The sequence below is a fragment of the Phaethon aethereus genome, assembly GCF_964289735.1.
Source record: "Phaethon aethereus genome assembly, chromosome: Z".
Lineage (NCBI taxonomy): Eukaryota > Metazoa > Chordata > Aves > Phaethontiformes > Phaethontidae > Phaethon > Phaethon aethereus.
Genome location: NC_138577.1, coordinates 58,017,182 through 58,089,270, shown reverse-complemented (window position 1 = coordinate 58,089,270; position 72,089 = coordinate 58,017,182). Strand labels below are relative to the sequence as shown.

At 42.3% G+C, this 72,089-nt stretch overlaps 3 protein-coding genes across 3 annotated transcripts; 2 read left to right on the top strand and 1 right to left on the bottom strand.

Moving 5' to 3' along the window:
• Positions 1-24,898: 24,898 nt before the first annotated feature.
• On the top strand, positions 24,899-35,036 carry TMEM175 (transmembrane protein 175; the record flags this gene model as incomplete). The annotated part of the gene is made up of 8 exons (XM_082013802.1): positions 24,899-24,957; positions 27,170-27,221; positions 28,440-28,475; positions 29,669-29,752; positions 30,413-30,577; positions 31,854-31,932; positions 33,684-33,825; positions 34,373-35,036. Exons 1-8 carry the CDS (start codon positions 24,914-24,916, stop codon positions 35,034-35,036), a joined length of 1,266 nt encoding a protein of 421 aa, XP_081869928.1. The 5' UTR covers positions 24,899-24,913.
• Positions 35,037-40,739: 5,703 nt separating this feature from the next.
• ATP5ME (ATP synthase membrane subunit e) lies at positions 40,740-42,686 on the top strand (the record flags this gene model as incomplete). The annotated part of the gene is made up of 4 exons (XM_082013492.1): positions 40,740-40,775; positions 40,945-40,999; positions 41,319-41,417; positions 42,589-42,686. The coding sequence occupies 4 exons, from the start codon at positions 40,740-40,742 to the stop codon at positions 42,612-42,614; spliced, it is 216 nt and encodes a 71-aa protein (XP_081869618.1). The 3' UTR covers positions 42,615-42,686.
• Positions 42,687-50,853: 8,167 nt separating this feature from the next.
• Positions 50,854-71,678, bottom strand: PDE6B (phosphodiesterase 6B; the record flags this gene model as incomplete). The annotated part of the gene is made up of 22 exons (XM_082013136.1): positions 50,854-50,912; positions 52,051-52,207; positions 52,482-52,565; positions 53,462-53,536; positions 54,296-54,359; positions 54,761-54,868; positions 56,216-56,316; positions 56,897-56,984; positions 58,019-58,128; positions 59,109-59,216; positions 60,767-60,913; positions 61,524-61,589; positions 62,178-62,321; positions 63,306-63,455; positions 63,637-63,684; positions 63,813-63,879; positions 64,948-65,012; positions 65,103-65,177; positions 65,860-66,000; positions 68,747-68,836; positions 69,172-69,324; positions 71,268-71,678. The coding sequence occupies 22 exons, from the start codon at positions 71,676-71,678 to the stop codon at positions 50,854-50,856; spliced, it is 2,511 nt and encodes an 836-aa protein (XP_081869262.1).
• Between the last annotated feature and the right edge of the window lie 411 nt (positions 71,679-72,089).

Here is a 72,089-nt window from a genome sequence, read left to right as displayed (position 1 = left end):
AACTACCTGTCAATTACATGGAACATTGTGAAAAGATCAATACACAAGCTTTTTGGGTCTTTCCCATGTAAATTCTTCTCTCCCAAAGTGCCCATAGCATGCTGTTTTTTGGTAGATTGGCCTCTTCAAATCCAGCTCCCTTAATGAAAAGAAAAAACAAAAAAGCAAGTCTTACACTTAACTCTACTCCAACATATAATATGGTTTAGACACATCAGAGGCTAATCAGTATTATCCCTAGAAGAAAGACAATAAAACCTAGGTGTTGTTTCCTTGCCCAATCACCCAGATTTACAGCAGGAAAGGTAGTGAGCTGATGGTTTCAATTTTGAAGTGACTAGAAACAGTCAGCTTTCTCCAAATCTATCAGAGATGCAGTAAGTATGCAAGAAAGCTTTATAAGCATTATAATGCAGAAGCATTACAATTGGAGTAAAGTTCAGCTATACCTGAGCAAGCATCAATGTGTTTTCTGTTATTGCAAGCGTTATATAGAATATATATATGTAATTCTAATGCTACTGTGCCAGAAAGACAATGACGATCTCAAAAGAAGGAGCCAAAGATGATAATCTAGTAGATGGAGTGACTGTGGAGCTTTAACTGCTTACATAGATGCACAAAGTCACTATTTAGAATAGGGCTTAACACTGATTATGGTTAGATAAATAATGAAGGTGCAGTCATGATTATTGTTTTTTAGCCTGCATAATATAGCGGATTGCAGCTGTGCTAAATGGTTAGCCACAGGTAGCTACACAGAAGTTGCTCCAGGTTTCATGAAAGGCCTGAAACATTTTCTTCTACTTAGGCTTTCCTCTATTTGGTTTTATGTTGTTCAGTTATCTTTGAAAGCACATTTAAAATAGATGATTCATATCGTCAGCTACTGGAGAGAAAATTTGTGACGGAATGGCAAAGTAAGAAAAGAAACACAAATACTAACAGGATAATTAATACATTTCAGATGGTGAAGAGATTACACATTCTCGCACTTCTGAGGTCATTTATGATGTACAGCACCTAAATCTTGTTTCCAGTAATATTTTGTGCAACATGATCACATGCTCCAATGGCTACTACAGTCATTTGTGCTTGACCCTAATACAAAAGCCATCGAAATGTGAGTGCTGACTAAATGAAAAGTAAGACATCATGAAGTACTTTGGTGCATAGTTGATTAGAATGGATAGCCAGCACCATTTACAGGATTTTATAAATTTTGAGGTAACATTCAACAAGGAAATATTCACTAAACAATGCTCATGTTTTTGCCTGCTTTCTTCCCTTCTTACTGCCTTCGCCACTTCCAGGGCTATGATAATGTATTTTAAAAATGCAGCATTTTTGAGAACACCAAATCAAGGAAAGTGCCTGGGAACCACCACACAAATTACTGATGGTGATGAACTGCCATAATAACAAAGGCAAAGACTAGTTTTGATTATACTTGTGAACTGATAACACTTGGAAAACATTACCTGGCAACATAAGTTGCCATAACGCCTTGCATTATCTCAGATTATTAAAAATGTAAGTCAGCTCTACTCTCAGCATACATGTTCAGGAAACCGTCTGAAAAAGAGTGCAAAAGGCTGACTACACCAGCTAGATGTTGATATAGGTTGTCAGAAATGTCTTTCTTTTTTTAAGTAAAAACAGAGACTTCCTATTCACTAATATGTCGACATTTCTCCCCTTGGAGTTAAATATGCTTAAGATTCCTCTGGAATATAGAGACTAGAATGATATTAACAGGTTTCAATTTAGAAAAGAAGTGAATCACTAAAAGCATTTTCCTCAAATAATGAGATAGCTAACATGTATGTTTTAGCGCTTTAGAACAGAGCTTTTAAACCCACATTGCTCAAAGTGACAAAGTGGTTCCTCTGTGCATGGAGTCAAGTTCTTGCTGGTATCTGTCTCGAGGTTGAGCTCCCATGCCAGTTGCACAGAGTTTAATAAGGGGTGAACTTACAGTGTGGCTGCTCCCTTCAGAGAGGAGAGATAGTGTTTCTCTCTATTAGTTGCGTATTTCATGAAACTTCTAAGAACTCCAGCCTGACAAGTTTGGTGAAAATCAGCCAAGAGAATCAAAAGTTCTTCAAGGACTGAGAAGATGAGTCTGTACCACTAGGTCTTAGGAAGCTGTACTACAAATAGGCAAGAAGTTCTACCTCCTAAAAGTTCATATAAAGAATCATGTCACAAAAGGGAGAAAAAGAAAAATGCTAGGGTCAAATTACAGCTCCCTGGAACGTAGGTGGGTAACTGCTGATAAGAGCAGGTGCTGATCTGCTTCTTTCCTCCAGCCCTTTCTTCTGTCAAGGAAAAGGGTAATTCCCATGTTTCTTTAAGTGTAAGGATTATGTTTGTCCAAAAGACTTGCTTTTTCAGGTCCAGAAATGTTCCAGAAACGAATATAGCTGGGTTGGCCATAGGAAGCAATGTAAGTAGGTTTGCATTTTCTTGTCCTCTGACTGCATGGTAGCCTCAATGATGCCTCTGATCACAACTGAGTTTTCACTTCAAGACAGCTCATCTCATGGCGGGAGTTTTAGTTTTGTTGGTTTTTAAATGCATACAGTATTTCAATGGCTTACCAAATCTTAAGAGAGCATCTAACAAACGTGAATTCCTTTTTAATTAAGTCTAGTTGGCTTCAAACAGGCTGCGCAAGGCTGCATGACAACTAGAGACAGAATCTCAGTGTTCATTTTTTCTGATGCAGAAGGTAGGTTACACTTACACCTCATGAGGAAGCTAGTCACTTAAGGGTGTTCTTTTCTCTTCTGGGCTAATGGCCACTATCCCCAGAACAGCAACAGCAAACATCATACTGCCGCTATTGTGGTAGGGTGAGACTCAGCTTCTGCGCATGTGCAAGGGCAAAGTAGAGCACATAACGTCCCACTCATTTCAATGGGATGGCTCGTGAAGTAAGGGCACCAGGACCTTTCTGTCTTGTGGCAGCTGTCTCACAAGTTGTTGCCACCAAAAGATCAAAGGCAGGGAGACCATACTTACCCCAGCACTTCTTTCAGTAAGAGCCAGTGTTTCTGGTGCCTTCCAGATAAGGCAGAGATTGGGAGCCTTACACACCCTGTATATAGATTGGAAAGTCTAACTACATCTAATGTTAAATTTTAATCCCATTTTACCAAGCGCACTACCACCTGACTAATGAACTGCGATGTAGCACGCTACTAGGGTTACTGGGAGATATAACATGGTATAATTTAGACAAGTATTACTTACTAAGCACGTTTGGTGACCATATTTATGAATTGGCCCTTGTATGTTTTACTGGGTAGATGGGTAAGGGAAGAGAAATGACAGCAATTATAGATTTGTGATGAAGCTGACTTTCATGAGATTAGGAGCCAGAAACTTTAACATTAAACTGTTAAAGAGACCATTAAAAATATAATTCCCTTCAGTAAGTACTAATAGCACACAAACCTTATGATAGCTCCAAGGCGTAGATCAAAGTTTTTCTGCACAATCTCAAGCAGTTCTTCTTCAGATCTGTCTGATGTTCCATAATGAAACACAGAGATCGCAAGAGGATGACTCAGACCAATAGCATATGATAGCTGTAGAACACATGCATACAATTCAAACACAGTTAAAACAGTCCTTCCTCCTTTTTGCTTTAGAGAAAGGAAGGGCTTATCTTACGTATCGGGGGAAGATTTTGTGCACACCTTTTCTACATAAAGAAAGCTAGGAGATGTGTTTTCGCTATTTGTCTTTTATGTCAGAAAATTATCTTTTTTTTTTTTCCTCAGGGAAGGCTCACCCTGGTCAAATATAAGACCTAAGAGAGATTCCTTAAAAGAAAAAGAAGTACTTTCTAATCACCCTCAGATGCTGCCTTCCTGCATCTTTCAGCCTCAGCTAGACACAAGGATTTCATGCCTTTGAGACTGGAGACTCTTGAGATCTACAAATATTTTGGGGAGGCACGGTTCTGAGGCAGAGAAAGGATTATCTAGGACAAGATGAGCAAAAGCACTCACAGACTTATTTTGCCAGGGTGTTTTACTTCCATGCATTCCCTGGAACTTCATCCAATATTTCCATGTACTTTTTAAAATACAGCTATTAGAAGTAGATGAAGTAACCCAGGACATATTCCCTGTAATTTCATTTCATTCAAAGGAGGACAGAGGAGCTCTATAGCTCCTTTCTGACACCCAAGAGTTGCATTATCTTCTTATCACCACAGCACTGCACAGTATAGCACTGACAGGTTCTCCTGAAATGTATTTAAATGCTTTTGTCATCCAGTCCCTTTCCAAAATACAGTCCTGCTGTGTAGGCTAACATACACTTAATTTTCTTCCAGGATGGTGTATTTGGGTGAAAATATGTTTTGCTCGAATGTCACTAAGCAACACAAAACGTTCTGTGGCTGTCACTGGTCTTCCTCATTGTGTCTGCTTTCTACAGATTTCAAGAAGTAATAGTCCAATGGCTCAGTACTATCTATATACTTACTATTAATCAAGAATTGATCTTTGTTAGAAACTGTGCTAATCATGACTATCTTCCCCGTAGTTAATTTTGAGCACATGCTAAATCTTTTTCATTAACCAATAAGCTGACAACTCTATGTGACACTAAATAAAACCTACATGGTATCTGTCATAAATACACAGCTGTTTAGTCTGCAGTTCCCTCCATTATCCATTTTGCCCTCTCAGTGTGAAAAGGTGGTTAGCAAGGAAACAATATCCATAGCAGAGCCAGCTCAACTGTCAGCCTCAGTGGAGGCTGCAAGGTCTGAGTGTAGCACACAGACACTAATGGGCTGTAAACACTTTTGCATTTCCACTTGATACTGTTTTCCTTTTGTTAATCTTTAATCCAGCCTTCTATGACTTCACAGGACATTTGCTTTTCTGCTCTCTCTTCCTCCACTCTCCTCCCATCTTTACCTTCATTGCTAATATCTGACATCTCCATAGCTTGCTGTCAATCTTGCCTTGTCTAGAGTCAGGCTCAGGTATTTAAGGAGGGTCTCTGGGAATTACTGGAATAACAACAATCCCACCTAACTCAACAATTAAGACAGTGATGTATGTGTTCAAAAATGCCACTCAAAATGTGCATACCAAGAAATCAGAAGTTTGTTTTCTGTCTCCTCAGAAAAAAAAAAATTATCAACAATTTGCTAACCATCACTATTTGTGCTTGTCTTATTCCCAATCTTCCCTTCCCTTGACTAACTCCAAACTTTAAGTTTAATCCGGTATCAAACACATGCACAACATCTAAAGCAAAGGGACTTGTTTCTAGTTGGGATGTCTGGATACTATGTCATTGATCATAACCACATCCAGTGGGCCTCTTCAGCGGTCCATGGAGAAAGTAAAAGGTTTTAAACACACCTTTGCAGCAAAACATCAGCCAGATTACTGCTACTTTTTACTGTAGTAATTTGTTGTACTGTGTTAAAGTTATTACATAGCAGCTACTCAGAATAAGTATGGGTATAAACTAGTCTATAAACTAGAAAACTGCCTAGACAAACCTCAATTGTTTAGCAATCACATTGGGTTCATGAACCTGTCTAGGGTTCAACAAAAAACCTCTTTTGACTTCTTAGATTTAGTAGTCCCAAAAACTCATGCACAAGGAAGGAAGTGCATTTCTTCTGATTCTATAAGACTGATGAAAGTTGTTCTTGTTTTAAACTCCTAAAAACAATTTACTTTTGCTTTTAGTCACACCCCATACCATAGTAGTATACTAGGAGCACACAGTAGAGAACTCATGGTAACATTAAGGTAATTTCAAATACAGCTAAGTTACAACTAATATGACCATATAGTACAGCAAGATGTATAATTACGTCTAGACACTGCTAACATAACTGTAATGTGCTGTGCAGCCCAGGTTGGAGTGCTGAGCATGCATGTGTGTGCAGAGGATCACTAGAGTTCCTGGAAGTAAAAGCAAGGATGATGGAAAGAAGTACCTAGACCAGGGATGGCAAAAGAATTGGAGAAAGAATACTACTGAGAACACACTCCTTGTTTCAGGAGTGTCCTGGCCTGTGTCTTTGGCTTCCCTCACAGGGCTCCTTAAATAATGCAACCTCAGGAGGAACTTCCTGGAGCCCCATTCTAGTATGAGAAATGCTTTTCTGAAACTGGAGTTGGGCTGTGATGGTAGTATGTATTCTGAGAGGGTGACCACACATGAGACTGAATTTCTGTTACGGTGTATTACTTTCACGGTTGCTTTTACCTGGATTAACACTCTTTTACAGAGACCAGCTTTCACCAGAGATTTTGCAATCCAGCGAGCTGCATATGCTGCAGAACGATCAACTTTGGAGGGATCTTTTCCAGAGAATGCGCCTCCACCGTGGGCTCCCCAGCCTCCATAGGTATCAACAATGATCTTCCTGCCAGTCAGTCCAGCATCACTCTGCAGGACAAACAATTGAATATATTAATAAGACCCAACAGTTTTCCCAATCCCACACTAGGTTATTGGGTACAGTTTTGTTTTGTATTTGCCACAGATATGGCTCATTGTTCAGAGTGTTCTCCTTTACATGCATCTGTTTAATAAATGAGGTCTACATGACTGGAGCATTTTTCAGAGGTATACTAAGCTGTCTGTGTTGCAGTCACTTATGAAGACTGATAAGAATGTGGCACAACTGTAAACCACAAAAAGTGTGCTCCCTTCAAATCAGCAGTCATGAAATACTACCTCTGGATTACGGGCCAATGACTTCACTCAGCGACGCTAAATGGAAGCCAAGAACTTTGAGAGACAAAAACCTTCCTGAAAAACAGATCACATATGACCTAAACCTAATGAACTTCACTTAGATACATATACTAAAGGAGAAGCGGGGGCTTCACAGAGCTGCAACTCAGTGCTGTCAGCACAAGAGTACTGAGAAATTCTAGCTGAGTTCATCTTAATGGTTCACTAGTGGCACAAAGACCTCTTGGTACTACTCATGTTTCTTCTTCCTCCCTATCTGTGCCCCTAATAATGGAGTCCCACCCTCTTGCATGGACTTCTGTCTTGTCTCCTGCAACTTGATGAGCTGATCCAACTTGTTCAACCAGCAGAGAATTACTGCCTTTCTGTCAGATTAGCAAAGCTGGTGACTGCAAGCTGATAAATGAACTCCAGAGTGTTGAGAAACTCCATCCTGGAAGAGGATAAACTGCATTAATCCACTAATTTAAATTTCCAAATAACTAATATGGGAGGAAAGCTGACACATTCTTCAATGAAAGCAATATCCCTACATCATCCCAGTGTGATCATAAGCACACCTTGTAGTTTTAATCCTTCATTGAACTCTTTAAACAAAACCAGTTCTGTATAACAAAACTTTTTACAACTTCACAGCAATGACCTGCTTACCTAGTACCAGCACCTGGAAAGCAGAACACATGTCAAATTCTAATGAATATTGAGACTTAATACATTAAGATCTCCCTTGAAATTTGTTCAGCTTTCAGAATAATTTCAATGTAGAAAATCAGATCTGTCATTATTTCTGGTTTTGATTTTTACCATGAAAGTGAAAAGGTATTTTCAGTCAGGCATTTTAGCGTATAAGTTAAGGGCTGGCTTTTGGTCATTTAAAATACTTTCTGGAAGCAAGACAAAGATCCAAGAATCTGTACATTTGGCTGTCCAAGCAGGTACAGCTTCAGTTTAGACGTCAGCTGTTGAGTAGGAAAACTCCAGTAGAAATAACTGAAGATTCCTTAAATATATATAGACTTTCTTGGTTAAAAGTATACCAGTTCATTGCACTTTTGCTCAAGAAAACATTTAGAAGCATGTGGCAAAGTAGAATCCAAATCTGTATGGGCTGTCCTCTTTCAAAGTACCATACCTTAGGACCACCTTCTACAAACTTTTCACTTGGAAGGAGATGATAAATTGTGCCCTCATCAAGATACTTCTCTGGAATGACTTCTTTAACAACTTTCTCCATTAGCTCCTTCTGTATTTGTTGTAGAGGTATGTCCGGGGCATGATGTACTGAAATCACAAGTGTGTGCACTCGAATGGGCTCCACTGCACCATTACACTCCTTGTATTCTATTGTGACCTAGAGAGGAAAGAAAAGGACAATGAACACTCAAGGCCAAGAGCACCAGCTTGAAAACTGAAAAGGAACCTCATAGTTATTTTCTGCAGCAAAAAATAAACAGATGAAGGGAAATGGGATGATAAATGATGGATTGTTGCCAATGCTTAAAATCACTGTAAGAAAAAAAAATACAAAGTACTGAAGTACAACTACCAAAAGAGTCAACTAAGGGATATTACAGGTATCGCTCCAGAGAAGCAAAATAGCAACAAGAAAGCTGCAGAAGCCCAAGATTTTACCAGCAGATGCTAAAGTCATTCATGGTTTCGCATGTTAACGTAACTCCAAATAGTGAATCACCAAAGTAAAGCCAAAATAACTTTTGGAGGACCCTACTAAAATGAGCAACTGTAGATCATGATATGATAGGCTGTATCCTTTGCTACTTATTTCACAGATTTTATGTACATGCAAATATACACTGGCATAGCTTCACCCTTAGTATAGGTTTTCTTACAGACTAAGAATGCTCCTCTACTTTCCCACCCTTCAGAAATGTTTGCATAGATACATCATAAAGAAATTAGTCTATTCATATGTTCTATGCACTGCTGACTAAAGGTAGGACACAATCCATGTTGCACGGCAACAACAGCAGCTGTATAACTCAGTGCAGGTCTTCCCCACTAAGCAACACAGATTAAGACTAAAACACACAAAGACTTGCTGTCTTTGGAATGCCACATGCCTGGCTTTCCTTTCCTCTCCTGCAGATTTCACATCCTGGAAGACAGAGAACTTACTGCCTTTGAGACTGCCAAAGTGCATCACTCTTACAGTAGGCTCAGTGACTCATCCACCTTAGCTCTGCAACACAGCTGTCAGTGGCTCTGACCACTGATCAAATGTAGTATACATGAGGTTTGAATCAAGAACTGCTCTGTTTTAACTGAGAAACCGTAGCACTGCTCCAGTCAATGCTTCTGGAATGCTGGTAGTTATTCAGAAAAAAAACCAGCTGATTGTCAGTAATTTGTTAATCTTAATCTCCAGGGGAAAAGAAGTAAACGATAAGAGTTATTTTGAAGAACCCTGCTAAGACACTGATAGAACAGTTTAAACAAACCATGTGTGCTACGTACAAGTATACCTTACGAAACTCACACCACCTTGGAACATGAAAATGACAGCACCACTTTTGACAAGCATGAATTCTGATTTAATAGCAGACAGGGTAAATTATTTCTATTCTTTCTTGCCCTTATGGTTTACGCATCTGTGTTACAAACCTGTGTTTTCCCATCTGGTCTAACCCACGGCCATGTTCCATTCCGTTCCAGAGCCTTTATGCTTGCAGTTAGTTTGTGTGCAAGGAGGACTGTTAATGGCATACATTCCTCAGTTTCATCAGTGGCATAGCCAAACATCAAACCCTGCATTGAAAAACAGGGAACTGTGTTGAAAAACACGGAAGTAAGCAACTCGTTTCCGTGTTATCTTTCCATTTCTGCACCTGTCTTCGCCACATAGTACTTTAAAACCACTCAAGCCTAGAAAGAGACAGCAGTAACATGCAGAGTGAATACACTTTGACATATAACCATCCTGAAATAACACTTATGTATCTGCATGCACAAGAATTGGAGCCACAGCAGGGTCTGATTCCCAAAAATGACTATGTCTTAAGCATCCATAAGAATCCATTGCAGAGGCTTAACAGACACAAAGTTCATAAAGACTCCTCAGTCTTCTCCCCACATGTAACAACTAAGATAACACAGCATTTGATGCCTAAGAAGTAAAACCAGGCTACCCAAAGGACTTGAAAGACCAGAAACAAACTGACTGATAAAAAGCTTAAATGTAGCTCTACCCAAGTAGGGCACTGGATATAGGAAAAGCCACTGAAACTGGTGAAGGCCGTGTTACTTTTTTGCACTTCTGGTGATTAAGAGAGGGCAGTGTTTAGCTGCTAATTCTTTCGCTTTGCACAAGAGTTTTAAAGGAAAGGGTCTGGTCCAATGCATTTCTAACTGCTTGTGCATAAACTAAATTTGAGTAAGTACCTGGAATTAAGTCCCCTTACCTGATCCCCTGCTCCAATGTCATCATCACTCTTGCCATGGGAGACAGCATGCGTGATCTCTTTACACTGTTGTTCTAAGGCCACCAAAACTGTGCAAGTCTTATAGTCCAGTCCTAGTGAAGGTAGTTTTGTAAAGTTATGACATACATTCTTGAGACTTCACAAATTTCTAGAGAAGCTTTCAGGGATTACATAGTTACCTTGGCTAAAACTTTTAAAAAGCTAAGCATGTGAGCTTCCTATACTATGTTTTGTATTGCTAATAGAAGGAGACAATCAGCACATTTATATAACAGCCTCAGGATGTGGGCAAGTTAGTGGTATTAGTTCAAACCTGAGCTCTTGAAACTGCAAGCATAAGTGTAATCCTACAGGCTGCCCCACCAAAGCTTGTTACATTGCTTATGATGAGTACGGTTCAAACCATTTAGGTGTTAAAGCTGGGAGAGGAGTGTGAAAAATGTTACCAGAAACTAGCATTCATTTTTTCTTGTAGTAGGTTCTAAGGTTCAATAGAATTAGAGGAAAGCTGTATATATCATGCATGAAAAGGGAAGACTGAAAGGGAAGTCATGTAAAAGGTTCAACTGCTGAAAGGAAGCTACTTTGGGAAATATGGTAAGAATACATAAAGAATCCCTTGGGTGTGAACTTCAAGTGCTTATACACCCAGAGGACGAGGAACAACAGTGTCAAAGCTTTCACTGTACAAACCTGCAGATGTAACCACCTTCTGACATTTGTGCAAACACTAGTTCTTCTGCCTCAGAGAAGCAAGAGGTACCTGGCACTTTCAAGAAAAAGTCTTTTACAAGTATGCCACCTTAAAATATCTCCTTCAGTACCAGGCACTGAAAAATGCATATGAACACCTATGCAGTTTTGTCCTAGGCCTGGATACACATGTCATTTTATTTCACAGAAGATCATAAAAACATGACTTTGGCCACATGCAGAACAGACCCAAGAATGAAACATGAAGGATCTCACTCACCTTTGGAAGAGTCATCATACCCTATCCTCTTAAGGGTCTCTCTTACAATTTGTTGGTAATCTACTACAGCCCGGGATGTGATCTCTCCACAAAGCAAAATCATTCCAGTTTTTGCTACACACTCTGCAGAAAAAAGATGAAACACCAGAATTTTACTGCTACTTATTTATAGTTACACAGGGAGATGCTGAAGATGGTTCTGTGAACAAAGGATTAGTCATAGGAGAAACTCAGTGTAAAGCCTTAGCATACAGGTCTGTGTGCAACCACTCTTCTCTTCAGCATGGGGGTGAAAGGGTCCATCTTACCCAATTATCCTATTTCCACAGTGGCCAGCAGCAAAGGTCTATAAGAACAGGTCAAGCATATAGTGTGCTCTTTCTCCAAATACTTCCCTGGTCTCCAACAATTTCAGCTCAGGGTCTTCCTGAAGCTAAAGGGACATCATTTGTTAACAGATGGCATTACCAGTATTTGATAGATTTTTGTTACAGTAATTCACCCAGTTGGTGAATTAGCAATCACGAAAACTTTTTGCATCTACAGGATCCTGGAGCAAGAAGCCTCGCAACGTCATTACAAATTTTGTGCAGAATCATTTCATATTTTATTTTGTTGTTTGCTTCAGGTTCATGTCCACCTAGCCTCCAAACTTTTCCATTTTATGTTAAAACATATAGCAAACAATCACAAAAATTTCACCACATCAATACAACCTACAACTGTATAGCTCTATTTCACATCCCATTCAATCCTCACTTTTCCAGACTGGGAAGGCCTAAGCTATTCAATGAAAGGCACTGTATGGCTTAGGCCTTCCCAGTGATTGTATTTGTTACTCTTGCCGTGCAATCTTATTGTAGCCTTTTTTGGGATGGGGAAAGAGAAACAGATTGCGCAGTATTCAAGACAGGCAGCCATTTATATGACTTAATGATGTTCTCAGTTCTACTCTTCTACTTCCTTTCCCAGCAAGCCCTAACAGTCAGCTTGAGTTTTTACGGCTACCAAGCACCGCCTATTTTCACAGAAACACATGTCTATACAACCCCAGAATATCTCTTCTGAATGCTTGCAGTGAACTGCAAACACTACTTTCTATATATGGGCATAAGATTTCTCCCTTCCCTTTGCATTAGCCTGCACTGAATTTCATCCATCACTTTTATCACCCGGTCACCATCTCATTTGAATAATTTTGAATGATTTCAAGATTAAGTATTACAGGCAGGAATATGCTATAAAATTGCACAGCTGTGGACTGCAGCATCACATAAAGATAATCAAGCTAGCTTTAACTGGCAGCTTAGCTTAACTAATCCAGACAGGCAGTTGAGAACTTAGCACAGGGCAAGATGTCTCTATTTGTCTACAAGAGGGATTAGTCTATATTGAACTATTAAGCTATATCCTAGCTGGCATGGTATCTCTGAATGACACTGTGGACACAGTGGGAGTTCATAATAATACAGTAGCCCTAAATATATACGGCACATCAACCCCAGGTAGTGATATCTCTAAGTGCGGGGTATTCTGGTGCCATATTTTCACACTCAGTCTTGTGCTCCTGCTCTATGGACCAGCAGTGCTCTTCCTGTCTGCTACACCCTAGCAGACCAGGTCTGTGGGTGAAGCATGTATGCTGCTGTGAATCCTGCGCCTGGGGGAAGGCACCCTGTCTTACAGGTGTGAGGCAGAGAAAAACAGCTCTCAGCTTTTCCAGTGTGGTCATTACAAAAGGGGGAAGCCTCTCTGTAAAAACACACAGTTGGGAAACTGGGGCTTAGAGAGATGGAAGAATAAGGCTGCAGTCACCACCAACAGCTCCTAGAAACTCTCCCAGGACCATTAACAGCCAAGCAAAGCTTGGTGATGATGAAAGACTTCACAGCATGATGATGCTTTTTTAGTTTCAGGATAAGAAAGATTCATCTTCCTACCTTTCACTGCTTTCCATCTTGACTGCAATTTAACTCAACTGAAAGAAAACACAGTTCAGGAGCTGCACTATAGCTGCAACTTAGAAGTAAGCCAAAGCACTATCCCCATCTGCTCTACCCAAGAGAAAGTTACTGCATAAGGTTTTGGGCTCTTAAGGGGGGGTCAGTTCTTACACATTTAAGTCTCCCCAAATATTCTGAACACCATTAGTAGGTAGAAACTTCTACTTTCTCTCTTGTACTGTCTTGGTTTATGGTTAGTTAATTTTCTCTCTTGACTCTCATTTGTTAGGCACACTGGGAAGCACTTTTCTTTCAAGAAAGCATTTGGCTTCACTTAATCAGAGAGGAAGTAGAATAAATATTCTGCCTTCTGCTCTATGCTACTTGCAGCCAGTATTCTCTTGCTTGACTTTACTGCTACCCAGTTTGTTGGCAGCACAAAGAGAGACCAGCTCTGTCCTGCTGAAATGAGGTAGTGCCAGTATAATAATTCAAAACTTCATGTGCAAAACTTACTGATCCTAAAAGTCCAAGCCGCAAATAAAACTCAGAGAACCACAGATACATTTTTCTACTGGTAGACAGAATCTAGTTTCAACATCTCTGTAAACCACATTTCATAGTTTTGTAAAATACAGTGTTACAGTGGTTTAGTACTTACATAACGTTTTGAGATTTTTTTTTTTCCTGAAACTTTGAGGTGAGGCCTGCACAACTAAACAAAAATTCTAATCTTCACCCACTTAACCCTGTATTGAGTGCCATAACTGCTTTCAGTTCTCCAGCCCTCTACTTTTTCAGCAAACTCTGTGTCTGGTCAACCAATTTATCTTTTCCAGACTTATGTTTTAATGTTATACTCAAGTTTTCTGACTCCATTCAGCAGTTTGGATATGTTTTCTTCCCAACAGATTAATGAAATCAGGGATTTATCCATGTAAACATGTCACATCTCAGTCTTTTTTGGTAAGACAAACTGATCATGCTTCTCACATCTCTGATGACACATTTTTCAGTCCTTGACATTTTTGCAGCATTACTCTGTGACCTCTCCAGATTTTCAGCAGTTTTGGAAGCATAACTGCCTGCAATACTGAAATACATACTTCATCAAGTCTTACATATGCTAAACCTTCCCCACCACATCTCTTCACTACTCACATCTATGCATCAAGGATCACATGAGATTTTTCAGACAAAGCATCATATTAGATCACTGTACCTATGCAGCTAGACCTCTGTGCTGTAACTATGGCCTCAATGGCTTGTTTTAAGAAAAAAATTACTTCATCCAGAGACCTCTTTAGATGCATTCACCTTCTGTGTCCATTACCCCTTGACAACCCAGCTCATTCCAATTTGATGATAAGTTCTTAGCCTCTGGAAGAGGTGATATTGCTACTGACAATATCCGTAGAATGTCCGTGTAGAATACAGGGTAGTCCTAACAGAAAGTCCCATGAAAAAGGCAAGCCACTTTGATCAGTATCACATTCAAATGAACTGTGCACTTATATTCCTGTGAACCAAGGGCATCACCCTGCTTCTGTAAAGGCACAGTAAATATCTGTTTAGCACTTCTGGATTTTGAGTTTTCTTAAAAACTCTTACTCACTCTATGAAGAAATGTATCTTTCCTCAGTTCTCTCCCTCCTTAATTTTCTTAGCTTACTCATTATCACGAGCCCTGTTAACCATAGTTCTCCCTGATAACACTGGCTTCTCCTGATCTATTTCTTACATTTCATAATTTTTCATTTGTACTAGAGGACTACGTATTTCCTTTCTTCTGTTCATTTTTTGCAGCTTTTTTCCTGCCTTCCCTTCTCCTCTGAGTCAGTGTGCCTGAGTTGGCCTCTTGACTGACTGTGGAAGTGTTGACTGCCAGCCAGCTATTGCAAAGGATTTTGGATCACGGAGTGTTATATCAACGTGGATTACTTGTTGCACTTCATTAATATGGCTTTCTATCTGTATTGTACTTACCACAGGCAACTTTGGCATCTGGATCAATACTGAGATGAGCATCTAGAACAGCATCACTTATTTGATCACACATCTTATCTAGAAAATAAAAATGACAGACATAACATTCCCTTTTTGTGATAAAAACAAAAAAGTGATTTCTTAATAAAATGTCATTTCCAGTGGGCACGACACTTCTGTTTATAGAGCATCTGCCAAGAGGCAATATTAGCAACTTATATTCTGAAAGGTATGTCTTAACCTGTTTTCACTCCTCTCCTCAAGTCAATCCTAAGTGACATTTTACTATCATCTGCACAGGTCAGCAGCCTCCCAGGTGAGAGGACAATGAAAAAGGCCTGCAAAGGCATCCTGAAATATCAATTTCAGGAGAACAGAAGATACAAGTAGTAATTTTAAGATAAGACCTCTCTGTAGGGGTTTTGCATTCTTCCCCTCTTTATTTTGAACTTTGTACTGTGTTTTCTGCATGAATTAGCTATTTTGATCTACATCTATCAGAGGTCTGCGCTTAAGGCCGTGTTTATCCTTTCAGTACCTCCACTGAGGACCTCTGAGATCTCATGTGTCAGCTTTTTTGGATGACAAACGCATTGCTGTCCCTACAAACAGGTACATTATATTGAAGTCCACTCCCGCAATTATTCACAACTGGCTCATTTGAGTTTAGAAAAGCATCTGCAAACATTCTGTCAGGGGCAAGCATTGACAACTCACAAGTTTCCACAGTTATATTTCTGAGTTTTGGGTTTTTTTAGGACAAAAGCATTGGAGATAAAAGTTTTTACCAATTCTCTTTTTAGCACCTATGACTTATTGTCCAAGTAAGACCCTAGTATGCCAAACACGTTTGATTTGTTAAAAGTTAATGAACAATTTAGGGGACAAATTGAGATTCTTTCTCTCATCAGGGTAATTGAACCATGTAAAAGCAATCCGTATTATTTCTTCGGAATTACACGTTTGAAAGGTTGCATATCTGCAGAACCAATATGAGGAATATGAATTAATCTTCACCCACCATCCCTACAAAAAAAGGCATCCAAAATATGTTCAGCCACACAACTACACAGATGGATCTACAACATTATCTGTTATCAGTGAGCCAGGTGCCTATATTGCTTGCAACAGCCTATGTAATTACCTATGTAACTGTCAATCTAAAATAACTTCTCTTGCAGGAGTGAATACTTTTACATATGTGCATAGACTTGAAGGCCCAAAGAGGTAGTTAATGAAGAAGCATAACTGAATGTCTGTGTTAAACTACTTATTTACTTTTAAATTTAATCTGGTCTGGAAGCAAACAAACAACAGAATGAAACTGTAAGTTAAGAGTAGAGTTACTCTGTACCCCAAAAGATCTGTAATTCAATGCAAAGTTTAAGTGCAAATTGAATGTTAGCATGAGAACAGTAGAGTAAAATCTTCCAGCACAATCTAAAAGGAAGGAAAAGTGAAACACACTAGCTTTAGCTTTCAATGGATGAGCCATTGTTCCATCAATACTACCTCACTCAAATACAAACTAAAAACAGGCTAAAAGCAAAGCACGAGTGCCAAAAATGTATGTGCCCCTTTTATTCATTATAGGCTACAGTGATTTCAATGTGAGCATGAGACTTGCTTGTGGAGATGCACAGGTTTCCTCTTCACTGGCATAATTTTCACAATCTGAATCAGCAATTTCCATAGCTTTATGTTTTTAGTGTTTTCCGGAATCAAGCTGAAGCTAAACATTTAACTGTGCGTTACTTGCAAAGTAAGTAAAAAAATTTAGAGGCTTGGAGAAAAGCAAAACAACCAAAAAAAGCACCAACTTGATAGCTGTAAAGCCTATCTTCAGCTATTTATGCTGCATTGATCCCCAGCTCAAGTATTATCTTACCGAAATTTCTTGCTAGAAAATTGCAGAGAATCAGAATCCTGGTTAGTTACTAAAGTTATACTGCACCTTCACTGATAAAAACTGACCACAGTTTGAAGACACAAGGACACAAGATGAAAGACAGAAATATCACATGGTCATAATTTCAGACCCAGAAATCATTGCTTGTGCAATTTTGCACAAGTTGAATACTTGTGCAATCAAGTATAAAATCAGTAATGCCAAGTTCCAAAATTTGTCATCTGGCTAGCTTGTCAACAACCTTGAGCCAAACTGAGTCCTGAAGATTGCAAAATTGATTCACACCAGAAGGTCCGATGCTCAAGCAGGAGTGGCATAACCTGGAACAACTGATAAGTTTTATTGCCTTCCGTTATTTGTACTGCTACAACATACAGTACAGTGTTTTAAAGCAATCAGTGGTTGTGGTGGTTGAACCACAGAATCAGATATGATGCTACATGCTGCAGTGGTCTTGCAGCTGTTGGACTGTTCACTAGGGGCTCGGCAGACAGACTAGTATAACTGGTCTCATACTGTGCCATTCCCACCTAATGAATAAGAAACCTGAGAATACAGATACACAAGAAAAACCCAGCCGCAAACCTTCAGTGTTTGACACCACTCTCATTTTCTCCCTGTTAGATTTTTTGTCTTTGCTTCTATTATGGAAAAAGTAAGAGGTAATGTTATTTTTAGTCTTAACATTAAAATGTTCCATTTGATGGTTCTGCCATGAAAGGAGCTGTTGCTACCTTTACTGTAAATTTGAGTCACTAGTATGTCTACTGGTGGACCAAACTTCCTCCAGTCCATCAGTTAACATAGCTTCTAGATAAGCATTTGTGTAAAAAGAGCTGTGTGAAAAATAGCTGAATTTAATGAACAGCAATTAGAGCTGAAACACTCTCTTGCAGTCCTAGACCTGGAAAATACAATGGCTTTGTACAGCCTACAGCATATGTAAACTTGTGTTAGGGAGAGCATTATGGCAAAGAGGCATATGCAGTATTACAGTGGTATCTGGAATGCAGCTCTGATGAAAATCAATGCTTAGTATTCCAAACGTTTCACAGATTCGGAGTTTAATGATCACCAAAAATAAACATGTAGATAAAGTAATATTTTTTCATTACAGAATTAAAAATGAAATTGTAATTCCAGTATATGTGGCAGTTCCAAGTCTAGCTGTAGAAGACATCTCCATGCTTTTTTCTCTCAAAGCAAAAGTTTAAAGTTGTCTATGCCAGATTATATGGCATACTAAACAAATAAGACAAATTGTTGTCAAGCAAGCAAAGACACTAATCTGAAGTCTATTCAAAATAATTAACTGGTTCTTTTCTCCATTGAGGGAGATATGACTGAACTTTCATCAGATAGCATTCTTCAGTGCAAGTATTAATAAAATCAAAGATTCAATCAGCATTTTAACTTACCAGAATGTCCTTCAGCAACAGATTCTGAGGTAAAAAGAAATCGCTTTTCTTTTTTTGAGGTATGAATTGACATGTCTTGGTATCTTTAGCAAGCCTGCAAACGAGAAACACCCAAAGCAACTGGACTACAGAGCAAGCACAGCCAGACGGTGAAGTGGAAAGGTTAATGTATCTATGCAAACAGCTGATGTAATTGCTTCTGCATGTTTGTTCCTTAGAAGTTCAATAGATTAAGACTGCTCTGCATGGATTTTACAACACACTGCTACAGAAACTCCTTTGATAAGACTTTTGTGGCTAACCTTGGTCCTGCTAAACTCTGCAGAATTGTTATCGTTGTGTGAAACATGAACACAGCTAGGCCAGAGTTCAGTGCTTGTGCATGTTTCCCCAAGACTCCATTCTTGCTCTTTCTTCTAAGTGCTGACTAAAAGGCACTTCAAGATAGTAACACAGCACAGAGATTTTATCTGAATTTGGAAGGGCAAATGGCACTTTCTCCCATAATATCCATACATTGTGCTCAGCTGCAGTAGTGAACAGTGTAGAAATGCATCTCTCTCTATGGGAGAACAAATGTTCATAGCAGCTCCAGGTGGTAAGCTGTGCTCTTCTTCTCAAATACTATTTGTGTCAGTGGCTAAGTGAGGAGCTGTAGAGCAACCAACAGCATGCTCTGTAGAAACAGCGGTGGAGACAGTGGATCCATTATAAGTTACCTTGAATTCTGAGACTAAAAACTATGCTCTAGCTCAATAAATCATAAACTTGCCAATGGCCAGGCTCTCGCGCTTCATTTTACAGACCCCCTTTTCTCCTGCTGCTTGCCTTGATGAAGAAATACTATTAGGAAACAACCAGACTCAAGGATCTAAAGTAAGCGAAGCAGCGCTGCCCCTTTGGAAGCACTGTTTGCCTTTGGCTTATTTCAGAACGCAGTGCAACAGCGAACTGGAGCACCCGAGTACAGCACAGCGTGGCAAAGCCACCTAGGAACCACAACAGGCGTGTCTGGTCTTAGAAACCCTTGTCCTGCGGAGCAGCTCTACACTGCTGCAATACATTACATTGAGCTCAACTTCTCTAAATGAATAGCCATTTCTGAAAATGTTGCTCCATAACCTAAGCACGTTAAACAGTAAACAGAGTGGTACTGAGACACAGGTACAACTTCAGCTACAACTGAAGGCTTTACTACTGGCCATCACAAGCAAACCACATCCCCTACCAGGCCATCAGCAAACATCTCACAAGAGATGTGTGTTCATTCTGCACTTCACTGCTAGGAAGCAGCATGCCTTCACTTCAGGACACTTCCCAGTAGTGAGGTATATGAGGTAAAAAAAGCAGTAACGAAGGCAAACCACTTAGACAAATGAGTCAAAGCCAACCCTCAAAAAATAAAGCAATATTGTATTTCAGCTGCAAGAATGACTGGAGAAGGAATTGCCTAACTGTGGTAACTCAAGTGGTAGGTAGTGCGCTGCAACAAGCCAGTCACCCTTGGTGAAAACCACCACTCTACAGAGTGATACATGAAGAGGTGACTTGGTTGGAGGAAAGTGACCATCTGCATCCCTTTTAGTTTTGCCTTTTTTTTTATCCTAGGAACAAGACTTTTCAGCACATAACACCAAAAAACACCAGTTCTCAGAGGACAATGATTGCTTACGTGTGTGTGAAGGAGAGCAATAAAGAGGAAGACTTTAAACCACAGTTAATGATTATCAGAAGTGCCCTATGAAATCCATTAACTCATGTATTTCATTGCCTTTCTTTAGCTTCAGAATTTATTATGATATAATACAAAATTAAACTAGCCATACAGAGATTTGTGTGCCTGGAGATATTTCAATTATGTGTAATAAATACACTTTGAGCTCAAGTTACATGTTACATAAAACACTTCATACAAAGCATAGAAAAACATTCATATGAAGAATTTCAGTCTCCTCTATCATGAAGTCGTATTATGCTGCATTCTAAAATACTTGTGCATTACATTGTGTCTTATACACTATTCTTATTCAACATATGCTCCTCAGCACGTTTCATAAGGTAGGGCATATGTATACTGCAATCCCAGCCTTGAGTGTAAAAGAAAAACAAAAAAAAAAGAAAATACAAGGAATAGTCAACCTTTGTTAAGCAAGATACAAAAAAAGCAGGGCCAAGAGACACCAGAGCAGAGGGGAGAGTTGCGAGGGCAAGAGAGACATGAAGGCAGGAGGATGCTGGAGAAAAAGGAGGCAAAAGAGAAGTTGCCTTGAGCAGGGCTAGAGCAGAGAGATACCCATGCAGGCGCAGATGCACAAAAGAAGACACAGGGCAGGTACGCCTCTGAGGGGTCTGCTGACAGTGGAGGAGCCCATGCCAGAGGAGTGGAGACAGAAACATAGAGGAGTGAAAGAAAAGCAATCACAACACACTGAGCCCAATCTTGTGCTCCCCATCATCTCATCAGAGTGACTGAGGCCAGGAAGTGGGGAGGAGAGGTGTCCAGAGCGAAGCTAGGGTGTTTTCCCTAAGTGATCTTTTGTCTTCTTTATTTTTCAATATTAGACTCAGTGATTAAAAGTTTGTTAATTGGCAATAAATTAAATTAAGTTCCCCGCAACAAAACTCTTCTGTTCCCTGTGACAGTGGGGTTGTGTTTTACAAGGCAGCTGTCCCAGCCGAGATTCATCTATCACTGGTGAGTTTGTTCAAGGAATATCAATTGCTTCTCTAAGTGTCATGTTTTCCGTTGCTTCTCTTGCTGATATTTCTTGACCAAGTGTAAAAAACACTGCCAGTGTCATCAGATTCAGAAATCTGCTATGGAAAATGCAGAGATGAACTGGAAGATCTTTTAAAAATGCCATCACTTCAGCAGCTGGACTTTCAATATTGCTCTGCATCCCAGGATCTCACGAAAAATATCACTGTTGGAGCCACAGAACTGTAGCTGTCCCAGCTGACATCCGACATGCATATTCTGCTTATATTTGGTACACCAATTCAGTATTTCAGCCAAAGACTTGCCCCTTTCTGTTTTACAAATTTATTTTTGCCACAGTTCTGCTATTTTCTCTCATCATCTATAAAATGCTTTAGTTCAACTTGCGTATGAAAAGAGATCGAGCTCTGACATCTCACAGTTGAAGTGGCTCTTGTGTCTCAGTCACTTCTGCAATCAGTTCAACAACGTGTGCTCCAGCTCAGACCAATCAGGTCACCCCCAAATGAACACATACCTGCCTCAGGAAACTTCTGCAGAGCAAAAGCTGTTGTTATGGGCAAATGTATTCAGGCCCTTCTCTCTGGACTGTTTCTGGCACTCCCACCAAGATCTCCCAAGGTGATTTCCCAGCCCATTCTTTGCTAAGGCCCATTGCTAGTGCCTGTTGAGAGTCTCCCCATACACATGTTAAAAAGCTTTTTGTCTGCTGCTTTTTCCCATGTGAGGCCTCCCAGCTTTTCAGCATTTTCCTCTGGCCTCTTCTTGTTCTGAGTGCAGCCATGATTCCTGGCTTTTTTCACATTCTTCTCAGGAAGACCACATGAACCTTCAGGCATATCACACTCTCAGGCTGATCAGTTCTGGCATACAGGCATCCACCCACTTCCTTACGGACCCCAACTGGTTTAAGAGCTGACTTCCACTGGACATAGAAACGCCTCTCTTGAGCAGAGTCCAGGGCAGAGCTGAATGATTTCCCCAGGTTCTTCCACATATTTGACTAGATCGTATTGTGTTATTTCCAACTTCTAGTTATGAATTTCAGAGATTTCCACAGCAGTTCTAGTGTATCTGCTGGACTCTTCCTTCCCAAAAGTCTATTACAATTTCATTCCGATTTGTAGTACATACTCCGTTGAGTATTTCTGATTTGGCCTCCTGTATCCAGTTGATACAGGAACTCAGGAAAATCAGTTAGCATTTACTGGAGGCAGCATCTTGTACTACAAGAATGCACTATCGTGATATTTTTCAGTCTAGAACAATTCCCCTCAGTAAGATGAGCCCACCGTTTATGAATTAAACTGCATTCTCAATGTACTTTCAGATTGGAATTTGGCAAACTTAGAGCATTTTCACCCCATCAGAGTACAGTTTTGCTCTCTGTGATTTGAGTTCTTCAGATGATATTTGAATTCTTGGCTTCTTCTCTGGATTTCTCTTATGAAATCCATTATTTCGTGAACAGCCTTTCTAGAAATGGAAAATACAAAATTTATGATGACAAAGACACTGCCAGACAAAAATCTGTAACAAATTTAGGTATTTTTCCTTTGAAGACCCCGATCCTCTTCAAGTTACAGCAAAAGACTTCAAAAATGCAAGTATTTCTCTGCCATAAAACCACTTTGTAACAGGGTTTGAATCAGTTCAATTAGAGCACAAGTTGACTGGAAACTACAGTAGACTATCATTGTGGTATGCACTAGATGGGCCAACAGGATAAAAACCTGAACATAAACCAAAAGCCTCCAGTTCACAGCTCCCAAGGACAGAAGGTGGCACACAAAACATATGCCAAATGGTCCGAAGTGATGCGACAAGGTTGGTTAGGCTGGTAAAAAACCCAAAACAACAAAACAAAACCACAACAAAACAAAACAAAAACAAAAATACAGGGAAAAAAGTTACTTTGGAATTCAGATACAGATTTTAAAATACGACTTATAAATAAAGCTGAGAATCTGCAGACACTACAGCCTCTGGTGAGTGTAATCGTTAGCGTACGCACATTACCTGTTATGAGCTTTGGTGTCGCGTACCACAACAACGCATCACAACACTCACTCTTCCCCCGGTGCCCACCGACTTATGCTACCTGTATCAGCCATCCCCTTTAAGGTTTCCAGACACCGACGCGGGCATTCCCAGATGTAAGAACTATCGCCCGCAGTTCGTTTGAATATAGTTATTTCCAGCAGCATTGCAAGCTGCCCCGGCAGGTGCCCCTCCAGCACCGGGCGGGAGGCCAGTGAGGGCTCCCTCATGAGGAGGCCGCCGGCTCCCGCCTCACGGAGGGCGGCGGGAGGGGGAAGCGCCGCTCCCGCCCCGCCCAACGGAGCGCAGCGGGGCCATGTCGGCTCCGCGGGCCGCGGCGCCGGGCCCCGGCGGCGGGACGGCGGAGCCCGAGCCGGTGCCGGTGCGCGGCCGGGGACTAGAGCTGGAGCTGGGGAGCAGCTCGCAGACGTCGCACCGGCTGCTGGCCTACAGCGACGCGCTGCTCTCCATCATCGCCACGGTGATGGTGAGCGGTCGGCCCTGCCCAGCCCCGGCGAGGACTCGGCCGCAGAACCCGGGCGGGTGGCGGGGCTCGGGGCGGGCTGGCGCCGCGGGGAGGCCCGGCAGCGCGGCCAGGCCTGGGGCCCGCCGTTGGGCGGCGTGAGGGAGAAACGCTGAGCGGCCGCAGTTTGTCCCGGGCTCTGCGGATTGAGCTCCAGCCCTGTCCGTCCGCTCGCCTGCCCAGCGCTTTGGAGGAGCCCTGTGCGCCTCTTTCCCTTCGGCCCCGGCCCTGCAACGCTGCGGCGACATGTCGGCGCCGGTCCCGGTGCCTGGGAGCCGTGTGCCGGCCGGCGCGACGACCCCCTCCCCGGGTGGGGGTGCCCGGTCGTGGCGGGAGGCAGCAGCGTTGTCTCCGTGCGGGCGGGAGGTGATTCAGTCTGCCGGAACGGGTAGACTGTTGGTAGCTACGTGATCCAGGAATATCTGCGACCACCTGAAGTTTTTTGGATTTTAATAAAACTCTCAGTAAGGAAAAGAATGCCACGTACTAATAAGGTTTTCTTATTTCAGATTTTGCCTGTGGCTCACACAAAAATACATCCTGATCAGGTACCGTATGTGTTCTGTTTTGTTGCTTCTCGCGTCTTTGCAAGTACGTACAACACCCTAATTTAGCACCTCCACTTCGTTTCGAGTTCCAGACTTTCAAAAAGCCCAAACCATTAAGTAACATTAAAGACAACTGAAATTTCCCCTGGGGGCAGGAGCTGTTAAACTTGGGGTGAAAAACTTAAAGACGGAAGATCTGTGTAATCTGCAGAAGTTGTGATATAAAGCCTGAATATGCTGTATATTGTAGGCCATAGATTTTATCCAGTTACTTTTGTATGAAAAATGAATTGCTCATCTGACAAAAACATCTTTCAAAAAGCTTCTGCTGTATTTCGTAATACATCATCACTTAGAGAAGCCACTTACATAGTGCAAATTGAATGCTGGTTTTAAAATGAGGTATTACATTAATAAATGTAATCAGAATAAGGAAAGGTGGAAAAGACGACTGCAGAAAATAAACTAATTCTGAAAGAAACAGGAATTTTCAAAAAAACTATTACATGACTGCATGTCCTTCCTCATTTGCAGATACTACTAATAGTTTCACAATGTAACATTTAACTTTCCTTTCTCTGCCTCTGGGTATCACTTTCTGTTTCAGAAACTAGGTGAAAGTGTTCAGCAACTTCTTCTAGCAAAAATTGCAGTCTACCTGATGACCTTCTTAATAGTCACAGTGGCATGGGCAGCTCATGTAAGGTAGGAACACAGTGTTTAAATCCAAAGTTAAAGAAGAATGATTGTTTGTTTAAAAGGACAGGACATAATCATACGTCTGATACGTTTCTGTCTTGCTGATATACTTCTGAATTGTCTTTCACTGGATAATATAAAAAACTCATTGTAAAGAAATGCTACCCTGAGCTGTGAATCCCAAGGGGAGGTTTAGATTGGATATTAGGAAAAATTTCTTGACTGAGAGAGCGGTCAAACATTGGAACAGGCTGCCCAGGGAGGTGGTGGAGTCGCCATCTCTGGAAGTATTCAAAAAATGTGTGGATGTGGCGCTTCAGGACATGGTTTAGGGGGCATGGTAGTGTTGGATTAACGGTTGGACTTGATGATCGTGAAGGTCCTTTCCAACCTTTGTGATTCTGTGAATAACTGTACTCTTATACCACTGATACAGTGATAGAGAGGAAAACAAGCACTATATATCTTTTTAAACTAGAGTTACTCTTCATTTTACTTCATATTCTATCTGGAATTAAACTTCTAATTATGCTGAAAAAGCATGACTTTGTAACTTGTGTGCTACAAAAATAGAGGAACTGATATAGTCCAACTGGGCTAAAACTTGTCTCTCAGTCCTCGGCAGCAGTTCTCACAAAATCAATTGCAATGTTGCAGATGCTGCTTTTTGTAGACTTATGGACACTGCTACCTGCCCCTGTCTTGACAGTTAAAAAGAAATTGACGTTCAGGCATTACACTGGAATCAGGGCAGTTTTTGTTTGAGTTTTGAGATTTACAAATGCTACTATATTCTTTCCTTAAGTAAGTGGATTGACCGCATTCTAATAGAGGCGTGCAACCTGTAATTCAATACTTGAAGTTGATACTTCACATCAATGCTTTTATCACATTGCTTTTCTTTGCTTGCATAAGTAAATGCTGAAGGCATGGTCTTTGAATAGTTTAGGGTTTTCTGGAGGGTGATTGGTTATATTGATTCTAAGCAGTTTGGAAGAAAAGCTTATTTTCTTTGTGTAATAACTATGCTGTACCTTTAGGAGAAATAATTTTAAGCCTTAAAATTCTGAAAATACTCTGGCCCTAACAGCATGAACTTGCCTCTGTTCTCCCAAGTAAAATTTAGAGAAAATCAGAATAATAGCTCTTCACAATGGCATATGAGACAAATTAAAATCTGACCTGGATCTGCTCTGAAAGGTCTGTGCAGTGCTATGGCAGGGCTCAGATCCCTACACCATGTTGCATCGTCTGACAAGCTAAAAGTCAGTCTGGTGACTATATTTTTATTTTGGCATCAGACTATCAAATGGACTTGTTCACGTTCTTGTGTGAGCAGTGAACAGTGCCTGCTGGTTGATGTCTGCCTTTGTTCATGCTTCAGAATCATTTGCAGTGAGCACAGGCTGTCAGTCTCCTGTTAGTTCTGGGCCTTGCCTGTGTTCAACCAAATAGGTGATTAATTGACAGCTAATGATAGTTGTCCTGTGGCTCCCAAGCCTTGTGCAGTTCAGTAGCAGTTTTCTGGGTGTCATGTCCCGGGTGTGTCACATGGCAAAAGATAGAGTTCTTTTGGAACAAGACTGCTGTGGGAGAAATCAAACCAGTAGCCTACCCTGTGACTGCATTTCACCCTATAGTGAAGTGACAAGTCCTCCAGAGAATTGTCATCAACTCCTGCTCCTGAATCACCCTTTATCTTCCATTTTCCAAGAAATGATACCCATTTGTAGCTCACTGCCTTGTTAGGCTTTTGGTATGTGACTTGATGGGTCAGAAGTGCCATCTGGATCACTTCTTCACAGATGAATTGGCAGTTAACAGCAGTGAAATTTACTTCAAAGTAAATATATAATTTCAGCTGTAAAGGAAGAACAGAATAGGGTTAAAAAAACCCCAAACAAACCAACAGTTTGCTACATCATGTGCCAGTTGTCCTTCAAATAGAAATGAGGTTCTTAATAACTGCTCCATGATTGAACTTGACTTGACTTGAATTGATTGAACTTGTATCTTGCTTTTCAAATTTTTCTAACAAATTACTTCCATGTTGCAACTAATGAGTTTTGGTAGCACCTGGGCTACTCCTATAAATTCTGGAGCAAAGGAAACGGCTTTCCTCTCTAATATCAGAAGTGTACAATTTGTATCCAGTGTTGTAAAATGTATTTTGGGAGCTGGCTTGTTCATGATGCCTTGCCTTGCCTTGCCTTGCCAGGTTGTTTCAGGTGATAGAGCTCATAGATGATGTCCTCGCTCTTCTAAATCTGGTGAGTCTTGTCAGACATGGTGGATGTTTAACTACCACAGGTTACTTTTTCTTGAGTCTATATGTACCTATACAAAAGTTTCTAATTTAAATAGCATAACTGCCAAATTTCCAAGTCAGGAAACAAAAAGAGTTTGAGTTCCTCCTTGCCAAAGTGGCTGATTGATAACTAACTTGCTTTTAATTTCCACGTTTTACTGTAATAGTCTGAAGTTCATCTGAGGGACCTGAAGGGGTAGCTAAGGCAAAAGGTTTTGTCTTTGTTCATCCATGTCATCTGTCCTCCAGGTTTAAGAAAATGAAATGCTATGTCTTTTGTGGCAAAAAATCTTAGTAGTAGGCTTAAATTACAGTTAATGTTTTCAGTAATTTCTCTAAGTTGCTCAGAAATTCATTCTGAAGCTTATTTGAACCAGAGGATTATATGATTTTTCAAAAACTACCACTGAGAGACCAATCTCTGAATTGGTGTTTTGAGATTTACAGTTGCATAAATCTTGTACCTTAAAAATTGTTCATTTATTTGAGGACATTTTTTAATGAGCCGCCCTGTAATATCTTTGTTACTAATAGTTGTAATGGGATGCTGCAATGGTGAATGTATTCTTGCTTTCAGCTAGAGCTTTGTATTTTTCTATATTGTTTAAAATTCTGCTATATGACAGTGTGCAAGCATGCAGTTAATGTAATTTTGTTAAAAAAAATACTGAGTTTAAAATCCATGAGGTAACACTGCCTGCATTACTTTAAGGCATGTAATTCTTATCTACTGTAGCTTTCAAAGCACTGCATTTCTTTGTGCTTGAGGTTGGAGGTTTTTTTAATTTGGCTTTTTCATATATGAAATACTTGTGATCAGAGATTAATGTTTTTGACAAATCAGAAACACCTTTTTAGAAGGTCTGGTACTTTTGGCAGTCCTACTTTAGAAAGAAGTCTGGTAAGAACCATAGCAAAACTTTTGCCAGTGGCATTGGTAACAAAACTGTAGTATTTTCTAAAATCAGCCTGTACAGTTTGGATAGCAAACATGGAAGATGTGTACAGAACTACCCATTTGTTACAGTCAAAGCTCAGCAACTGCCAAAATGTGGTTTTTTTCATGACTCAGCATGAGCATTTGATCTGTTTGTGTTGCATTCTATGGACACATCTTTAAAGAGGGAATTGCTTGCTTTGTATTTTACCTAGTCTTTCAGTATGCCTTTTTCTTTTTTAGGCTTGTATGATGATCATAACGTTCTTGCCATACACAGTAAGTACTTTTCTAAAATTTTAAATATGATTAAATTACAGGTTTTTTTCTTTATTTATTTGAAAAGACTTTACCAAAGTATCCGGAAACCCAGGAAAGTGTTGTTATAGTATAAAACTTGAATCCATTGTAATAGTTAAGCCTTACTTTTTTAAAGTTTGTGAGGACATGTTACAACCTTCAGTGACTGCATGTTATAGACCTGGCAGAAAATGGGTATTCTGTAAGAAAAAAGATAATCACAGGAACTCATAGTTGCCCATGATTTCTTTTAAAAAAGCAGCTGTATTGAAAAATGTCAAAGTTGCCTGATGAGAATTTTCCATTTTGTAGGGCACTAAAGCTGTGTTTCAAGCTCCTTTTTAGATGACAGAACATGTTCCTTCTGTAATCTAAACAGAGATTTTTGATATCACTTTTGACTTACTCAGCGAGGTTGATTCTGGCAGCCAATCATTCATTTTTTAAATCTGAAATTTTGATGTTCTGCACAATTTCTGGTCAGATGACCTTTAAATCTAGCAAGAATATTTGCAACTGAACACCATATCAGTAGAACAAATCAAAATGCATCTTGACTTTTATTGTATGGTTAGAACAGATTTCTACTTCAGGCACCTGTTTCTCTGTGGATATATCTGTGTTATGTATTAGTCTGCAAAGAATAAGGCTGTGGTCAGTAAAGCAATCTTTATCAGCAAGGGCACATACTTTTTACTTTGCCTTGAAGCTGAAATAAGCTTTGGAAAGTTGGGATTTTTTTTCCCCTCTATTAAAATGGCAGAAATTAATACAAGAGGGAGCCATGGAGGTAAGGAAATTACAAGATTCAAAAAAGTATCCTAATTAGCAAGAACTTTCACACCTATGAACATCTTGTCCACTGAAAACACTGTTAAACTTTATGCTCAGCTACAAGCCAGTCTGCAGTTATTGTGGAGACATAGTGTCAGAGAGGTTAAGGTTTTGTGAGAGATTCAGATGAGAGCAAATCCATCTTTCCAGATGCCTTTGGTTTGGATGCTGACATGTATTTGTGGCTAGAAATTGTATTTAGTGGAATTATGTTGAAATGTAAAGTATTATTTAGGTTTTTGAGTTTCAGTATTGAATGAAGAGTGCTTCCGTTTCTCTACTGTTACTCGCACATTGCTTCTTAATGAAATATTTAACCTAGTTGCATTTTTTTCTAGTTTTCCTTAATGGCCTCCTTTCCAGAGGTACCTTTTGGCATTTTCCTGTTCAGTGTCTGTGCTGTTGTCATTGGCCTTATACAGGTATTGGAGCTATCCATTTACATTTTCACTTTTAAATTATTTTCTTGGGCAGAACTAAAATTATGTTTCATAACTATGGGTATAAATTGCTGCATGTCTTTTCTGGATTGTATAACACTCTTTTTCAAAGTTGTGACTGTTGTGATAATATAGTACCTGTGTATAAGATGAAAGTTTGCATTGCCACTGTCCTGTGAAGCTGACTTATGCAACTAAAGCAGCTGATCTCAAAGTCCACAGAATAGTAATTCCTTTCCCACTCTTTAAAAATGCCTTGGGGAAATAGCAGTTGACTTTTTCTGCTGAGGTTCTTGCTGAGCCCTGCAGCGATGGCTGAGTGAACATGGGCTTTCAGCCTCAGTCCAGTGGCACTGGTTTTCTCCTGGTGCAGTGCCTTGTCCCTTTCTGTACCTTGTTGTGAAGGTCTTCATTCCACTTCATATAAGATCTGTGGTCATGATAAGTTTTGCAGAGGAGACTAAAATCCTGACACGCAGTATATTTGAAATCTCAGGTTTCTAAGTCCAGCCCTCCATGTGGGAGTGAAGAATAAGGTTGAAAGTGTTTTGGAATCTGTTTATTTATAGTTTTACAGTTTTATATTTGAAATGCTGCGTATACTTCTATGTAATAACTTCAGTAATGCTCTTCTCCTCGCAGGCTGTGATAGTAGTGTATGGATTCTATCACCCACACTTACTGAATCAACAGATACAGGTGTCTGAAAATCAGAATTTCTATAAACGTCATATCTTAAAGATTATCCTAAGAGGACCAGTTTTATGCTTTTTAGCAGCCATCGTTTCTTTTTTCTTTATTCCTTTGGTAAGTTCTTCCAGTTAACTGCAAACTGATGCTGTGTATTAAAATAATGATGTCCATGTTAAATATGCAGACTTTCTCAGTTTCCAGTTCTGTGGTGGTGTTGCATTGAAGGTGTTCACTTCACAGATACCAATCTGTAATTTGACCCATGAGTTCGGATAGGTTCAAGAGAATATTCTGCTACAGTATTTGCTTTACTTGCTCTGCCTGCTTTTTTTTTTAATGCTTCTCTTAATTAGAAGCAGGTCTTCTAAACTGCAACTTACCATCTTGCTCATCGTAAGTAAGTGAGATAATGTGGAAGGTTACATGAAATAAACATCACATTGCACAAACTGAAGACAAGTGACTATAATTGCTGCACTATCTCAGAGTGTAAAAGAGCAAATAGAATAAGCAGACCAGTTAGCCACACTGTATCTCAAAAGAAGTGGTTTTGGCTCAGGGCTGCTCTTACACAGCCTTTTTCTCTGCCATCTTTATTAAATGGCATTGAGTGTCTCCTACTTATTAATAGCTTTTATCTTTCTCACTTGGAACTGAAATCTAGTTTTTACATGTATCCTGAGCTTCCCTTCCTCTATCTTGTTCCTTAGGAAAAGGTGGATTTAACAGAATTTTGAGGAAGATTCCATGGGAATTGGCAGTGTTTAAATAATCCCCAAAATTGTGAGGAACCACGTTACTGTTGATAAAAGGGACAGTTATGAGTCCAAATGTGAAAAGGCCTACTTTTAACTGAAAATACGTTTTCCTTTTACACCGTTACTTCCCTCTTCTCCCCCACCTTGTTTGCTAGTATATTTTCTTTTACTATTAATAACAATGAAATTAGTCTCCAAGTTGCTCTTGTGCTTAGACCTGTGCAAACCTGTGAACAACTTACAACCCACTGAGGTGTCTTTGGGACACAAGTAATAGAATCGTAGAATCTCTCAAGTTGGAAGGGACCCATAAGGATCACATGGGGTAGTTCTCCAACTTCCAAAGAAGTCATTACTGCATTTTTGTTAGGAGAATTATTTCCCTTCTTGTTTTACCTTACTTCATTACTAGTACTACATTAGCTATCAAAAAGCAGTATTACGTTGCACATGCAATATTCAGGAAGTGAATGTGCATTTCAGATGAGCCTTTTCCATGTCATAAAGTCAAGATTTGTTTTTCTCAGTATGATTATACCTAGAGATTGAGAGTAATAGCTTCATATTAAATTTGGAAGGTAATTTATATTTTGATAACTAAAATTAAACTGTGTTCATTTTCCTCTCTATAGTCTTACGTACTTCTTGGGCTCGTAATTGTTTTTCCGCATCTTACTCGATTGATTACATGGTGTAAAACCAAGATTGTTGGTGAGTAACAATATTTATAGGAGTATGTTCAGATATATATTAGGTTGTAAATATGTTATCCAAACAGCCCCGAATGAAGTAATTTTAGTTCTACTTCCATTTTCAGTCTTGGAACATAGTGATTTTGGGATTTATTGCCATTCTTCCAGTTTCTCCAGCATTCCCTGGTTTCCCTTAATTTGTGACTAGATTTGTGTAAGGCAGAACACATTCAAAGGTAATTTCTGAGTGCAAAACCTCTCTGGCTTGTCCTGAATACGCACGTGCATGCACACATACACACAGGTACGTGAATGATGGCTGCAGGCCATTCTATCCCTTTTCCCTCCTGAAAAGGGAGCATGAGGATTGGAGAATACAGGAAGCAAGCTTTATGCCTGTATCAGTTTCTTCTCAGCAATGGTCCCACATTTTCAAACTGGTAAGCACAGCACCTATAAATCAAACTTTTTCAGGGTAATTAATTGCTCAGATTGTTACATCTCATTAATCTATCTGCTGCGGTCTAAAGGTGTGCCTTCACATGGCTCAAATCAGCCTAAATCCACGCTTCCTTCCCTCACGCTCCTCGCTTATGTTCTTTCTGCCCTCCTTATGTCAGCACTAACAAGTGCACAACCACACCAAGAGCCAGAGCTGCTCTTAAATTCTGCTGAGAAGGGGGTTGCCAGTGCCAAAGTAAAGAAGGTGGTATCATGCAACCTACTCAGCCAGAAGGTGGAGCATCCTTCTTTGAGAGCAATATAAACTGACCACAAAAACACTGAGCAGATTATGTCTTTGGAATCAGCACTCCCAAGGTGAGTCAGAAGAATAAGCCCTTTGTGCTTCTGCTGCTGCTGTTCAGGCTAGTAGAAGTCTGTCCACGTACACTGCAAATGGGAAGATACTTCTGACTCCACCATGTGGCTGCAATAATAGACAGAGGAGGCAGAAATGCTCTGAAACAGATAAAGCCAGACTCTCAGAGCCAGAGAATACACACATACAAAAATTGCCTTTGCCTGCTGCAAGGGGAGCACTGCAGTTTGCAGGCAGGTCATGTCTGTGTACATCTCACCCTATCAGATGGCTGACATAAATTACTTCTTTATTGACTGAGTTGTGATTACACTTGGTTTTCATTCAGTTCCTTGCCTTACTTCCTCTGGAAGCTGTCAGCTTTTTCTTCATCCAGTCTATACTCCTGAAGTGGTAAAGTGGTGCAGCTTGGCTAGCTGGGCAGTTTAGAGTCCAGTCTCAGGGATGTGTTTGACATTGCCTATAAAAGCTCCAGAGCCCCACCTTTTGACCAAAGACTGGATTTATTTTAAAGTGTGCCATTTGATGTCGCAGTGCAGCCCTCGTGCTCCTGTGAGTTTTTTCTCCCACACAGTATAGAGGACCTACAGCTATTAGGGCTCCTCAAGTTACAGCATCTGATTTGTTTAGCTCAAATGTTTTGTTCAATTACAGCTTTGAGTCATTATTCATCTGGTGGAAATGGTCTGCCATAGAGTTTAAAGGACAGGGCTTTTTTGTCCCTGAAGCACTTGTTATCCTGAAAGCAGCATGATCTTCAGGGAGAGGCACAGCTGCTGAAAAAAGTGGAATGACTGACCTGTGTGGATGAACAGCACCTTTCTTTCTACAGAAGGATTTTGGCAGGTGGGGAGAAAGAGAAAGGGAGGTCAGAGTAGGTTGTTTAACTACCTTGTTTTATACTGCCTGATTTTGTCTTTCATTAGTAAACATCTGGATTTATTTTCCAGGTCAGAGAAATGAAGAGGAGGAACACCATAGCTTAGAAACCTTCACTTTTTATCTCAGTGAGCCTCTGAGTAAGGAACGGGTAGAAGCATTCAGTGATGGAGTCTATGCTATTGTAGCAACCCTGCTCATTTTGGATATATGGTAAGGCTTTGTGTTGCCCGTTACACTTTATGTTGTTAAATATTAACTTTTGTCTATATGTAATATTTGAGGAAACAAAATTAACCAAACATTGTCTTTGACTTTTAAAATCCACAGGGGTTACTTTAAGTATCATTTTCTGGAAAGATAAAGAACGCAAATAAAAAATATTTGTAATGCTCACTTTTCAGCAGTAGTGATCGTCAGTCTATTTAATGTATATTGGGGTGGAGAGTCTTGAAGAACAAAGCTTCCTTTTTGCTTAGCCATTTTTTTCAGTTAAAAGGCTTTAGTCAACAAAAGCTATTTAGTCATTGTGGTGACTTTATTACATTAACCCAAAGGAATGCCAGCTTACTTTCAGATTTCCTTTCAGATCTAAATTTTTGTGGAGCTGTTATTTGACAATTTTAAGTTACAAATTAGAGAGCTACAAAGTAGATGCCTGTTCCCTACTTGCTCAGAGTAAAGCAACATAGTTCAGTGTTGGTCCAGGTGTGTTTTTATAACAGTAACATGCAAAATTAAGTAAGTATTCTCTCCACAGTGAAGACAACGTCCCTGATCCCAGAGAAGTTGAGGAGAAGTTCCATGGCAGCCTTCTTGAAGCTCTAAGTGAATATGGGCCAAACTACCTTGCCTACTTTGGCTCATTTGTAACAATTGGTCTCCTGTGGTTTGTCCATCACTCACTTTTCCTTTATGTAACAAAAGCTACACGATTAATGGGACTGCTTAATATACTCTCATTGGCTTTCATTGGTGGGCTTCCGCTAGCTTACCAGCTGACCAGTGAATTTGCAGAGAAGTCTCACAATGAAATAGAAGCCATTCAGGTCAGTTGTGTTATCACTTTCTTTGCCAGCATATTTCAGTTTGCAATATGGACTACAGCCCTCCTCTATGAAAGGGAAACTTTGCATCCTTTTGCTAGATATGGTGGCAAGGAGCATGCCTTCATGTTTGCCAAGCTGGCTCTCTACCCTTGTGTAAGCCTTGGGGCCTTCTTTCTAACATGCTTGTTAAGTGAATTTAGCACAGCAATTTTCCATATTATGCAGATTGTAATCCCATTTGCTTTTCTTGCCTTGCGCATTTTTGTTAGAATTTCTTTAACTGTCATAAAGTCTGTGATGTCTCTCTCCAGACGGAAGGTTGTATTGTTAGAAGAAGAGGAGGCATGTTTGTCTCCTACTGAAACACTGTCCTAAATTTCTGTGCAGTGCATGTGAAGTTACAGCATTAACTTCAGCTTTTCTAATGCACATTATCTTCATGTGTGGATTATATTGATGATCTAAACCAAAGCCTGCGTTGGCCGTAACTGGGGCATATTTAAGTTTTGGCTGGTCATGCTTGATACTCTTTCTCCAAAACTTGTAATTATAAAAAAATGGGTAAATAGGGGATACAAAGAAAAGCATGTTCCCCTTCCTTTAGAGTTACCCTTTTGGAAAAAATGCTGCTTGACATGTAACCACAGTAATGATCGACTAAGAAGGGTGCAAACAGATGCCCAGCAAAATGCCCTTTTTTCTGACATACGGCAATCATCATGGCAGCAAAGCACAGTTATAGAATCTGGTTGTGCTACCGTAAGATAGTTAGTGAAGCTTCAAAGACATGGAGACCTCTGAATATCTGGATGGTGCATCATGGTACAACGTTTGTGCATACAGGTTGCTGGTCTCCCTTTTTTTTTTTTTTTAATGGTTACACTGTCTCTCCTGCATAGTCACAAACTTGTGAGAGTATTTCGAGAACTACTTGTGTTTGAGTGGCTCTGAGCATGAGTTTAGGTGCAATTTGCAATTGCAATCCATATGCAGTCTTCTAGGTTACCCGAACACAAGTTCTTCAGGCATATCTGTTCTTTTGAAAGAGGATTCACATGGCTATGTATCCAAGGTTTGAACTAGCTTTGATACCTCCCAGGGAAGGGACTCAAAGAGCTGTGGGACTAGAGGTAAATTTGTTTTCAGTTTTGAAGCAGCTGCATCTGAAATGAAAGGTTTGGATTTCTCAGGCTTTTCGTGTCTGTTTTTATGCCTATTGAAAGGAACATCCTCCTGTTATTCTGAAGGCATGGTGTCATACTCTGAGAGAGTATGAGACTTTCCTGCAACGTATAGGTGTTCCCTGTCAGGTAATGGAGTTGAGTTTTTCCCTAAGTAGAGGCTAAGGGATCCACAGATTTGTGAGTCTCAGCAAGACAGTCAAAGAAAAGGTAACCCTGTAGGAGTTCCAGTCCATGGCATGTTGAATTTTTTTACACTTACATGCAGTTTGATAAGTGTTATGCTTGTCAAACATTACCCTGCAGAGAGCTGTACAGGAGTGGGCAAAGTCATCTAGCCTCTGGCTGCCCTGGAAGCCTTTATGTTGCTTTTTAGGAGAGCTGTTTGTTTGTAGCTTGAACTGTCCTAGTGCCTGATAACTTTAATGCCATATTTAAAGGCATTTGAGGGACTTTGTTCCTCTTAAAAAAACCCTAAAAATACTGTGGCAAAGTATGCCTGGAGTAATTGTTAGTTAAAACAAATTCAGATATTTCCTTTCAGTTGAAATCAGTGTTGAAAGCACTTCTGATTTTGGTTTGTAGCACCTTGGTACCAATATGTCATTGTTAATATTATGTAATTCTTGTGAGAGAGTATGCTCAGATATTCAAGGGAGTTTATACCTAAGTGAGGTTAAATGACTTGCACTAGGATTCTGCATTGTGTTGTGTATTGCAGGGTTTTTCTGATATTTAATAAAAGCACTTTTGGTTCTATATGGTTTTGTTTCTAATGTGCAGCAGGCACATAATAAGCAGTGAATATGTGTATTTGTAATAAATTTCAATCAGTGAAAAAACAAAGCTTCTAGCCCTTTATTTCTGCTCTGCAGATGAAACTTAAATCTGATGTCTACAATTAAAATGATGTTGGACATCTTTTAATTATTTTTCCTCCAACATCATCAAAGTCCCTTCCAGCCATTCTGTGATTTTGCATGAAACACTGAAAAGCTTTTAATGTGATGTAAAGAAATGTTGATTGTACTTCTGTTGTGCTTGAAGAATAAGAGACCTGAAACTGAATATGATGAAGAAATTTCATTCCAGTGCTTACAGGGTTACTTTGAAGAACATTGAATTGCAATGTATAAATACCAGAAGGAACTGTGTTGGCTGACTAATGCATTTTTCTGTTTTGGGGTTTGGGTTTGGTTTTTTTTTTACCCCACTTGCAAGTAAGTAATCTGTTCTGCAGAAAGAACAATTTTTTTTTTCTCACTTGTCATCAAGATACCATTATTTAAAGCAAATTTAGTAACATTTCAGAACCTAAACTTGAGGGCAAACTTGACCTGAGGTTTTGCATAAACAGAGTTGGTTTAGGATCATTCTTATAGTTTTGGTCAGTTCTGGAGAAACAAACTGCATTTCAGAACAAGGCCTTAGTTTGAAACGTGCAATTCTCAAGTAGAAAGAATGTTCCCAAATCTAACTGTAACTATCTCTTCTTTACAGAATTACTAATGACCACAGGGGTTTTTCTCTAGAAAAATTAAAGTTAAACACTTAGTAATGATTATAATAATCCCAGAATCACAGAATGGATGAGGTTGGAAGGGACCTCTGGAGACTGTCTAGTCCAACCCTCCTGTTTAAAATAGCGTCAGCTAGAGCTGGTTGCTAAGGACCGTGTCCACTCAGACTTTGAGCATCTGCACGGATGGAGACACCACAACCACTCAACAGGTCAACCTGTTTCAATGGCCAATCGCCCTTAGAGTAAAAAAGGGGTTCTTTTTCTTTTTTGCTTCCATTTAAAAGGAATTTCCTGTATTTCAGTTTGTGTCCATTGCTTCTCATCCTGTCACTGAGCACCACTGAGAAGAGTCTGGCTCAGTCTTTGCTCCTCCCCATCAGGTGTTCGTAAACATTGATAAGATCACCCCTGATCCTTTTCTTGCAGGGTGCATAATCCCAGCTCTCTCAGTCTCTCCTTCTATGAGGATGCTCCAATCCCTGCATCATCTCCATCACCCTTTGGTGGACTTGCCTTAGAATGTCCATGTCTCTCCTGTACTGGGGAGGGGAGAGCTGGACACGGCACGCTGGATATGCTGTCACTAATCACCTCCCTTGACGTGCCAGTGGTACTTTTCCTAAGTCCAGAAGGCTGCTGGCCTTCTTTGCCAGAATAATGGTTCTAATTAAATAAAATCTGAAAGCAAAGAAGAAAAATTGCAGTAAAACATTGCAGTAAAACTTCCCTTCTAATGACATTGAAATTTTTTCCTGTGGTACTGATACTGCCAGTCAGGAACAACTGCCTTTGAAACTGAATGGGTCAGGTTGGACAAAACGTGGTCACGCATGGGATGGTATTTGAGAAGTCCATTGTCTCCCAGTTCACAGCTGTGATTCTGTAATAATGGCTGTTTTATTTGTTCAAACTGGTTGGCCTTGGTAATCACCTCATGTCCAAAATTAATCCATTCAAGACATTAAAAGATGGTAACAGCCACTCGCAGCACTGTCATCTGTGTCTTCCACAACAAATCGTGCTAGCTGAAAAATTCTGTTAAAGACTGCTGAAGGATGCAGTTTCAGTTTGGAGCCTTCAGAATAATGGTGAGCATACAGAGCTCTTCATTTACTTTAAAAGAGTAACAGTCATAGCTGCAGTTCTTTGCAGAGACAAGATTTGTGTTTAATCACTATAAACATTGTAAAGGGTTTATGACTTTTTTCCATTTTATTTGAAAATAACTGAGTTAGTGCAGATAAATAACTGAGCACAAATAATTCTCTTACAACATACCAGGAAGTTGTATCTTATGAGGACTCAAACTTCCATCTAAGTTTGGAACAGACATAGTCAAAGCTATTGTTTGGCATCTGATAAATCAAGAGCAGCTCTTGTGATTTGATTTTTCAGTAAACTAAAGTCAGTCACCAGGAATTTTGGACTTCCTCAGTTTGATTTTTCAGTGTGAGTGTACTTGACAGTAGTATGCAAAGCTTAAATTCATTGTAGGAACTTGGTTTGCAGCCTTCAGCTTGGTAACCTGTGGGGTTACTCAGGACAGTGTCAGTAACTGTGACCTATTTTTTTGCTACTGTTGAATGGGGCACAAAGATAAATGTTGTGGTGAGAAGAAAACACACAGATCTCTTTTAATGCTTATAATTTGAGATTTTATTGCAGGTAACTACATGGTGCCATTTACTCCTCCTTTTCTCCTCCATGTGTGATGGTGTAGCATCACGACTTGTAGTTGAAGTTGCATGCTGCATCAGTAAAGGAAGACCAGAACATCTGCTCTGTGTATCACCAAAAGAAATGAAGAGCAGTAGTGATTTTTCTGCAGAGCTTTAGTGCTTTCTATTTAAATATCTGGCATAGGGATGTCATTCAATTAATTGCTCAAAATCATTAAAAAATGGAGAATTTTGTTGCTTTGAATAAATTAAGCTCCATCAGTAATTCAGTAAAGCACTTCTGCAAAGCAAAAGCTTCAAAAATGAGTTAGTGCTAATTTGTAACGGCACTGGCTAAAGAGCAGAATCTGCTGTTACTGACATACTCCTTCTGTAGAATTGATTTTTTTAGAACTATGTAAAACATGCTTCTTTTTGCTCGCCCTGTATGAGGAGTTTGGAACTTTTAACATGTGGGACTTCTTTCCTTTTCTAAAAGTGATTTGTATTTAGCACCCACATTTATGCGAGTGATGGCACTGAATTTGTTAGTCTGAGTCTTCAGAAGGCATTTCAGGCTGGTGGCACACGGAAAAGGCTATTTAGAGGGCTGATTAAAGTTAGCTGTATTTCAAAATAAGCAACGCAGTAATTCAGGGCCAGGACAGTTCACAACTTTTTTCTTTGTAGCAGTAAGTTGAAAAACACCTCTGGCTAATATATGACCTGACTTGAATTGTTTGCTTTTGAAACTGCACCAATACTAGCACCTGAAGAAATGCCAGCCTGGGTTCTAGTTCTGCAAGTGCTGGTCTCCGAGTGTCAGCATGCGCTGTCTTCGCAGATCAACATGAAGCCTCCTACTTACGCTACTGCTGCTTTCTGTGAGGGAGATTTATAACATTTAGTGAAAATCGTGCCACTGCCAGGTATTTAAGGATTTTAAAACTCTCATCTGGACATGTGTTGGAGAAGAGTGGCTGAACAGGCAATCACTGTGCCAGCAGTAACTTCACTGGTTTGCTACTGACTTGGCACCGAGCTCTGTGGTGATTTACTACGGCGCTAACAACTGACACTGGCGTTCGGAAGGGAAGCGATACCCACCCAGCAGTGACCACTCATTTGTAACACTCCAAGTGTTGCTCTGAGCTCTTGCTACTGAAAGTAAGTAAAAAATGTGAGGAAAAAAAAATGACGATACATCACTTACATTCCATCCGTGATACTACAAACGAATGGAATGCTGAGATTCTTCCAACAGGCTCCCTAAAGAGAAAAACAGTTCAGGCCTCTTTTAGTGAAAGATTTTCGATCACCTGTGGCTTGATTAGCAGAAAATAGCACGGGCCATTAGCTTCCAGGGAGTTTACTAGCACTTCTCAGGCGAAGGGGAGAAGCCGAGTCAGCTCCTCTCGGCGACGGCCGACGGACGGGCCGCGGCGACGGCTCCGCCATTTTCTGTCACGGGAGAATGAGCACAGTCCATTTTGTGACGTGATGGCTCCTTACTGCCGGATGACGTGTGACCAAGCACCGAAATCTGGCCCTGGACTGTCAAGGTATTTTTTCAAAACACCCACCGCCTCCGCCCGCTGCGGCGACAGGGGCCGTCTTTCGGGTAGCCCCGCCCCCAGTGGGAAGGCTTTCTTCCCCCCTTCCGCCTCGCAGCCGCCCTACAGGCGTCACTTCCGGCCGCCGCGCCACCGCTGCCAGGATGATCCCGCCGGTGCAAGTCTCGCCGCTCATCAAGGTGAGGGCGGCGGGCGGCTCCCCCGGGTGTCCCGCCGCGCTCCGGGGCGGGGGGGCGGCCCGTGGCCTCGGCGGGCGGGCGGGAGGCGCCGGGTCGGGCCTGGCCTGGCCTGGCCTGGCGGTGTGTGTGAGCTGAGCGAAGGGCGCGTCCTTGTCTCTGCCTCCCGCAGTTCACCCGGTACTCGGCCCTGCTGGTGGGGATGATCTACGGCAAGAAGCGATACGGTGAGTGCGACGCCCTGGGCGGCCTCATCCCCTCCCCCGCGCGGCCCGCAAGGGCACCTTGAGCCGGCGGGTGCCGGCCGCGCAGCCGCCGGCCCGGCCGCCATTTACCCCTCCCCACCGCAGCGAGAGCTGCAAAGGCCTTGCCGAGGTGGTCCTTAGAGGTGGGCTCTTACTGGTTTGAAGTCACAGATTTCTATGAAATGTGCCTTTGTGCCAGTGAAACCGGTTTTTTTTTTTTCCTTTTTGAGTAAACTAGCAGGTGCAGAGCTTTGTGCTGGGTTCTAGAAATAGTGTTTTAAGGCAAATGTGTTAATGACAGATTACCTAAAGCCTATTGCTGAAGAAGAGAGAAGAATAGAGGCTGAAGAGAAAAAGAAACGCGAAGAACTTGAGCGGATTGCAAAAGAGCTTGCAGAAGGTAGTCCCTCAACTTAATTTACGCATCCCCCACCAAGGCATGCACACTGGGTTGCAGGTGGACTGCTGTTTTATCACAGTGTTTTTGGGAGAAATGTAGGCTTACAGCCAGCGGGCTGCAGACCCATGTGCATCCATGGAGCAGTGGTTAGGGTTATGTGAAGGGTAGATGGTGCTGCTGCTTAACAAGGTATTCATAATGTAAGCAGTAGTAGAGGAAGAGATAAAAACACTTTTGCAACCAAACAGGACTTCTTAAATGTCTGTCTGAATTTCCACTGAGAAAATGAACTGCTAAAAGCTGGTGGTTATTCTGTGAGGAATAACTGGAACTGTATATTAACTTTACTCAGATGTCCCTTACTCAGCTGGATGCAGCAAACCTATGATCCCTTTTCTCCATGCAATACAGAAATCTCACAAATGTGACTGATGATCTAAACCAGAAGTTGTAGGGAACCACTTGTAATTGCAACTCAAATATTTAAGTGATATCACTAGCATAGTGTTAGAAGTCAACTTCACTTGTTGTATCTCTCACGCGAGGAGAATGTGCTGAAGGTGATCACTTGGGATTAGTTAGATGCTTCTTTTTTCTTACTCTTTCCCACTGTATAGTATTCCTGCTGCAGCATGCTTCCCCTCATCCTTAGAACTACTTCTTTGGTCCCTTGTGCATTTGTAACAGAGGATTCTTCTCCCGGCCTTACACGGGAGTGTGCTGTCTAGCTTGAGTTCACCTAGGGTTTTTTGGGTGGACTTAGAATAAAGAAGAACTGAAAATTGTTTAATAACTCAAGCTGTCCTTGGTGCAACTACACACTTAGTAACTATTTCCCTGGGAAATAGTGACATTTGCATTGTGCTAAACAAGACTAATGTTGAGCAAAACCTTGTAAAATTAAATGAACTACACATACATAAAATCAAATATGCAAGTTGGTAAATTGTATCAGTTTCTAGAGATAAAGCTATTTTGCACAGCTATTTTACCATCTTAGATAGTCTCTGTTGATCATGGACTAAATAAATGGGTTTTTTACATGTTTTCTAGCTTAGCTGAAATTTTTTGTGTTGTTGGAGATAGAGGCTGTACTATAGTGTTGCTATTCCACTTAATAGTACTAGTCCACTAGTAGTCCTAACTATGTTTATTTTTTCTTCCCTTCTAGCAAATGAAGAGTCCATATTGAAATGAACAAAAGATTGGATCTTAATTTCACGCATGGAAATACATGGCTAGGCTCTAAACTGTTCAGTGGTTGGTGGACTCTGTATGCTATTCTATCAATAAAGTGCTTACAACACTTCAGTTGGTATTTATTGAGTGAGTTGCAAAGAACAGCAGGAGACGTACTTACAGAATGTGACAGGAAGCGTTTGTCACAAGCTGTCCGCTGCTGCGGCTGAAACATCCCGTTGTATTCCTCCAGCAACAGCCAGTCACTACATGTGTTATTCATAGGTAATATTTGTGATCAGAAAATACATACAGTTCAGTATACATGGCCAGGTGGCGGAGGCTGGCATGGCCCTGGCTGCCTGAATTGGTCTACCCTATTTGTTAAATGGGTAGACCGGGAAGTTGCTGTCATCATTTTTTGGCTTTGTGGATTATTGCACAATTCTTGCATAGGACAGTGCAGTCAAATTTGATTGTGACTTGTCAAGGCATGCTCGGATCCAAGGGAATGGTGATCACTTACTAGTCAAATTTTACTAAACACATACCTTTTCAGATGTAACAAATAGTCAAATGTTGTTCCTCAAAACTGAGAACAAACTACAGTCAAACTGTAGTCTGTCCCTTCTTGTAGGAGTGACTGGCTATGGAGGTGACCAATGTTTAAAACATTAATGGCCTTTAATGTGAAATTAAGTCTGCTTTTAGCATGTTAGCTGCTAGGGCACCTCCTCAGCTTCACAGACCTTAGATGTCCCAGGTAGGTAAAAAGCCTATCCCTGTAGATTGCAGTGTTGAGTGACTTGTTTTCTTTTTTGTTCACTGTAAGTAACGCTGATAACGCAAAGATGCAGGAGGTCTGGTTTCTTTGGACAATGGCTAGGTTCCTTCTTCTGACACTGCACATCAGACAGCTGAAGCCACGATTTCAGATCTGTCTTTGTAACTGATAGCAATCTTTTGGGAAACATTGTCATAGGTTTTATTAAACTAATTGCACTTAAATACACAGTCCTTTTTAGGTTTTACACTATCAATGCATGTTCTCAGTAAAAAAGAAAGCAGTCCTGTGGAGTATAGGGAAATACATGACAAAATGTGATTTGAATTGAATGTGTAGCATATGTAATATCTGAAGGGAAAAAAGAGGTTAAGGTGGGATATGTTCAAGGAGAAAAAGGGAACAGGAAAATCAGTTACATGTTGTCATGATTGGGTTTTTAGTTACTTCTTGGCTTGAATGTGTACCTTGTATTGAAATGATAAGGTGATGCTAATGAAAGTAAAGATCTAGACTGCCAATTAGTTTTAAAATTCTAATTCCGTAAAATAGAAGTAATGCATCATATCCTGACCTCTGAGGGTAACAGGATATACTGCATATTTAAAAGCCAGTATTCTTCCAAAAGCCTCATATCTTCAGGAGCTGTAAATTATACCTGAATTGTCAAAAAACTACCTCTTTTTTTTTTTTTTTTTAAACACTGGTGCTCAGCCCGTGTCTGTGGTGCTAGTCTGTAAGCTGTGAAAATGGTGGTTATGTGAAATAAGTGCTATTGAAAAAACACTGAAACTCAACAGGGGATTCAGCTGTGCCTTGGTGGTTGAGCAAAATTGTGATTGTAACAGGATGCTTATGCACTGAAATACCTTTACTGCTGTTCTGTGAAGGGCTGGCCATAGAGGTAGGTACTGCTTTTATCTTTGGGTTGCTGGAGCTGAACCCAGTTGCTAGAACAGCTGTGGCCAGCTGCTGTCTGGAGGGTTAAATGCACTCACCTTGTGTTTGTTTATGCCAGCACTGATTTAGTCTGGCAGTGTGGCTGCGCCCAGCGGAGCTGAGCCTGTCCGTGGTGGGTGAACACAGTGCATTTCACAGAGCTGGGTCCCAGCCCATGCGGTGGTGTTAAGGGGTCTCTCTTCATTGAGGACATCTAGTGCAGCGGCCGTACACAGGGGTTTTTGCAGCGCTCGCCGCTTGCTGTCTTGCCCAGCTGTAGGGCCACAAATGACTCATATCTGAACTCTCCCATTGCCTTTTTGCATTGTGCCTTCATTACCCTCCTTCCCCTGTTGTCCTGCATTTGGGGCTCATGTCTCTCTTCTAACCTAGCTGATAAGTGCTGTGCTGGGTTCTAAATATGAAGGGGATGGGTTCTCCTTTGCAGCCAAGGCTCTCTGTCAGATCTATATGGATTAGGGCACAGTTCCGCATGCAGGATGATACAGAAGTGCCACTTTTCCCATACAGTCCTCAAAATCTGTCTGGAGGGCCAGGTGAGACAGCTATCCTTTTAATACCTCTTACATGGGGATGAACTCCCATGTGGGTGGGAAAGGGGCCACAAGCCTCGCTACACACATATCACAGTGACCAAATTACTTCTCTGCCACTCCAGTCTAGGCAGGCAATAGATGATTATCAGGCTTGAATCAAAAAAAAGCCAATGCTAAAAAACTGTAGTAAGTTTAACACTATTTGCAGCAAGACTAAGGTACCTGTGAACACTGATATATCTTGCAGCATCACCTAGGAAAGTTAACATGCAAAAGGACTGAAATGGATGAGTATATGTTATGTTTTTTTAAGAGAAGACTAAGGAGTGAACTAGTTGTCTTCAACTGAGGGAGATTTGGGGAAAGGCAGCCTCATGCTGAGAGGTGCGTGGCAAAAGGACTGGATGCAGCAGACATGGGTTGCAAGCAAGTACAGAGAAAATTCTGTCAATGTGGGTGGTCAGACTTTTAGCAAGAGCCCAGAGACAATTTTTTTTCTTTGATTCTGTGACAGACTTGGTTACTCCATTTCATACACATGTTCTGTAAATAGGATTCATACAGGTGTTTGGACCCAAGGCTTCACTTTTTCATTGATAAAACACATGGAAGAGAGAGGCAAGCCCAGAGAAAGTAAAGGTAATCTGTCCGACTCTGTGCACAAGCAGTTTTGGAAGCAGTCATCCTAAAGTGCAAAAGGAAAGAGTTTGGCTTTGTGCCTGTGGGAGACTAAGAGCACTTACATGGTTGGGTCGTGTTGCTGGATGGTGGTTTCCTGGGCCATCCATGATCAGGTTTCTTGCAGCTGAGGGAATTCAGTTGCAGTCTTTAGTCCCTGCAACCCTGAGGAAGCTGATGGAATTGCCTCTAGAAGAAGGGGAGAATGTGAGAACAGGCTGCAGATAAATCTAAAGGCTGCTGCAGAAGAGTTGGCCATAAATTCTTTCCCAGTCTGCTAGAGATAAGAGGAAAAAAATGGGGTGGATGTGTTAAATAAGCTTTTATAAATATCTGCTGTCACTGAGAAATAAGTGAGGACAATTCTCGGCCACTTGACTGCACACCAAGCCAAATATTTGTCTGTAAACTTGATGGAAGTTGTGTTTGGCAATGGATTTTGAGATTCTAGAAAGACCTGTGTTATTTGAGCCTGAGGCTACTGCAACCCCCAGCAGCAAGTAACAGCAACCACAACTTGTTGAAAGGTGGAGAAAGCAAGAAAGACAGCATGTGACTCCAGTGAGTGACTGCATCTGACTCCATCTGACATTATGCAAGTTTAAGGTGCCAAGGGATGAGGAAAGTAGGGAGAAGAAGAGGGAGACAGCTCTGTCAAAAGTCAACTTTTTCTTGGAAAGAGGTAAAAATTGAAGCAGAAAGTCAACCTGAGACCAACTGTCTGAGAATGGAAAGATGAGGAAGGAGGCAATAAGAAAATGCCTTTCCTCTCAAAGGGTATGAGAGAGAAGCTCCCCCGTGTTTCCTCTGTAGTCTGGAATACAGTGCAGCCACCTTTTCTTCTGCTGGAACTATGTTTTGTCTGCCTCCTTGGTGCTCTGCTGCTGCTTGAGAGGGACTTTCTCTCCACTGACTGTCTTTCCAAATATTTCCTGTAGCCCACCTTAAGGTTTTGTGGAAAGAAGAGAGGAAGAGGTACAGAGAAAAAAGATTTTTCTCTTGCAAGCATTTGTGATAGATGATGCAAACCACATTCAGCCCAGACAACAATAAATTCTTACTTGGATGCAGTACTCTTTGGGCTCTCGCGTAGCGCTTCTTACACAGGATCTTGAGCTGCCAGAAGGACAAAGCCACTCTGCTGAGTGCCAGGACATGCAACACATCTTCCTGGAGGATGGAGCTGGGATCCATACCCCACCTGTGGTGTTCAATACCATCTCTTCCTTTGAAGAGCTGAGTGGAGGTTGAGTTGTTCCTGTCCTGCTTCCCTGGGAGGCGAGCAGCACTTCCCAGCCTTAGCTGGGAAAAGATAGTGGGCACATCTCCCAGATCCATGAGAGGTGGCTGAAGACAGGACCACAGTCTCTGCTTTCCTCTTGCAGAGAGGGCATTTTTCCCTCCCTCTGTGCAAGAATGGCCACCCTCACAGCTCTGCCAGCAGCAGAGACCTTGTACGTGCTGCCACATCTCCAGCAGTGCCAGGTCGGGCACCTCCACTCACAACCCACCAGCAGCAGCAGGCTAGGCTCCAGCAGAGGGAACAGCTGAAGGGCACCCACACGCCCTTTTGCAGTAGCAGGGCAAAGAAGTCCTGTCCTGAGTCAGCTTGTCCTACCCCTTCCATCTGGGACAGCAGATAATGGCCAAGACCGAGCATTAAATATCCCTTGGCAGCTCCCCATGCAGGCAAGTCCCTCCTCCTACATGAAGGGAAAATTTTACTCTCTGAGCACTTCTCTCAGAAACCTCCCCTGACAGCATCACAGGGATATTCCTTTCCCCCCGCACCCCACCTTCAAAACCCCCAAACAAAGCTCTGTGTGCAGTACCTCCTCCAGTGAGGCACTTACGAAACAGGCCCCCCCACCTCCCTCTGGACTCGAGAGCTGCAGCAAGCCAGAGGTGAAAACACTTCCCCGGGGTGTAAGCAGATACACCACAAGCAGAGCTAAATTACTCTACAGCATTCAACAGGGAGTTGATTGGACGGGAGACCTCTTCTGCAATTGTGCTGCAACAGCATCACTTTTCTCTGAGGCCTGGAAAAATGCTGGAAAAATCTGTTTCTTTGCCCTTCCCTTCTCTCATGCCCAATAAGTCTCGGCAGCCAGTTCCCACTGCCGAGGGGGAGCCCTGTGGGTAGGAACCGTGCCAGATTTCACCCACATCTAACTGACTAATTGGGAAGGAAAATGCAAGTGGTGCAGTTGTGATGGCGCAACAAGATGTGGAAACATCTGTTAGTACGGGATTGCTGACCAGAAAGGACAGTAGTCCCGATCTTTTGGCAAAATAGCTATGTGGCTAGATGGTACCACTTTGCTGGCCTGCGTAGTACCAGAAAGTCAGTGTTCCCCTCAGACACTCAGTGTGGGAGTGAGGGGCAGCAGGCAAGGGCAGGCTGCCCGGAGCTCAGGGCTCGACGTGCTGTGGCTGTACATGCCCTGTGTGTCAGACGAGAAGACAGCAAGAGCAGCAGATGAAGCACCTCATTGCAGCATCTCCCCAGGTGTGGGGAGAGAAGGGTTTCCTCCCACCAGGTGCCCCTCTGTGGGGCATTTCATTGTGCCATTAATGCTTCCCTGGACAAGCCAGCCTGGGAGGCGAGAGGTCGGGACCTCTCCCAGGGTACCATGGATGAATGACAAGTAAATGCACTTTACTGTTGGATGATCTCAGACTGCAGCTCTATGTTGTCTTGCCAGTCCTTTCACCCCACCTGCACCTCCTCTCAGCTCCACCAGTGTAGACATGGTGTTCGCCTAAGGACTTGCAAGAATCACTCCTGTCTCCTGTCACAAGTCTTTCCCCTTGAAGGAGAACTTAGCAATGACTGTCCAGCAGGGATGGACCTTCTTCTGTGCAGAAGACGGGCAAGAACTCTGCAGCCCCTGGAGATTAAGCTGCAGGAAAAAAAGTTTTACTTACAGGCTGTATCCTATCAGAAAGAGATAGAGTGCAAGGGGAAAATAAAAGGAAAACCAAAGGTCTTGGCTTGCTGCTTCTCTTCGTGCCCTCTGATGGCTGCATGTGGCTTCCCGCAGCGACATGAGAGGCAGCCAGCTGCAGAGCAGCCAGGACACGCGACCACTGACCTACAAAAATGGTCCCACAAAGCGGCCGCAGGCGGCATAGCTGTGCCCGGCCTGGGGGGCCCGAGGTGCCACGAGCAGGCAGGGGAGCGGCGGGAGGGGGTGCAGGAGCTGGTGGGGGAGGCAGGGGGGAGGCTTGACCTGCCCCCGCCGGCGGGGCACAGCTGCACGCAGCACACACACGCGAGCTCCCCGCTGCCGCGGGGCTCCTGGCCTGCCCCAGCGCCACCGTTGCGGAAGGGAGCCTCGGAGACCCTCCCGCTCCCACGGAAATGGGCCGCCCCTTGCGAAGCACCCTGTCCGCTGTCCACGGACACCCCTCCGCACGCGTGCACGGTGCCCCTCGGAAACACACGACGGCCCGCACGCCCCGACGCTGTGTGGGGCGAGCTCGGTGGGCAGAGCTGCCCACAGCCCCGCGTCCCGCCGGCGCTGCCGGCTGCGCTGGGCGGGCCCCCCGCGCTCCCTGTGCGAGGAGCCCCGCGGGAGCTCCCTGCGGCGCCCCGAGCTCCGAGCGCCTGGCGTGGGGCACAGGGAGCGGGGAGGTGAGCCTCCTGGCTTTATTGCCCGGAAGGCGTTTGAGGGTGTAGGGCGTTGTTCTCAGCAGTTAAGTGTGCAGTGGCTTGTGGTGATCTTTAAAAGCCCACTGCTCATCACCCTGCAAAAGGATAACCTTCTGGCATTTTTCTGCCGAAAAAAATGACTTGTTTGACTTGAGATGCCGTATAATGAAACATGGTTCTTCATGTAACTGAGACAAACAGCATGAGTCATTACTAGTGTCATATTTAGCTTTCATGCAAGTGGTTTCTTTCACCGCTTCTTTCTGATCTTCCTTTCTTTGAAGCTCCCACAGATTTCTTTCTTTTTGATATCCTAACAGATACAGGCTTAGATATGATAAATTTCTGTATTTTCCTGAAAGACAACTTGTGGCTCACGGAATTGCTGCATAGCGATAGAGGATTGCATCTTGCTTACTACACTGAGACACGGATAAATGATCACCAGGTACCACCATAGCTCTAGTTTTTCCTTTTACTTTGCAGTATTTTTGTAATGCAAAACAAGAAACTGACGGGTAAAAGCACTGAAGGTAGCAGGAGTAATAGAAGAAGAAAATCCCCAGCAAAACAGATCTCCAAACACTTTAAAAAAAAAAGAGAGAAAAAGAGGGGGGAGCAGAGAAGGGCTTCCCTACTGTTACAAGAGTGTAACTGAATGTTCTAATATGGTTACATGAATAAACACCAAAACTAACTTTCATCTGAAATAAGAGTATAAGTCATCAGTCTTTCAAAGTCTAGAGGGGAATCTAAAACCCAGACATCTCAGAATAGGAGGAGGAAAGGAAGGAGGGTTGGTGCTGATGGGAAGAGGACTGCGTTAAGTAACATTAGCATTATGAGGCAAAACAGAACAAATTTAGGAGATGCCACGATTCAGGTTGCTTGGGTAACTGGAACTGGAACTGCAATGTGCAATGATAACACTGTCTTCTTACAATCACGTGTTACAAGGCAAAGCTTCAGTTAGTGTGGATTCTGCTCATGAAGATGGCTGCTACTAGGTGTTGCACAAATGGCTCCATGCTTTAGAGCAGCAACCTATCCAAATTCTCAAAGTGCGTGCAGAACTATTATCTCTGTGTTTCTTGGATTTAGATGGAATCGTAGCTTTTTAGTGCAGTTCAAAGGTTTACTGTGGTCAGGTTTTATGCTTTATCCTTACCCACAGACTTCTTTCTGATATCCTAACAGATACAGGCCTAGCTATGATAAATTTGGCCCTTCTTCAGTTTTCCTATTCTGTGGACTGTCAATCACATGAGGTTGTATGGAGCAGGATATGAATTCAACTGGCTGCATCAGCTTTGGGATAAGAAGTATTTCAGTGCAGGAGAAAAGCTCTTCCATAGTCATGCAACCTGATTTATTGGGCCAAATGTTGTTCTGAATTGCCATATGCCTTCTGACATCAGGTGCATTAAATGGAGCAAGAGACAGGACAGAACTGGCTCCTCACCATCAGGAAGAGATGCAATTAAGGCAAACAAGATCTAGCCCTTCCCTGGTTGGTCATAAGCCTAATTAAAACAGCAGAACAGTCCAATCAGGAATGTGTTTGTATGCCACGGTTATTTTTTTTTTAAATAAGCATGGCCATTCTCATTTTGTGTGGCATATATTGCATTGATAATATGTCTAAAGTATGCTACAGGTTTTGGAAGCTGGAGCTGTTCCTCCATTACAGGTTATTCCATCTGCCACATAAAAAGAAACACAGAATTAGAGGTACAGTCATAAATGCCCTTCTCAGACATTACAGGAGTTTTTTAGCACTTTTAAATTATCCAGTGATCAATGTAGGTCATACCTATAGTACCCATATCTAGACCTGTCTGCTGTGCAAAGTAATTGTACATGTAAGGCTGCTTGAAAAGACTGTTTTAGAGTTAGTAGAAACCTTCCTCACTTAAATACCACTTAGTCAGGAACTAATTCTTCAGAAGTTTTCCCAATCATAGCTAAAGCACTTACTTTTGATATTTTAAGATAATTACTATGAATTAAACTGAGATAAGACATCTAGACAGCTCTAATAATTTCTAAACTGTGTCATTTGAGGAATGTCCACCCCATGGACTGTTGGGATTTTGGTCCAGTTTGGAACAAAAGGAGACTTGAGATGCAGTCTCTGTGGAGTGGATGCACCAAGTTCTGACAGACGTTTGCTCAGACACTTGGGAGAGGCCAGGATTGCCTACTGCTTCCACCTTTCTGAGAGTCAAACACAACCTCAAGCTATCAAACAAGCTTTCACCCAACACCCACTGCAGCTGATGGATTTCAGTGCTACCCAGACTGGGCCCATGGAAGAAGAGAAATGGGTTCAAACCAAATAAATTGCTTCTAGTTACTACTACCTTTGTTTGCTTCTAGGTAGTACCTAATCTGAGCTGGAAATGGGATGAAATGCAATTCCTCAAGTGTTCTCCCTGGGAGTGTGTTGGCTTTTCTTAACTCCTTCTGCTTCATGGCCTGTGGGACAGCACATCGACCACAGCCCCTATGGACAAAGGGATGTCTCCCTGCCCTTTTGCAGGGACATATGTATACTGCAAAGGACTTGCTGCTGTTCCCAGCTGCAGGGGCACTCATGCTGAATGTAGTCTCTCTAATTTCTCAGGCACTAGCTGCCGGTGGTCTTTTCTGACAGCCTGTCATGGTGCCAGGTTTGAAGACAAGGTGCCTTCAACCTTGCCAGTGGAGCAAGATTGAGGAAATTTTTTATGAGGATCTGACTCTTTGCCATGTCAGCAAAGCTTGCTGCAGATCTGTGAGAGTACTACACAAGTATGTTTTTGAGCTAGGAATGAAAGGCTAAGTATTGTTTCTGACCTTTCTTTGCAGCCATCTTCTCTTCCTCTTTTTTCTTCTCTTCCTCCAGAGCTTTCATTTTAGCATCATACTCATCAGCACGGGTCTTCCACTCATTTCTGTTGTTCAGCAGCCCATCAAGCATAGGCTGAATTTCCTCATGGAAACGGGAAAATTCCTAAGCAAAACACAACTGTCAGTGCACAGGCAGTCCTTGTCCATTGTACCCCAAGACGGACCCCACCACCTTGCCTCCCAGGCTGGGTCATGCAGGGAAAGCATTAATGGCACAAAGAGGGACCATGCTGCAGTGCCCCGGAAAGGGGCAGGGCAGCTGTTGTGTCCTCTAGCTGTCCCTCCCCATGAGTGATGTTGCTGCACTGGGACTCACTCACCCGGGAGTTGAACTCCTGTTGAGAAGGATGGGGTGTGCAAGGGTACGCTTTCCTTACCTTATAGACAAACGTGCACACAAAGTCAATGAAACCCACTTGAAGCTTTGGAAGCTCAGCAGCTTTCCTCCGGTCCATCATGGGCTGTGGGAGGACACAAGGTTACCATGATTTATGAGTACACTTCCTTGAAGTTCTCTATTTTATCCCCAAAACTGCCTTGGTTGTGTCAGCCTGGCGGTTCTGCCATGGCACCCATAAAGGCTGTCCATCACAGCCCTCCTCCTCCACTGCAGAGGGGTGAAGTGGGCTCATTCCTTTTGCCATCTTAGCAGAAATTTTAGACACCTCTTTCAGTGTCTATGAACAGGGAAGAGGACTGAGAGTTTTTCCCTTGTGCCTCTCAACCAGATACCTGAGAGAAAGTTCATGTTATAAAGTGCTGAAGAGGTTTTCAATTCTGTAAAACACAACTGAACATGAAATCATATTCTTATAAGGCCTTGTTGCTGTGATGCCTCTGTGGGTAGAGGGGATGTATGAAAGCGTACTCAAAAGAAAACCCAAATAACACAGGTGGAGGCTGCATTAAAGAATGACTCTTGTCTCTTTCAATGCCAAATTTAAGTATTTGTTATTACAGCAGAAAAAAATTGTTAAGAAACACCGCTTTAGTGCACTTCCATTTACAAGAAATAATTTCTGGACTCTATGAAGTTTGTGTTTGTAGTTTTTCTCTTTATTGCAAACTCTGTTTTCCTCTATGAAATATGTATTTCATTCTCCTTTTCTCTGTAAGGGACCAGCATAAAGTCTCCAGCACTCCTTGCTGGTTCACAGCCACTGGGACCCGTGTAACTATACGGAGAGCTGGACAAGAGGCTCTGTCACACAGGGTCTTCCCTAGCTTCGTACCCATTTTTTCCAATGGATTTTGGCAGGCATGTTGATTTCAGGAAGACTCACAGCGCTCTGAGAGCAGCATTGCTTGTAGTAAGTCTCTGCTGAGACTTGCTGTCTGGCTCTCGCATGGTACTTACAATAGGTTGTTGCTGAAGGACGCTTATTTCTAAATCTCCTTGCTCCCAGAACTCAGCTGCTACCAGGAGAGCTACCTACATTGCCAAGGAGGGAGAAAGAAAAGAAGTTAGCACTGACTTTGGCTTTACAACATGATGAGTTTCAGGTCTCTGCCATGAAGTAAATTCTCACTCTGTTGCTTCATGTCCAACCCCAGCCCCAGCCTTTCTCCTGGGAAGGGCAGCAGTGGCAATGGGATTGCACTCGTGTAGTGACAGCTCAACAACCTTATTGCACTGGAGCTCATTAGTCCGCTGCTCATCTATTAAGAAAAGTTTCCACCTTGTCCCCCTCAAGGATTTGCCTCTTGGTCACAGTTCTGGCTGCCTATTACGATTTTCTCAGTTGTCCTTTCTCCATGCTGAACAGGAAAGTGGCTTTTCTTTCTTTTATCCTCCTTTAAATTTTAATGTTTCTTACTTAGCAATTGCTCAAGTACAGTTCAGGAAGTAACCCCTAAAGGTAATCGAACAACTGAGTGAAAAGCAGGTATTGCTGTAAAAAAACCAACCCATGTGTTACGTGCAAAATCCTCACTGTAACTCCAAAAGCTAAATACCTGGGTTTTGGTGTTTTGGGTTGGTTTTTGGGGTGCTTTTTTGGTAAACCTGAATTTTCTACAGAATTTACCACTATAATCTTAAAGATTGATTTATCCATCAAAACCATAGTTATTCCAACATCCTTTTGGCAGTTTTGGTAGGAGACTTTGATTCAGCTTCTATGCAGCTTAGGAAATTGCAGTACTTTGAAGTATAAGCTAGAGAAATCTAACAGTATATCAAGCACCTGACCTTACTCTGGACTTCCCAAGGCTTTGTGATTGCTGACAAATCACAGGCAGTCATCATCATGGCCCTAAAAACAGGAAAGAAATTAATTTCTTCTTCTCTACAGCCTGCACCCTACCTCTTGCAGGCTCAGGATGCTCATGCCCCAGTACTGTGTTAGGACCCTGCTGAAGTGTTAGATAAAGACAGGTTGCTGTAACAGCCCTACAGGGTGGTCTGGTAGGAGTACATGGCCAGAAGGGATCCTGCCTCTCGTTAGGAGTATATGACCAGAAGGACACTCCAAAACCAGTCACTTAGCTGGATGAAGAACTACTTTAAGCTTTTTTCCCTGCTTCTCCAGAAGATCAGATTTGAGTGGACTGTAATGTATCACGTGATGATTTTGTACCACGTACAGTGCAAAGCATGTTCTGGAGCTCTCACCAGGTGACCACATCACTAACCTTTCCAGAGTCCATTACTCACATGACAACCTCTTTCTTTGTTGTCTCCAGAGACAGGTATTCAGTCCAGGCAGTCATGCTGTCATACGTCTTGGACTCGTCAACAATCTTTTGAAACATTGTTCTCTTTCTTTGATGAAAAAAAAGAAAAAGAAAAAGCTCCAAAACAAGGAAACAACTGTGTTAAAAACAGATGGCTAATCCTGGTATTGATAACCCTTCCAGAAAGGTTTCCAGTAACTGCTGTCCTGGCATTTAGGTCTTCAAGGAAGCCCCCCGACAAAACCAAGTACCATCACCTGCTTCTTTTAAGTAGGGGAAACTATTGTAAATTACTTAAAAATTTAAGTATAGTGGTGAGGCATGAGCAGGAACTTGAAAGTGTGAGCTACTGCAAGTTATATCAGCTGAGAAATGCTTCCACCTTTGTTGGCAGCACAGGAAAACTTTTTCTGTGAATGTTAAGAAAACTGCAGAAACCTAGAGCTGGCTGGAGTATTTGTAAAGCTACCTGGCTTTTTATACTGAATCTGGCCTTGTTCACCTTATTTCTATACCTAAGTATACGTAGAAAATTCTGGGGAGGGATTTATACGCAACACACCCGTATTTGAGTAGTGTGAAATCTGGAAAAATCTGCTGTTTCTGTGCTAGCAGAGAAGACATTTAGGCCAGATCCACAAATTGACTTGCACACTTGTTCTGTCCTTATCATTTTGCCTGGGTCTTATCTCAACCAAGCCTTTGCTTGCAGACCATGGGCGAAGGAGAGCAAAGACTGGCTTGTTGCCACCTGGTAAGGAAGTGGTGGTATCTGCTTCCATATAGCCACCCTACCTCCGGAGTAAGAGGACTGGGTATCGCTCCCTCCCTCATATTCCTCTTTTCTGGACTGTTTGTATTTTGCATAATCATTCTTTGGTGTAAAACCAAGAAGCAGTCTCTGGTCTCGGCGCTGTGTTTTGAAAGCACACTTTGAAAGCTAATTAGGAAGTCATATGTTGTTGAATTCCAGCCTTACGTCCCAGGAAGTCAGCACATGCTGCTCCAAGATATTTGGCATTTTTGGCTTTTGGATGCGAAATAGACTATGAACTGGATATTCACCTACAATGGACCACTTGTTATTTGGGTTGTGCTGCTCTCCCAGAGAAGTTATGTAGCCCTGGTCAGTCCATTCACCATTTGTAAGTATTTTTCACTGCTGAAATGCTAAGTAAAAAAAAAATCAGACATCTCTTTTTCGCTAGGGGATCATATAGCATTGCCATGTTGGAAATAGAGGGTTACAAAGTCACGTACGTAATTTAATGAGTACAAGTTCTCCCCACCAGCTCTGATGTCAGTATTAAAGGCAGCCTCCCAAGAGGCAGCGTCTGTGAAGAGGATTGCTGCCTGGGGGGGCTTTCAGAGTGAAGCCTTTGTAAGGTACCAGCTGCCTTCTGCCCTTCACACATGGGGTATGTGACTGACTTACTTGAAGTAGAGTGCCAGGTCTGTTGCTATAATGGCAATTTCCATCAGGTGGATCATGTGCTCATGCTGTCTGCGGTTGAGGTTCTGGCATATATTCAGTGACTGCAAAGCAAAGGAAAGGGAGCTGCAAACCCCAAGCACTGTGTTGCTGTGAGTTACTGGCCATCTCCCTTTCTCAAATATGCTCTTTTTTTTTTTTTTCAGTAGCTTCAGCTTGCTCCCCTAGGGTACAAGGGTTGTGAGCCCCATTCACCATATGTTGGTGCCTAGTCTCCCCTTTTGTTCACTGAACAGGGTCAGTGTCCTGAAGCTTCTTACACAGCGTGTGCCCAAACCCTGTCCTGTGGCCCCAATGTGAATTTGCCTGAAATGAAAAGTTATCTGGGGGAGTGTGTCAGCCTTGGCCCTGTCAGAGGGGCTACAGGAGGGCAATCTTGTATTTAATATATTCCTATGGGGATAATGGTATGGCTTCTGAAGAAGCCAAGTCATGCATTTAGGAAGCCTATGCATTTTGATCCTCGGTAGGCATAGAGTACTTGGGGAGTGAGGCAGCTGCAGTTCCTCAGGTATCCAAATCAGAGAAAGGGCTTGTGCTAAGTTGACAGCTCTGTTGCTGCTGAAAAACTTCCCTGAAAGTAAGTAAATTATTCATATTCTTACATTACAGTTCATTACCAACCTCTTCGGAGAGCAAGAATTTTCCAAACTCTAAGTGATGTCTCTCTAAAATTGAGGATCCATGAAGTTTAGCTAAAGGATTTTGAGACCTGGTTGCGGAAAGAAAAAATTAAACACGTTAGTGCAGCACTTACTTACTTACTTAAAAATAACTGTCCCATTTTATACTCACTTTTGTCACACACACAAGTTCAACTCATTTTAAAAGGCTTAAGAGAAGTATTTTTAATAGCTAATGACTTCAGTATAGTAAAAGACTTTTGTGACGCTGCTTATAACTATTTGGACACTGTATGAAACAGTCTCCAACTACAAATTTCACCCAAAACGTTTATGTCCATTTATGCCCATCTATACAGACCCCAGTTTATGACTGGACTGTTATTACTCAGCATAGTAAGCTTGTTTAATTCCTGAATAGCTACATATTGATATCTAGTAATGGGAACAGAAAAACCTGCAGTCCTTGGACACATTCCTAGCTGAAAAGCAAGGCACTCTTGTATTCAAAACACCAGCCAGCCTCACTTACATTTTTCTAAAGCTCAAAAAACCACTAAGACAGTACAGCCAGCAAGCACTGCAGAAGAGCTGTGATCTGACACTACTTTAAGTGAGCAACAGAGGCTTGACTGGTCAATGAAATCATGCAACTGCTTTTCTGTAGCTAGCAACTACCTACTGAGAGCAGCACCCTCATAGGTACTTTGTTTCTGCAGGTGGTGAGGGCAGTGCCATGCATGATGCTTTCTCCATAAGTACCTTCCAGCAAAAAGTAGGCTTCTTAGGGCCAGGATGCTCCTGGCGGCATCCTGAGTCTCCTAAGATGCTCAGGCTACTAAATGCCTGCACTGCACTTGTTCCACCCTGTAACGGTAACGTAGAGTGTTCCTTTAACCAGAGGAGGTTTGCTAGGAGGTAAAGCAAGCCCCAGAGAGCACCACAAAATTTCAGTTTCCCCACTGGCCAAAGCATAAGCCCAAGTGCTGTAGCAAGCTGAAAAGCAAGGTTATGACCCCTGTGTATAAAACAGAGCTGTGCTGCAGTTTGGTGTGATCACAGCCTGGTCCCACTCCACATGAGAACAACAGTAAATGGTTTAAAGTAGCAGGGAAGTGCTTACTTCATTTGGTAAAGGTTGTTGGTTCCCCTGTGGTCAATATCGTGGCACAGAGCAGCAGTTACCATTGCAAGGGCTTCGAGGTCTGTGTAGTAACGCTTCAGCTTGCCAGTCTGGAGGGTGAGAATTTGCATTTCATCTCTTAGTATCTCCTACAGGAAACAGTGCTGAGCTGTGACCTCCCCCTTGAAACTGAAGAACTGGAGAACTGAAATTCCTTGTGAAGCTAAATGCACTACACGGTACGCTTAGGTAGAAACGGGGAAGCAGCTGGAGGCGAAACATTTCGGATGCAGGCAGCCATGCATGTTGTGCATATGCGCTTGATGCCCACCTGCCATCTTGGCTACCTGCTGCTACAGCAGCCTCGTGCCCTAGGGACACCCGGGTCCTCATAAGCACACTTCCAGTCACTGGACACAAAGTACTTTGTGAAGGGGCCCTGCACCTTTCTGGGCAATGCGGTCTCCAAGCTGAATCACCCAAAGCGTTGTCCAGGGGTGGTAGGCATAATTCTGCTGCCAGCTGTGAGGGCCATACTGACTGCACTGGGTCCTGGTGCTGGTCCATCCCTGGTATGGAGCAGCGGTTGACACTGGTTTTTCTTGTTGGGGCTCCTGTTTCCCTGAGAGCCTATGAGAAATGGCATTTGCCACATTCACATCAGCAATAGATTTACACTTGTGCCTGTCCTGCCTGGGGATGGAAAGCGTGAGGTTGCCTCCATCCCAGCCAGCTAACTTCAGTCTGGCTCTTACTGTCAGAAACTATTGAAGTAAGGCAAGTCCTGTAGGCTCTCTCCCTGACCCTGCAGGAGGATTTAATCTGGAGGCTATTCAACACTATACACATCCATACTGATGAGAATTAAAGTACTCCATTCATTGGGCAGTATCGGCCACGGTTTTAAGTGTAATGCAAGCACTGTCACTTAAGGCAAATGGAGACCTCATTTAGCAGGATCTGTGCTAGGAGTGACATACTTATCCTACACCAGGATTCAAAGGGAGCCCTGCAGATATGCAGGGCACAACAGAAGAACTCCTGTAAGTATAGCCGTGCCACAGAATTAACTGGGGTGGTGTTACCTTACCATCAGGAGCGTGAACATGGTCTGTGCGACGTTGAAGCCATGGCGCCAGTTGTGGTAGGTTATCTTCCGGTAGCCTTTGCTGACAGAGTACACAAACCTTACCAGAACCTGCAAATTGGGGAAGAAGATATTAGTTTGTCTGATGAAGCTGCTGCCTGTTGCTCTTGAAATAAAGACCACATATGGAAGTCATGGATGAGGTTCAGACCAGCTCTATAGAGGTGTCCCCAGGAAAGAATCAGAAGCTGTAATATCATCAGACTTCCCTGCCTGTGTTGTTACAGTAAAGCCTAGTGGAGAGCTAAAGGGGACAGTAAAATATAGCTCTCTGCTTTCTAATATCTTTCTCTCTCTTTTTTCATTTTTTAAAGAAAAATAAAATCATAGAGATGCTTATGGGGTAAACAAGAAACAGCAGCGTCTACAGGAGAAGATATTTCATCCTAGTGCTTGTGAATTTATTTAATTTCTGTGTTTCTCTATGTTGTCATTTATAAGATTTGTCCCTCCCATGTCTTGTGATTTACTAATACTAATATCTCTCTTCCAGAGATACGGCTCCATAGACGTAGAGGTGGGTGGTGTTTACATCACCTAAATAATTAGAATATGGGGCATTAAATAACAGTTTTTTCCCGCTGCATTGTACTTCTCCACGCGTAGTACCTCTTGTAGCTATATAGGTTTTCTCATCAGAGAGCAAATTAATCATGGGTGAGTATTCATTTTTTAAAATCTCTGCTGCTCAGAGTGGCAGCAAAGACTGACTGCTTTTCAAACCCGTATCACGGGTTAGTTGTTCCAGAGTAGATATTTTCAACACTTTTTGACATTGACGTGATATAAGTAAGAAGCACAGAAGTCATTCACATTGGAGCTCTTCACTTCCCTCCTACTTCCCAAGCCCGCCTTCCGAGGGTGAAAATTCTTCCTGCAGTTACGGCCAGACCCCACTAGATGGAAATAAACCTCGCATGATGTGCTGCGGAATCCCCTGGGGAGCCGCACAGCTGCTGAGGCGAGCCCTCCCGGGGCCGGAACGGGGGCAAAACCCGTGAATTTGCACATCAGGGGCTATAGGGCCCACAGTGTCACACCGCTTCTGCCGCCAGCAGTCAGGAAGGGGGTACCAGCTGCACCAAATGAAGGCACGTCCGTGTTTGCAGGGGGAAGAAAAGCTGAGGGACCTGACAGCGTGGGTTTCGGCAGACGTTGGCAGGAAGCTATAGGGTACGTAGTATAGCAAACAAAACAGGCACACAAGTACGCACTGCCCCATGTTGCGCCTGGAAACCGTGCTTTCACACTGCAGCTGTGAGTGGCATTAGACACGGCAAGTGCAAGCCATTTTTTTCATGGTGTAGCCCCCATCTATACAGACCCCATAGCAAATCCCCACCAACAGCAGACAGCGCAGAGCAGAAGAGGCTGGCTTCACGCTCCAAATCCGCATGTAGTGACCATGGGCTTTGAGAGGGGGGTGCCCTGCTCTCAGTGGGGCCAGGGGATTCAGGACACACGTCCATCTCCCTGCAAGCCCTTGTGAACCGGACCTCTGGCCGCTCCATGAGCTGTGCTGGGCACGCACGGGGACCTCAGCCATGCGGCGAGGCTGCTGGCCATCCATGACGGGAGTCCCTGGGGTTGCCAGCTCGTACCTCCTGTGGGATCTGGAACTTCTTCACCACGCCGAGCTCGTAGTACATCTGAATGCCACACTTCACCAGCTCCAGCTCAGTGCAGTCAAAATCAGAGAACCTGAACTCATAGATTTCGAACTTGGTGGGCCCTGGGAGTTCTTCTTTCTGTAAGAAAGGTGGGATGGTTTGTTGCTGTGCTACTTATGCCATCCCTAGAAACACCTGGAATGGGATTTGCTTAATAAAAATTTATCGGTCTGATACTGCTGGGAACATTTTCTTTTAGAATATAACATATAAATAGACTGAAATGCTGCTTTTCCTGATAGTGAGGGAAGAGGGAGGGCATTTTTGGTCAAGTGCAAGAAATACCAATTGTTTTCTGTTAATCACTTTTCTTGTTGATTTGATATAGTTTGGAGACTCCAAACTTGGCAGGTCTTACAGGACAAGACTTACAGCCCTCCATATTGATGCCAGAGAAAAAAATGCATGACAAGTCAAGGTGGCTGACGTGTTTCCAGGTGGACTTTGAACCCCTTGAGATAAAATGGCAGAGAGCAGGTACTCCCTGGGAGCATTCGCTGCCACCTGATGTTAAATAATAACCTCAAACTCACACAGCAGAGGAGGGCAAGGTATGCTTTGCCTTCACCCCTCACCAAGGGCCCTGTCGATGTGTACCCGTGTGCCAAGACTGGGAACTCTTCCCTGCACCCACCCAGGCAATATTTATTTGCCAGGGCTGTCCATTCCAGTGGTACATTGCTCTTACCAGGACACTTGCCAGTTCCTCTTCCTCACACTCACTTGGCTCCTTCCCCAGCTTTTCTCGTGTTGGCTGCAAAAAGCATGGACGTGTTAAACTAACGACCGAACCCCACCAGAATTTGCACTGTGCAGGTTTGGGGCAATCTAGAGCAGCTCTCATATGCAAATTTTTTCTTCTACCTGGACCTTACTTCTATTTCTGGTCTTTCAACCCATTCTTCCTGGTAAAAATGTTCTCTCTCTCCTCGATCTTGATTCTTGTCTCCCTCACTTGCAAATGTCCCTCTAGAGCCAGTGTCCCAGCTAGGTCCTCTAACTCCACATCCTCTGCACTAAGGAGGTTTTGGGGAATAAATAAGCTCCTCTTCCACCCCTACAGCCCTGCTGTGCGGAGCAGCTTTGTGAGCCCACCTCCAGGGCTGGCTTTGCTGAGGAAATTTGAAAGGACACAGTGTGGCAACGTGCCGAGGCGGAGGCCAGATCACGGAGTCAAAACAAAGATTTGTTCTGCTACTGTGCGGTAACCGGGGCCCTGGCTGCTGCCTCCACACTGTGATGGCTGGAAGCATTTCTGTGGGATGGGAGACCTGTTTCTGTGCCATAAGTCACAGGCCAGACCGGTACACTTGGGGGTCTGCTGCACATTGCGAGGCATTACCAGGATTTCCTGTATTTCATCCTTGTCACATTTCACATGGTAGAGCACCATATCCTGAGCAATGTCCTTGCGGTTCTCCAGCTTGTTCATCTTATCATACGTGTCTGTGTTGAGTACAGACCAACCCAGGAACTGTGTCAAGGACTCGGTGAGAGGAAAAGAAGTAAATGGTGAAATAACCAAAACATATGTTACTCAAAGACACGGTAGAATAACAGCACATTATATATTTCTAGAGAAACACAAGCTCCACTTTGGCCATAAGTCTAGCAATGAGCAACCATGTGTTTGCTCACAACCAGTACTTGCTTCTCAGCAGAGCAGCTCTCCAGCTGTTGAATCTGCCTAGGCCTCTAGAGCATCTATGCTGTGGAGGTTTGAGGACTCTCTGCTTCAAAGCTATTTCTGTGTTGTTGTAACTGTCTCCATGCTTGTGGAAAGGCTGGTGTCACAATGGTGACAGCAGGTCAGGAACCCTTGCATCAAAGGAGAGCAAGGTGGGCTCATCACCTTTCACATATGTTTATTCACACCCTGTTTTCTCTGAACTTGCTTTCCAGTGGACAATTCAAACTGATTTTTTTTCCAGTATTTTTGGTTCATAAGAAAAGTCTATTTATTTCAGGAAACGTTCTGATTGATAACAGATGCCAAGAGTTGAAAGCCTATATTGGACTGAAACTAGCACAGGAGCGTTTCTAAGCAGCAAGGTCTTTAATTACAGCTGCTGATGGTAGATTCAATAGCTGCCCACCCTTTGTGTCTCAGTTACACAATTTCTGTGTAATTTCATGAGGGACTTGCCCAGCCAGTGTGAGCCAGCTGTCATGTATGTGAACACAGGTCAGAATGGTCGTGTTAGCATATCATGGCTGCTCATGGCTAGGTGTCAAGTCCAAGAATTCTGAAACAAAATGATGCAAACACAGCTGGTTTTCAAGACTAAAAAAAGCCAGTATTTCATGTAGTTGCTTTCAAAACTTTCAAGCTGATGCATAACACCTCTACAAGCAACAAAGAAACTTACTTAGCTGCAGAACACTGGAGGATGCTTTGCAAGTGTACAGTGAGCAATAGTGACCTCTCTCAACCACATGAACTACTTCCAGCCGCAGCAAGGAACTATACCTCCATTAGGGTTTCATCCTGTTCATCAAAAGGTTTCCCATCTTTTCTGTTATAAAATGTGACAACGCCAACAATTTCTTCCTTTTTGTTGACTATTGGCATGGAGAGAACATTTTTGATAGTCCATCCTGATTCATCTAGAGGACCTTCCTTGAAGCAATAGCAAACAGAAAGACACCATGTACTCAATGTGTTTTCTAAATACATCAGCCCTCCCATTTTACATCAAGACTACAGGCTAAAGAAATATTTATATGCCTAATATTGACTCTAAATTACATTTCTGCAAACAAAGTAGAATCCTTGATGGGACTGGAATTTTTCACGGTACCTGAAAGTTAAACATCTCATCTGCAGCAGCATTCATAATGTTGCAAATCTAGGGGATCACACAGAAGAAAAAGTTTTACAGTAAGAGCAATGAGAATTTTAAATACAAAAACAAAAGAATGAATTTATGAGAAAGCATCTCAGAAAGCCTTGATGAAGCCTAAGTTAAGTACTTACAAATCCACTTTCAGCCACATAGGTTGGCAGTCCAGTCACTAGCGCCCAGTGATCCGGGGTAGGATTTCTGAATGAAAGAAAAATACATAAGGGAAATTAAGGAAATACGTTTACTGAAGAATGATCATGGACCTGAAATATATTCAGCTGATTGCACAATCCACAATTACATGTTTCACCCTCAGTTACTCAACAGTCCTGTTACTTTCAAAGGACCCATGTATGCAAGTCAAAATTTTTCACATAAGTAAATACTTTTCCGTCAAGGAATCAATACAGAATAACTTATAAAATATCACAGTCTGCAGAGACTTAAGAAAAAGTAATTCCTGGGACTGGGGCCATGTTTCAGACCTTCAGCACAGAGAAAGGTAAAAGGAGGTTCCTGGCTAAGAGTGTCTGCCAGCCTGAACTTTTGAACACTGCGGTACCTAAGTAACGGAGGCCTTTCTTGAGGCACTTACACCAATGCAAAGCAGTGTGACCAGAACTGGGTGAAACTCCTTTTATGTCAGATTTGTCCAATGTGCCCAAGGCTCATCTGAAAAATCCAGTGGCAAGAAGAGAGGGTGGTTTTCAGAAAGAAGGAGTCTCAGTGTAGTGTCCAGAGAAGAGGAAAGGCCAGAAGTAGCCTTCAGATGGGGTCAGTGACTGGAGGATAAGAGAGAGGCAAGGAAGCTGGAAGACAGGCAGGGAAGCATGACTGACCATGAGAGGTTGGGAGGGTAGCAGAGGGGTGAGGGGCAGGGCTGGGACAGTGGGTGCCCCAACACAAGGATAACCTGGATGGGCTCTCCCACTGACTCAGGGAAGACACCAAAGGAGGACTGATGCCTCAGCCTGGTAAGGAGATTGGCAAAACTGCAAGGCAGTCAAGATAGTTCACTTCTGCATCTAAAAAGAATCATTAGTTGCAGTGACTTCAGGAGCCTGACTGGCACGCCAGGATCCCAATGCCCTGGAGGAAATCTTTGTTCTGCAGAAATGTGAGTTGAAGCACCAACTTACATTCTGGCTGTTTTGGTCTTCTATCAGTCCTTTGCATATTTCCTTATGAATGTCTTTAAATCATGCTGAACCTTGGTTTTAGCTATGCTCTGTGTCAGTACCTAGCATACACAAACTGGGCACTTACGGGATGACTTTAATGTCTTCTTTTCCATGTAAAATATAATCAATGACCTTGTAAAAGACTATTTCCTACAAATAAAAAAAAGAGTGGTATTAAAATTAGTGGTGAGGCAATCCAACCAGACACAAGAGAGTTTAAGAAATCTGTTTCTCACATACCCTGCCATCTGGGGTGCGAGGTCCTGAGTAGGGCGGAACTTCTCCCAGCAGGACTGGCCACAGGTCAAAAAATTCCTGGTTTTAAAATGAAAGTAGTATTTTTAAAGTAGAAAAATGCATTTTGCCTTGAGCCTGAAAGTAACTACTGCTCTACTATTACGGTTTTGGTACCACGTAAACAAGGCATGAAATGATAAGACTAGTTCAATACCACGCAGCAGAATGGTATATCGAAATCAGGAAGGGTCACGTGCATTGCATGTCTGTATGTAGTCATATACTGCCTACACACGGGATGCTGCTTCATTCAGTGAACAGCACAGGCTGTACTCACAGAGCAAACGGGTATGTCAATGTTTTATGTGCTCTTCGTTTTCCAGAGTGTGACCATAGGGCTGATCTATTACTTGCTAGCTTGCTAAAGTGAAAGATTTTTTTTTGTTTTTCTTATTCTACATTATAATGCAGATCAAAGTGTCATTAGGACACTAATGATCTTTTAATACACCTCTTCATAAGACAGTGTTGTAAAGGCTCTGGCAACGTGGTGGAGATCAAAGTTCATGGTAGACTCAGTCAGCCTGACCATGGAATAAAGCAGGGCTCCTATGACAAGGATCCTTGAATATGAATATAGGAATAATGACTCACAGCCAACTTGCACTTTGGCTGCCCCAGTAAAACTTATCTCCACACGTCATCCCTCAGTGAATAGCAGCAATGCAGAAAGATGTTTAACACAAATGTGAACTCTCACCTTCTGCTTTGTCATGTCCAGGAGACCTACTGAGTACCGGTCGCAGTTCAGGTAGGCTCTCACTGTGTAAAAAGCCTTGTGGAACTGCCTCTCAATGTCAGTCAGTTCCTCAAAAACCTTATTAGCTGACCACAACAGCACCTGCAGAATAAAATCTGAATGTAAGCATAGCCTCTGCTTGAGACCTGGGCTTCCCAAATGTGTTTGGACTAACAAGGAAACAACTGGGGTTTTATACCACAGTTCCTGAAAAGTGCAATCGCAACCTATACTGCAAAATGGAAAAGCATTGATTATTCACACTGGGAATTAGTAGGGAAGGATGCACTCTGAGGAAGAGCCAGGTCATCATGGAGTGATATGTAAAAGTCCAGTCTTATAAACACAGCACAAAAATGTAGTAGTGCCAGATAAAGACATGGCCTCACTTACATCTTATAAGTAAAACCTTGCATCCAAAAATAGTTAGCACCAAAAGTGTTGCAAAGTCTGGAGGCTAGAGTTGGAAATATCTGAATTAACACTGTCCTCAAAGCCTTTGCACAGCTGCTATGTGTGTGCATCAGCCTATGATGCTTTTCCCCGTCCCATGCCCCGCAGAGTTACCCTTAAGAAACCCTTCCTTCCTTAAGAAAGCTGTTGCTATTAGGCTTTTTCATTTGTAAAAATGGAGGTTATGCAGCAAATTAGGAAAGTATTTCTGGTGGCATAAGGAGGGTCTTTGTGGGCCTAACAGAGAACTTAATTTTCTCTGAAATGGTAAGGAAGCCGTCCGCACAATTGCCTGACTTAGCTAGTGCATGCGTGCCTGTACCCAAGTGTGTGTGCTTTGCTTTCCAAGCCCAGGAGGCATGAGGAGCAGTGCTTCAGAAGCACTGGGAGCTGCTGCCTGGAGCTGCCTGGACTTGTGCTTTGAACACGAAGTACTGTTACATGGCCACAATCAGGAAAAGTGTGTCTCACCTCTTCACCGGACACTAGTAGATATTTTTGACATTCTGAGCTGCATCAGTCTCTGTTGCTAATCTGTAAATTGGGACAACTCTGCCACTCCTATAAAGTCCAAGGTATTCAATGTCACTGGCCTCGGAGCATCCCTAAGGTAGGATAGTGGTGTTGTCATACAAACCACTAGAGGAACATGAGCAATGGTTTATTTTTGGCATTTTACAGCATGCAAAAAGTAATGCTGAAAGCCACAAGCCCAGTGAGGAGGAATGAAAGAAAGACCTGAAGAATGGCCAGTTCATGGAACAATGTAAAGTAATTGCGCAAAATGTGTTATGGCCTCAAGTTGCGCCAGGGGAGGTTTAGATTGGATATTAGGAAAAATTTCTTCACTGAGAGAATGGTCAGGCATTGGAACAGGCTGCCCAGGGAGGTGGTGGAGTCGCCATCTCTGGAAGTGTTCAAAAAACGTGTGGATGTGGCACTTCAGGACATGGTTTAGGGGACATGGTGGCGCTGGATTAATGGTTGAACTTGATGATCTTGAAGGTCCTTTCCAACCTAGTGATTCTGTGATTCTGTGATTCTGTGATATGTTCTTCTAACAAGACTGTTACACAGTATCTGAGCACGAGCAGACTGAACTGTCTTTGCACAAGCCATTTTACTACTCACAGTATTCCTCAGTCTTTGCAGTTGGGATTGGCAATATTAAAATCCTAGACCACCTTTGAGAATGTCATCTGCTTACTCTGTACTCTGATATTTTTAAGTGTAACATAATGAACCATATCAACTCTCGCACAGACCTTTAGATCTAGATGGCCACAGGTCTAACAGTTGAACTATTGGTAGAAGTGACAGTGTGTCTTGCATTTTATTCTCACTTTTCTCCCTTTCTGTGGGACCTGCTGACACAGCAGTGATATATGAACACAGGAATCGAATCCCAGGTTCAGACCCAGAGCAGAGCACCCTGGGGGAGATGTTAGGCCTTCCACCTCTTGGGTCTCCACTCTGCCTTCTAGCCCCTTCCTTACCTCTCCCAGTCCTACTTTTAAGCCTTCAAGAGGAATAAACCTTCACTAGTTCTACTTTAGTTGAATTACTCAGCATTGCTAGATGGCTCTATGACCTGACCGTTGTTCATGTTTTTGATTACTGAATAAATTAGACAAAGCACATGAGATAGATAATGAATTAGTAAGTATAAGTGCTGTCCCAAAGCTTGTGAAATAAACTTTCATTCTGCATCCATGTTGCTGAAACACATTTATCCCCATGGGAACCCCCACTGGAGACAAGAGCATGGCTATTAAGCATAGACACAACTGCATGTCCTCTTCAATGACAACCAGTTGTCTGCTGCAGAAAGTGATTGCATGGATTCACATCCATCCCAATAAATTTGAGAGTCCTTTCATAACCCAAGTCATGGAAAAGAATGGTGGCTGAACTGTTTCAATTCGGAATACCCTAAAACCCTCAACTACATTCATTTCTGCTGAGAGAGGCCGATTAAAACAGGCATATGAGAATCATTTTACTGTCACTAAGAAGTTTCGTAGCACTCTTAATAAGCAGATAAGAAAAAATACCACATTCTTAATTGTTTTGGGAAATCTCTTGGTGCTGCTGGCTGAAGTGGTTAAATGCCCAAGGGTGTTTCATAGTTTGAGTTCAACAAAACGGCTGGAGCGCAGCCCTGCTGAAGCTGGTGCCACTGCGTCAGCACCTGCAGTTTTGCCAACAGCAGCAGGAAGAGAGGCTAATGAAGGACTCTGGGGAAGGAGCAATATCTGCAAGCAGATGAGGGCATCTTTTCCTTTCTGTTCTTCAGGCAGAAATCTCTCAATCAAGTCAGCTACACCTTTGAAAGCAGAAGAATGCACTCATTTGATCTTTGAGATACAGCCCAATCTATATTTTTCACTCTTACCTGGCCCCTTCGAGTCTCACAATTGTGAAGATAACTCAAGTGATAAATTTTCAAGTTCAAGGAGGCAAAATTCAAGTATTTCAGAAAAAGCTGAAAAGACAAACAGTGAGATTAAGTTGAATGCAGTAGCAGCCCTGTGTATGCTGGATTTCATAACACCCCTTTAGCAATGTCACAGTAATTCCCCTGGATAAATGCTTTGCTTTGCACTGGTGTGAGATGAGGCTTATCCCACTGTAACTTCCCTGAAAAATTTCTGAGATAAGCATCCTTATAATAAGCCTCTTCTGTTAGAGGGTGAGTCCCCTATAGGGAAATTCGCACCAGTGGACCTTCACTAAAGCAGACATCCCTACTCTAGAAGAGTCTGTGTTACATGGCAAAAGCATCAACTGTTAATAGAAACTGAGTTACTGACCACTTACTCTTTCATCAGAGCTGGTAAAGTATGGGCCGTTCAGCTTATTAATAGCCAAAATGACAGCAACTAAATCTTTTCCATTCAAGATGGGTGTCGCAAGGATGCTTTTCGTAGTGTAGCTGGTGAGTTCATCAACAAATGGACTGAACTGGGCACACTGTTCAATAGAGAATTTACAAATTAAGCATTTTCCACAATGTCTGTAGTCTTAAAACCAAGTTAAAGCACAGTCTCTTGAAGTAAGCTGCCTAAAGAAAGTTTTGCTTAAAAAAATTATTGAGGAAGAGAAATTAATTAGCAGAAAATTGGACAATGTATGGGTGATAAAGCTAATATCAAGAGAACTGGCTGTGGCTTCTGACTGCAACACGTGCACTTTTTCATTTTTTGCAAAGATCTTGCAAATCATAAGCTTTAAACTTCAAACTGCCAGAACAAGGAGGCTCTCCATTGGTCATTTTCAGATCACTGACTTCCTTCATAGTATCTCCTCCACTCTTTCCTCTGACTTCTTGTTAACACTGTGAAGTGGATACAGCCAGTTATCAACAACAACTTGCATAGCCACAGTTCATAAAGCAGTGCTGTCTGGTACAGTCACTGGGAAGTTCACTCATCCTCGTTTTTCTTCTGCTTTTGCCTTGGGCTTGAAGCTACTGTTGGCTTGCAGTCTCCATGAAACCACCTACCCCTCATTTCTCTTGAAAATGTTCTCCCAGGCATTCCCTCCCATGTTGCTGAGCCTTTGTGCATGGGATGGTAGATGGTAGGGAAGGTATCCCAATGGAGGATGGAGCTGGCACCAGCGGTGAGTGGTTCCTGGCACTCTCCCCCTTCTAGTACAAGTTCTTCTAGTTCAGTTAGAAAAAGCACCACAGCTTTCATCACATTCAGAAGGCTGCACCAGGAAGAGCAGTCAGTCACTAATACACCTTCTTCCCACACCTCCCCCACTGCTGGCCTTCCCTGCCAATTGGGGTAAATCAAGCATTTAGTCTCTGGTTCTCCTTCAAAGGAATTGCCTTATGGCAATGCCTGAAAGTGCTAGACTTGGAGTGCAGCTCTTGGCTCACAGCACTGAAATCCTTCCATATTCTTGGAAAAATGTCTGAAGCCAGAGACCTTGAAAAAGTTTGTCCCATTCTGATATTTTTTTTGGTTGCAAAACCAAATCAATGTCTCAGTATGTTCTGTGGAGGACAAGGAAGTTTTTCCTGAAGTGTTTGGATATGCTCGTACTGAGCAGCAAATGGATGGATAAACAGGTGGTCTCTTTGTAACTAGCAAACAATAGATAGAGTAATCCCAAATGCCATATTTGGGTCACATGGATTTTAGGTTTACATCTATAATTAGAACAAGTGGATTGTTATTGCTGCCATTCAGGTTTACATGATTCAACCCAGGAGTATGGGGGTTAAATATTGTCATGAAGTCATAAAAATAAAACATTACAATTCCTTGGATCCCTCCTGCTATTGCAGTGTGCAGTGTTTGCTGAAAGAGGTTTTTTGTCAAAGTTCGTCTCTTGCTGCTTCTGATGAAGATCACTGGTGCACAGGCTGCAGTTAACCCACCTGCTCTGAGGTTCGGTCCCTCTGGTTGATAAAAATGCCTCTAAATGCCCTTGGCCCAAGCTTCATCAGACAGCAAACATTTTCAAATGTCAGTTGTGGTGGAAAACCCTTTCTAGACTCATTGTAAAGGATTTCTCTCTCACTTTGCCAATTACTCATAGAATATAAATGTGTGTGGAAAATTCCACAGTGCAGATCTGACTGTACCTCACTCTCTCTTCTCTGCTGGACTAGATGTGATTTTTTTTTTTTTTTTTAATTAGACAGGTAAGGTGTGATATTGCACTTGTTTGCAGGCATTAACACCTAGTGTATTTAATGTGCTTAGCTTCACCTCACTCCATAAATGAAGTTGGAAGCAACTTACAGACTTGCTACTGGTGCTTTGGTTTCTACTACTCAGCTATCACACTGCAAGAATTTTGACTGATCACCGAGATGCCCTGGTACCTCTTGACCCCTTTGTACTAGTAAGCATGTGAGCCTTTCTTCTACCGAGTAAATGAATAAATGGCAAACCTACCTCACTGACATCCTTGATGTTCATGGTTTTCTTGGTTTGTGCAACGTAGCCCACAATGCCTATGTCCAACGGATAGACAATCTCACTGTCTGGGGAGACCAGGCACTCCTCCAGGGTGCTTCCTTCTTGGATGTTGAAAAGCCTTGTTGCCAGTTCAGGTGTGCCATTTCTCTGCCTGTACATGAAAAGACTACAGCGGTCAGCATGAATAAGGGACCTGATTCTTCTCAAGGTCTTGAAAACAACTTTCTCCATGTTGATGCTTTCTTGCATGTCTTGGATTAACTCAAAAAGGATTTCACTCTCATTGCTATCCCAGGACTCTGTTCTTAGTTTCTTCTCAAAGTACTGCTTGGCAAAAGCAGGGTTGCCATCAAGAAACTTCTCCACGTCGTCTTCACTAATGCTCATTGTGAATGCCCTGGGTCTTGTGGTAGGTAGTAGACCAACGATGTGGTCTATGCAAGCAGCACTCTAATTTCTGATGTAGTTCCTAATTTTTTATGATAGAAGATATTGCTTCTGGAATGACCAAGAGTGAGGTAACACAGCCAAGAGAGCTTGTCATCAGGAAGAGGTATTCCTTTATAGTGCCGAAGGTGAGTCTGTGGGATGACAGATCTTCTCAACCAAACAGATTAGATGACCTCTACAAGAGCTTTGGGTCAACTTTCTTCTTCTTAAGCTAAATGCAAACAAAAACTTAGTACTCACAATACCTGAAAAGACTCTCCTTTCTCTTGATAAGCAGAACACTTACTGAAACAAGTATATTGAGGCAGCAGCAACAGCAAAAAACTGCATCTCCTAACATTGAAATAA